Source organism: Pseudophryne corroboree, chromosome 10 (genome assembly GCF_028390025.1).
Source record: "Pseudophryne corroboree isolate aPseCor3 chromosome 10, aPseCor3.hap2, whole genome shotgun sequence".
Taxonomy (NCBI): Eukaryota; Metazoa; Chordata; class Amphibia; order Anura; family Myobatrachidae; genus Pseudophryne; species Pseudophryne corroboree.
The window spans coordinates 368,612,338-368,684,426 of NC_086453.1; the positions used below are offsets into that span (position 1 = coordinate 368,612,338).

The 72,089-nt window shown below is 45.6% G+C and overlaps 1 protein-coding gene across 1 annotated transcript; it reads left to right on the forward strand.

Moving 5' to 3' along the window:
• The first annotated feature begins 5,816 nt into the window (after positions 1–5,816).
• Positions 5,817–13,443, forward strand: LOC134965391 (nicotinamide N-methyltransferase-like). The gene is made up of 3 exons (XM_063941853.1): positions 5,817–5,862; positions 7,211–7,418; positions 13,014–13,443. The coding sequence occupies exons 1-3, from the start codon at positions 5,817–5,819 to the stop codon at positions 13,441–13,443; spliced, it is 684 nt and encodes a 227-aa protein (XP_063797923.1).
• The last annotated feature ends 58,646 nt before the right edge of the window (positions 13,444–72,089 follow it).

A 72,089-nucleotide genomic window follows, 5' to 3' on the forward strand; every position in this document is an offset into this window, starting at 1 on the left:
CTGCTGATATCCTTCCTCCTCATAGAGAATGGGACTGCCCAATCGACCTCATTCCAGGGAAGGTTCCACCGCGAGGCCGAACTTATCCGTTGTCTCTGCCTGAGACACACTCCATGGAAGAGTACATCAAAGAGAACCTGGCGAAGGGTTTCATCCGACCATCTTCTTCTCCAGCCGGCGCAGGCTTCTTCTTCGTTAAGAAGAAAGACGGTGGTCTGCGTCCGTGCATCGACTACAGAGGTCTGAACGACATTACCGTCAAGAACCGATACCCTTTACCCCTGATTACCGAGCTCTTTGATAGAGTTAGTGGTGCAACTATTTTCACAAAGCTGGACTTGAGGGGTGCCTACAATCTCATCCGAATCCGTGAGGGTGACGAGTGGAAGACCGCCTTTAACACCCGTGACGGACATTATGAGTACCTCGTCATGCCCTTCGGATTGAGCAACGCTCCAGCAGTCTTCCAGCACTTCGTGAATGAGATTTTCAGGGACATCTTGTACCGCCATGTCGTGGTTTATCTAGACGACATCCTCATCTTTGCTAATAATCTCGAAGATCATCGTTTCTGGGTAAAAGAGGTTCTTTCCCGTCTCCGTGTCAATCACCTCTATTGTAAATTGGAGAAGTGTGTGTTTGAAGTTAAAACCATTCCGTTTCTAGGTTACATTGTGTCCGGTTCCGGACTAGAGATGGATCCTGAGAAACTCCAAGCAATCCAGAATTGGCCTATACCCTTAAGCCTCAAAGGGGTCCAGAGGTTCTTAGGGTTCGCCAATTATTATAGAAAATTTATACGAGACTTTTCCACCATCGTGGCGCCTATCACTGCATTAACCAAGAAAGGTGCTAATCCGTCCAAGTGGTCCGAGGAAGCTACACAGGCCTTTCACCTTCTGAAGCAACGGTTCATCTCTGCACCAGTTCTGAAACAGCCCGACACCGACTCTCCTTTTATCTTAGAGGTAGATGCCTCCTCCGTTGGAGTAGGAGCAGTGTTATCCCAGAGGGCCAAAGATGGACATCTACATCCTTGCAGTTTCTTCTCCCGGAAGTTCTCCCCAGCTGAGCGCAACTATGCCATTGGCGATCAGGAGTTGCTAGCCATCAAGCTCGCTCTGGAGGAGTGGAGATACCTGTTGGAGGGAGCTTCCCACTCAATCACCATACTTACCGACCACAAAAATCTTTTATATCTCAAAGGCGCACAATGTCTGAATCCTCGTCAGGCCAGATGGGCACTTTTCTTCTCTAGGTTTGACTTTAAACTCCAGTTCTGTCCGGGTTCTCAGAATCGTAAGGCCGATGCCCTTTCCCGCTCATGGGAGCAAGAAAATGAGTCCGAGTCTGCAGACAAGCATCCTATTATTAATCCGTTGGCATTCTCCACGGTAGGGATGGACTCTACGCCTCCACCAGGGAAAAGTTTTGTTAAGCCAGTTCTAAGGAAGAAGCTCATGCATTGGGCCCATGCTTCCCGTTTTGCTGGACATACAGGCATTCAGAAAACCCTTGAATTTATTTCTAGGTCCTACTGGTGGCCAACTCTGAAGAAGGACGTTATGGAATTTATTGCCTCCTGCCCAAAGTGTGCCCAACACAAAGTCTCCCGCCAGTCGCCTGCGGGGCAACTGGTTCCATTATCTGTTCCCCGTCGACCTTGGACCCATTTGTCGATGGACTTTGTTTCCGATCTACCTATCTGCAACAAGTTTAATACCATCTGGGTGGTAGTTGACCGGTTCACCAAGATGGCACATTTCATCCCTCTCACCGGTCTTCCGTCAGCTTCCAAGTTGGCTCAAGTGTTTATACAAGAGATCTTCCGACTTCACGGTCTTCCTGAAGAGATCATCTCGGATCGTGGAGTACAATTTGTAGCCAAATTTTGGCGAAGTTTGTGTCAAGCCCTCCAAGTCAAGTTAAAGTTTTCCACGGCTTACCATCCTCAGACCAATGGTCAAACCGAGAGGGTGAATCAGGACTTGGAGGCCTTCCTCCGTATATATGTGTCTTCCTCTCAAGATGACTGGGTTCAACTCCTTCCTTGGGCCGAGTTCAGCCACAACAATCAATACCATTCCTCATCTTCTTCTACACCATTCTTCATTAATTATGGATTCCACCCTAAAGTCCCAGAATTCCAACCGCTTCCCGCAACTTCTGTTCCAGCAGTGGATGTCACCTTGCGTCAGTTTTCAAATAACTGGAGGAACGTCCGCGCAGCCCTGCTTAAAGCCTCATTCAGGCATAAGAAGTTTGCCGATAGGAAGCGTAGAGCGGTTCCTGCTCTCAAGGTGGGTGATCGTGTGTGGCTGTCCACGAAGAATTTGAGGTTGAGAGTTCCCAGCATGAAATTTGCACCTCGCTACATCGGACCCTTCAAGATTGAACAAGTCATCAATCCTGTTGCCTACAGGTTACAGTTACCATCCTTCTTGAAAATACCCAGGACATTTCATGTTTCTTTGTTGAAACCGCTGATCCTGAATCGGTTTCATTCCGCACTTCCTCCAGCTCCCAAAGTTCAGACTCAACGGGGAGTCGAGTACGAGGTGGCCAAGATTTTGGACTCACGTTTCCGTTACGGTCAGTTACAATACCTCATTGACTGGAAGGGCTATGGTCCTGAAGAACGCTCTTGGACCAATGCCTCAGACGTCCATGCTCCTGCCTTGGTCCGAAATTTCCACGCAAAGTTTCCTTTAAAGCCTAAGAAGTGTCCTGGGGCCACTCCTAAAGGGGGGGGTGCTGTCACGATCCGGGTATCTGGACGCCATTACTTACCCTTCAGATGCCTCCTAAGGCTGGCTCAGCGTTCCAGGACCGGATCCCGCTGTTCCTGAGTTTCCACATGCAGAATGTCAGAGTGGTGATTTCATCAGCCGCGGCCTCCGCTGTGCCCGCGTGGTTAAATGTGCGCTTGTCAGTCTGGCGTCTCCTGTCTCCTGTGGCCGGCGTCGCCATTACTGTTTCAATTCTCACATGGATTACAAACCAAACTTCCCTCCAAGTGTCTGCATGGGCGCAGCCATCTTGGATTTTGTCATCTGATTATTTCCACCAATCTGCTGTCTGTATTGTTGATTTGCATAATTGCCTAGCCAACCCCTTCCTTGCTGCAGGTATAAGTATGCTGTGCCTGAGCAAGGAAGGCGTCAGTGCTTTGGTTGTCTAACCTAGTTCCAGTTTGTCTCTCTCCTGTGGTTGTCTTCCAGGTTCCAGCTCCTGTCTCCAGACTTCTGCTATAGAGACCCGCACCAGCATTCCATCTGCGGTGTAGCCTGACTCTCCGATCCATTCTGGACTCACCTGTTTCCAGCTACAACAATCACCTGCTTCCAGCAGTGTACAGCTTCTCTTAAAGGGCCGGTGTCCTTTCTGCAGTTTACCACTCTCCACCGGTATTATTATTTCACCGCTCTCAAACAATCACCTGCTTCCAGCCCAGCTTCCAGCAGTGTATAGTTTCTCTTAAAGGGCCGGTGTCCTTTTCTGCAGTTTACCACTCTCCACCGGTATTATTATTTCACCGCTCTCAAACTCCAAACTTCATTATTATTTCATCGCTCTCAAGTTCGTTTATTATTTAACTGGTTCCAGCCAGTATCCACTCCGTACCAACAACAGTCTGGTTCCAGCCAGTATCCACAGCAGCCGTTTTACCTTCAGCAGCCCAGCCTTTCCTGGAACATCAGCTGGTACGATCCTGGGTTCTCTCCATTGCTACAGTCAGGCCTGGTAAGGACTTTCCAACTAGAAGATTATAAGAACTGTCTCACACTACCAGTGCCTGTGGCCCTTGCCACCCTGTAGTACCCAGGAATTGTATTTATCCTCTGTTGACTTTTATGTTTCCTTTTACTGCTGCTGTGTTACGGAGTTTGTCATAATAAACATCATTGACTTTTATCCTGGTTGTCGTGGTCACGCCTTCGGGCAGTTATTCTACATGTTACTTACATGTCTAGGGGTCTGATACAACCTCCCAGGTTCCGTTACATCTCAGCCCCTACAACTGAGGCTGCCTCCCGTCAGCTCAGGCCCTCAGTTGTGACACTACCTGCCAATTACTAAATGGGTTGGAGAACAATCAGGATATCTTGAAAGCTCCATTAGACTGATTGCCGTACATTGGGAACAAAAGATACCTTGATAGGAGTCTACTCTCCAATTCCAGCGTGAGTTGGGGTACGTCTTGTTATCGTATGGATTAAAGATACCTTGATAGGAGTGTCTTGAACACAATTTGTGTGAGTTTCGGGTACGCCTGTCTCCTTAAATTAGGAGTGATGATTTGTCTGTATGGATCAAGTTGTATGAAGTACTTTTCGACATCTAAAAGATACCTTTATATGCACGTTTACACCTATTATAGTGTGAGTGGGGTACGCCAGCTTCTAACCAATCACCATTAGTCACAAAGTGCTTGCTTCATATTGATTTTTTTTAAACAATACTACACATTGTATATTTTTTTCTCCACATATGTGAGAAAATCTAATTTCAGACACTACCAGAAGATTCAATGAGTCCATCAGATCTTATCTTTAAGACCTTAGGAACTTCAATAAGGAACGTATTGTATTGAAATTATTTTGTGCTATATTTATCATATTGTTGAGCGCCCAGGACACAGTTGGGTGTTAGCCTCTTTCTGTATATATAGGAGTGTCCAAAAGGCACCCTGCTAGCCAGATGCAGGGGCAATGGGCAGTACCGATGCTACCCCTAGGGGCCTTATATGACGGCACCACTTGCACACCCCTAGTTACGGCTCTGGTATCTATAACAATCTGGATCACCATAAGACATAGGGGGTCATTCCGAGTTGTTCGCTCGGTAAAAATCTTCGCATCGCAGCGATTTTCCGCTTAATGCGCATGCGCAATGTCCGCACTGCGACTGCGCCAAGTAAATTTGCTAAGCAGTTAGGTTTTTTACTCACGGCTTTTTCATCGTTCTGGCAATCGTAATGTGATTGACAGGAAATGGGTGTTACTGGGCGGAAACAGGCCGTTTTATGGGCGTGTGGGAAAAAACGCTACCGTTTCCGGAAAAAACACGGGAGTGGCCAGAGAAATGGAGGAGTGTCTGGGCGAACGCTGGGTGTGTTTGTGACGTCAAACCAGGAACGACAAGCAGTGAAATGATCGCAGATGCCGAGTAAGTCTGGAGCTACTTAGAAACTGCTACGAGGTGTGTAATCGCAATATTGCGAATACATCGTTTGCAATTTTAAGATGCTAAGATTCACTCCCAGTAGGCGGCGGCTTAGCATGAGCAAATCTGCTAAAATCCGCTTGCGAGTGAACAACTCGGAATGACCCCCATAGATACTAGAAAAGGGAACAGATTGGGAATTATGATAGACAGTGGCGGCAAAGAACATCTGTGTAAATTGCGTAATGTGGAGCCTTGAGTGGGAATCAGTGCAGTGGGGCTGCTATGAGAACACATTGTCAGCTCTCTCTCCTACATGTCCCCATTACCACAAATCAGTGCTTGGTTGAGCTCAGGTTTTACATAAATGTAATGAAGTTTCAGTCCCGTGGAAACCTCAAAGGGAAGGAAAGTTGGCATAAAAGATTACTGATGGCTGAAAAGGCAGAGGTCAGTCCATCTGGCATTTGCGGAGGAAAGAAAAGGGCAGGGAGTGGAAGAGGTCAGTTGGAAGAAGAAGAAAGAAGAAAGACACCTCATGAGATGTGGACGTAAAGGGAGAGCACCAAATAGAGTGGCCTGAGCACAGGGGCCGTTACCAAGTATTAAGACAGTAACCAAAGTCAGGCATTAGCAGTTTTAAGTGCAACATGGGGAGCAGAGCAGATGGGGAGACAAAGGGAGAAGGAAAAGATGGTGAGACAAGATGAGAGAGGTATGAAGAGAAAGGAAATTAAATAAAGAAAAGGGTGAGGAGGAATAGGGTGAGGAAAAGGGAGATTATAACGTAAAACATTATGGGAACAAATATAAATAACTTAAAGTCCAGCTGTGTGTTACAATGTAAAAGTCTACAGAACATGTTACTATGATTACTTGTGGGCCATGTTTCACATCTATTCCCCATGGGTTGGAATCAGTTTTGCTCTTTGCTCTCTGGCCCTCATTCCGAGTTGATCGGTCGCAAGGCGAATTTAGCAGAGTTACACACGCTAAGCCGCCGCCTACTGGGAGTGAATCTTAGCTTCTTAAAATTGCGACCGATGTATTCGCAATATTGCGATTACTGGCCCTCATTCCGAGTTGTTCGCTCGTTCTTTTTCATCGCATCGCAGTGAAAATCCGCTTAGTACGCATGCGCAAAGTTCGCACTGCGACTGCGCCAAGTAACTTTACTATGAAGAAAGTATTTTTACTCACGGCTTTTTCTTCGCTCCGGCGATCGTAATGTGATTGACAGGAAATGGGTGTTACTGGGCGGAAACACGGCGTTTCAGGGGCGTGTGGCTGAAAACGCTACCGTTTCCGGAAAAAACGCAGGAGTGGCCGGAGAAACGGTGGGAGTGCCTGGGCGAACGCTGGGTGTGTTTGTGACGTCAACCAGGAACGACAAGCACTGAAATGATCGCACAGGCAGAGTAAGTCTGGAGCTACTCAGAAACTGCTAAGTAGTTAGTAATCGCAATATTGCGATACATCGGTCGCAATTTTAAGAAGCTAAGATTCACTCCCAGTAGGCGGCGGCTTAGCGTGTGTAACTCTGCTAAATTCGCCTTGCGACCGATCAACTCGGAATGAGGGCCACTAACTACTTAGCAGTTTCTGAGTAGCTCCAGACTTACTCTGCCTGTGCGATCATTTCAGTGCTTGTCGTTCCTGGTTGACGTCACAAACACACCCAGCGTTCGCCCAGGCACTCCCACCGTTTCTCCGGCCACTCCTGCGTTTTTTCCGGAAACGGTAGCGTTTTCAGCCACACGCCCCTGAAACGCCGTGTTTCCGCCCAGTAACACCCATTTCCTGTCAATCACATTACGATCGCCGGAGCGAAGAAAAAGCCGTGAGTAAAAATACTTTCTTCATAGTAAAGTTACTTGGCGCAGTCGCAGTGCGAACTTTGCGCATGCGTACTAAGCGGATTTTCACTGCGATGCGATGAAAAAGAACGAGCGAACAACTCGGAATGAGGGCCTCTGTGAGATGAGATCAGTTTATGTTGTAACAAGCTGCTACTGTAGTTATAATTCTCTATATTCTTATGCAGATATAATCAGAGGAAACTCCTTGATTGACGTCAGCCTCGGTCCGAACATTTCCCTTCTGTTAGCAATTTCGGATCTCTTTAAAAATATCACAGTCCTAAAGAACAGCAAGTCCGAACTCGAAGCAATGGAGAAATGGATGAAGAACCATCCAGCAGCTGTTAATTTTTCTCATGTGTCCAGTAAAGTCTCTGATCTGAGAGTCAACAGGTAAAGTGACAAATACCATATACTTGTCATAAGACCTTAGAACCAGAACCCATATATTTACCTATAACTGTCGTCATTCCCTAAAAGGTAATTATGCTACTTGGGACTTGGATGCCAAAAGTTGTTTTTCCCATGCATCGTAAAACGGCTTAGTTCAAAGTAGAAATGACCAAAACGGCCACCGAATCTTTCCGTATGCTAACCGAGGCTTACCCAGCAGATTGTACAGTATGTTATGAGCACATGTGTTTGAGTGGAACAAAAGATTTAGTGGTGGTTGTGAGGATGTCCTAGATGTAGGCCTTGCTCATCAAAAACAAATGAAAATAAGAAAAAACTAAGAAAACTGTTCGAACTGATCATTGACTCAGCATCTGAATGATAGAAGATGTGATAAACATTGACAAAGAAATGGTTAGGAGAGTTTTGCATCTAGATCTTAACATGGCAAAAGTTTGTGCTAAGATGGTTCCAAGGCTTCTCACGGCCGAGTAGAAAGAAAATCGAAAAGCAACTCCTTCTGGAGTCTTAACATTGTAATTCCCTTCTGGAGGCAAGATATCGGCTACCCTTTCTGGGGTTGAGCTAAAAGCAGGAACATCGAGTACTTCTCCTAAGGCCTGGATATTGACTTCCCCTCCAGGGATCAAATCATTGATCTCAAAGTCGGATGCCTCACTTGAGGATAAAGAAAGGGGTTCATCTTCTGAGGCAGGAACATAGCTCTCCCCATCTGAGGTCTAAACATCAGATGGGACATCAGATATTTCCACTAGGGCTGGTGAGACAGACGCCCCTCCTGGGATTACTGGGCTGGATACCCCTCCTTGTGTTACAGGGCTGGACACCCCTCTTGGGGCTGGACACTCTGAGCTCTTTCCTGGGGCTGGACACTGTCTGCCCCCTCCTGGGGCTGCAGTGTTGGATATACTTCCTAGGGCTGAAGAGCCAGGGGTTACCCTGGAATAGAGGGATTCACAAACCCTCAGTTGGTTCCCAAGTCTTAACTTGGTGCTTCGGGTCAAAGGACCCCAGTTATAGACTGTACTCTCCTTTAGGGAACCTTTGGCACCTTCATTGGAAGTTGGGGAGTCTGAAATGACTGTTAGAGATGACTTATCTGCCTGGACCTCACTTTTTCCTGACCTCCGGAGGGAGCAGTCCTTTATGAAGTGACTAGCGTTCCCACAGTATATGCAAAGCAGGAACTCCTTTCGTTGCTGGCACTCAGCCTTAGAAAGTTTGGGTCACCGAAAACTGTGGAATCTCCTTTCCATCACCTCTGGAGGAGTCACCCCGCAACTAGGTGAACCAGAGTCGGCGGCCTCTTCTGCTTCATTAAGTACAGAAGCGACTCTCACGGCATCCAAAGAACTTCCAATCATTTCTGAAAGTAAACTATTTAATTCAGAAGATGGTTTAAACAATTGCTGTAAAAGAGACTGCAACATCCTTGGTTGTTCAGGACTCCCACTACTGGCTAACTTAGGAGATAATGAACAGTCATCTTGAGAGGTGCCCTTTACTCTTTATCCACAAGACTGACAAAGATTGGAGTTGATAGAAAAACAATTGCGTGCAGGAATCTGTTGCTGCAGAGCATCTACATGAACTGTGAGCCCTAGGAAGGCTTGTGACAAAAGATTAAGACTTTCACTTTGCTGTGCAAAATCTTACCGGATTCACTTCCTGGATTCTGCCTTGAAGTGGAAGACTGGACCGGATTAGACATGACTGGACTGGACTTGAATTTTTCTGGACCAGAATGGATTTGCCTGAATCGGACTAAATTTGCCTAAACCAGACTGAATTTGCCTGGACCGGAGTAGATTTGCCTGGACCAGAGCAGGAACCCTCTTGCTATTCTCCAGTAAAGGGCCAGTGATAATGTTAGGAAACACCTGTATACTAGAAGCAGACCCCAGGTGTTTGGCGCGACCCAGAACAGGGTCGCGGAGTCTAACACACTGGGGGGGAAGTGTTCACCAGGGAACTCTGCAAGGGGATTTGGGCTTTGCTGCCCCCGATGTGCAGGTCACAGCCCCCTGCCTGGGTCACTTGGTTTCAGAACAGGAGTCCACAAGGTATTAACAGAATAATTTACCTGGAGAAATGCAGCTGGAAAGGCAGGGGTTAATTGCAGAGTGACTGACACAGCAGGGCAAATGGCAGGCAGGTTTGATGAGAGCTGAGCTGGAATACAGAGGGAATCTTAAACTTGCAGGCTGTAAGTTCTGGATATAAGAGTTGGAATTTGGCAGCAGAGCCGGCCCTATCCCATATGATGCTCTAGGCAAGATTTTGGCTTGTGCCCCCTAGCAGAGACACTAGTTCTGCCGCTGACCCTGTACCCCTTTCCCAGCACCATCACCCCTCACCCTTAGCAGTCCTCATTTTGGTGCTCCTACCCCCTATATTTTAAATAGGAACAGTGTGCACATTCAGTGCACAGCCTAAAACGGGGCGTGTTCTTGCTGGGAAGGAGCATGGCCACCCAATAATACCCCCAGTTGAAATTCCACCAACTGCAACTTTATACACATTATATCATGCAATAGTGTCTCTTATTCACATTACATCGCACAGTAGTATAACGTTACTCCTCACAGTAGTGCCCCATATTCACATTACACCACACCATATGGCTCTTTATTCGCATTACACCACACAGTAGTGCCCTTTCCATACATTACGCCACACAGTAGAGCACCTTATACACATAATGCCACACATTAGTAATGCCTTTATACACATAATACACATAATACGACACAGTAATGCCCCATACACATGACATACATCATTAAGGCCCCAATTCACATAATGTCCCTTACACATATGCCACACATTATTAATGACCTTATACGCAAAATGATACACAAAATGCCCCTTACACATATGCCGCACATTAGTAATGCATTTCATATGCAGATAGAGTCGCAGTCACACACAGAATATAGGCATGCTGCATATCATTTTAATCAGCAGAAGCTGCTTGTGCCCCTAGGCATTCCAAACGCCCTAGGCATTTGCCTAGTTTGCCTATGCCTAGGGCCGGCTCTGTTTGGCAGGATTCACAACAGTTTGGAGTCTGGATACAGAATTGCAGGTACTGGATGGAGATGAACTTGCAGAAAGGTCTTTGTGATTAGACTGCTGTTTGCAAAACTGGACAGGTGCTGGATTACTGAGGCAAGGGGGGTCATTCTGACCTGATCGCACGCTGCAGTTTATTGCAGTGGTGCGATCGGGTGAGAACTGCGCATGCGCCGGTGCCGCAGTGCGCCGGCGCATGCCAGACGGCCGAAAGCCGTCAGGCCGCTACGATCACCTCTGCCCAACTGACAGGCAGAGGCAGTCGCTGGGCGAGGGGGGGGAACGGCGACCGCCATTTCGTGGGCGCAGTCTGGCCAACGCAGGCGTTGCCGGACCGAACGTGGGGCGGGCCGCAGTGGCTGCGTGATGTCAAACGCAGCCGCTGCGGACCAGGGAGCGATGAGTAGCTCCCGGCCAGCACGCTAAAGCTACTCTTGAAATGCAAAGGCATCGCCGCTGTGTGATGCCTTTGCACTTCTGTGGGGGTGGGGGGCGGCACTGGCATGCGGGGCGGTCTAGCCCTGTACTGGGCGTCCCCCCGCATGTCAGTATGTGAGTGTGAATGATCGTAGCTGTGCTAAATTTAGCGCAGCTACGATCATCTCGGAATGACCCCCAAGGTGCAATACTGGCTGGAATGGTGCACTGATAACTGAAAGCAGGGATTCCAACCAATGCAGAAGGACACATTGAATATAGAATTGCAGGTCCAAGATAAACTGGGTGCAGCACTGGCAGGAATACTGGGACCAGTAACCAGGACACAGGAGACTGGGAACTTGCACAGCGTGCAATGGCCACGTGCTGAGAAACAGGCTCTAAGGAGTCCAGACTAGATACTGACTATCTCTGAAACTGAAACTCTATCACTGGCACGGTGGTATGTGGATACTCCCTAGTTAAATGGAGACAGACCAATCACATGATAGTCAAGCTGGAGTTGCAGGTAATGAGGTCCAGGTGAACAGAAGGGAGCTGTCGGATCCAGGTGCTAATCAATGCTGAAAGCAGAACTGACAGATTTGCAGCTGCTGCACACATAACACAACATGGCTGTTTGTCTTGCTGGTACTGAAGGGGTTTAAATGACGGACCAGTGTCAGTTCACGTGTCCTGTACTGGTGAGGTGGCAAGAGCTGATCGGAGAGAGAGCAAGCGGAGCCTTGTGGGAAGAAAAGGGAGGTGACAGGGCAGTTAGAGAGTAGCCATCGGAGGAATTAGACTTGTTATGAGGAGTGGAACAGGAGACGCAGAATTGGTGCAAACTGGGTGGTCACGCAGGGCAGTGGAGAGCAGTGCTGCAGAGCTAGAGCAGCAGGGTGCTTCTGTGAGTGCATAGAACTGGGAAAGCAGGTGTGAGATTTTGCAGCTGGGGACCGGACACCATCAGGACTATGCAGAGGCGAGGACACTACGGCCATCTTGATAAGCAGAAAACCACTGAGACAAGTCCAGCCAGAGAGCGGAATAGCCTGAGAGGTTCAGAGTGAGTAAACAGATTGTTTGTGTTGTGGACGCATACAGGAAAGGGGTGCTGCCGGACCCTTAATAGAGAATCCCACAGAGTGACTATTGCTTGAACACAGTTTACCAGCACCTAGATATTACTTGTGAGATGAACTAGAGAGAGACATTGAATTGCTTTAAAGAGTAAAGACTGAGTTATTAGTTCAAGGAATAATTATTACTACAGAAAGTTGCAATGCTAGAGATCCCGAGATACCTTCGCTATTTACATTATTTTTGCAATACTAAAAGAACAGTGACATTTCTGCTAATAAAACCCAGGATTAATATTGCTTCATAAGTCCCATAACCCCCATTGCAACACTGTGGCACTGTAAGATCTCCATCCCTTGTACAACAAGAACAGTTACAATAGCAGAATACACTTAAGCTACATACACACTAGGACAACATCACAAACGAGGGTCCTTGCTGGCGATATCGCCTGTCGGGTGAAAATGGGTCTGTTTCTGGGAATTTGGTTTCGCCTGCCCGAGGCAGGTGAAACAAAATCACTGATAAGTCGCGGATCACTCCAGTTTATCGTAGATATTTGGATAACCCCTGGTGAGAAAATAAGCTGCAGTAATTAACCACGGCTAATTGGATACCCCCCCTGAGCTTAAAATAACAGATGTATATAAGGAATATAAAAAGCAGCTTAAAACACACCCTTCAGGGCTGTCTTTAGTATAAGTCCATAGTAGAGTACAGAACTCAACTTGTCAATGATCGGTCAAAAACTCTAACAACCAATTACACATACATACAGCCAATGTCTTGAAGCTTGCCAAAGAACAGAGCAGGAACAATAGTAATTAACGCATAACTATAATCCACAATCTTGTGTATGAGTCCCTATTCTGTAGATAACAGAGAACCTTGAGGAGAACCATAAGACCAGCATCCACAATGGACCTATTTGAAAGAACCAAACAAAATTGTTGTGTCTTTGTTTCAGGAGATTAAATCACATTTATTTATATATTTCAGTGATGGAGCGCAGGAGATAGAGACGCAGCTGAGATCAGCAATCAAACAAGTCCTACCATGTGACTTTACCAAAGAAAATATCACTGACCCAGTGGTCCTGGAGAAAGCAGATTGTGTTGTCTCTGCATGGATGCTTGGTACACTTAGAACAGACCAAACTTCTTACATGAATAACATGAAGAAACTCGCCTCAATGCTGAAACCAGGAGGGAGACTGGTGGTTTTTGGATCTTTAAATACTGGTTTCATTCGTGTTGCGGACGCCAAGTGTAACACATTATCATATGATGAAAACACAGTCAGGAAGGCTCTTACAGATGCTGGGTGTTGTGTTCAAAGTATTGATGTAAAGAAGAGTATGGCTCCTGATCATACCATAGATAATACACACATTTGTTGTGCACTGGCTGTTAAAGAGAGGGATGCTTAGCAAATTAATTTAATCAACATTAAGATGAATGATGAACATCCACAAACAAGCTAGCTTTGCTTTATGCATGAGTAATTTAGGGTGAATGCCCAATAAATGTGAAATCATACTTGCCTACTGTATCTCACTGTCTGGGGAATAGTCTATAGTAAACAGCATACAGTACCTAGGATCCGCCTATTCATTAAATATTCTTTAAAAATAAAGTCAAGAGCAAGTGTATATTCAGAAATAGTGATAATTATTAGAGATAAGCGGGTACGGAACTCAGAGATCCGAACCCCACTGAACTTCACGATCTGAGCCGAGACTTCCCACCAGACCATTACCATTACCCCAAGAACACCATCCCCACAGTGAAACATGGTGGTGGCAGCAGCATGCTGTGGGGATGTTTTTCAGCAGGGATAGGGAAACTGTTTTAAGTCGAGGGAAAGATGAATGTTGCTAAATAAAGGGATATTCTTGAGCAAAACCTGCTTCAGTCTGCCTGTGATTTGAGACTGTGACGGAGGTTCACCTTCCAGCAGGACAATGACCCAAAGCATACTGCTAAAGTAACACTCGAGTGGTTTAAGGGGAAACATTTAAAAAGTGTTGGAAGGGCCTAGTCAAAGCCCAGATCTCAATCCAATTGAGAATCTTTAGTCAGACTTGAAGATTGCTGTTCACAAGCGGAAACCATCCAACATGAAGGAGCTGGAGCAGTTTTGCCTTGAGGAATGGGCAAAAATCCCAGTGGCAAGATATGGCAAGCTCATAAAGACTTATCCAAAGCGACTTGCAGCTGTAATTGCCGCAAAATGTGGCTCTACAAAGTACTGACTTTAGGGGGGTGAATAGATATGCACGCTGAAGTTTTCTGTTATTTTGTCCTGTTTGGTGTTTGCTTCACAATAATAAAAAAACATCTTCAAAGTTGTAGCATGTTCTGTGAATGAAATGATGCAAACCTTCAAACAATCCTTTTTAATTCCGGGTTGTGAGGCAACGAAACATGAAAAATGCAAAGGGCGGTGAATACTTTAGCAAAGCACTGTATGTCTATTAGAGATGTGCACTTGAAATTTTTCGGGTTTTGTGTTTTGGTTTTGGGTTCGGTTCCGCGGCCGTGTTTTGGGTTCGACCGCGTTTTGGCAAAACCTCACCGAATTTTTTTTGTCGGATTCGGGTGTGTTTTGGATTCAGGTGTTTTTTTCAAAAAACACTAAAAAACAGCTTAAATCATAGAATTTGGGGGTCATTTTGATCCCAAAGTATTATTAACCTCAAAAACCATAATTTCCACTCATTTTCAGTCTATTCTGAATACCTCACACCTCACAATATTATTTTTAGTCCTAAAATTTGCACCGAGGTCGCTGGATGACTAAGCTAAGCGACCCTAGTGGCCGACACAAACACCTGGCCCATCTAGGAGTGGCACTGCAGTGTCACGCAGGATGGCCCTTCCAAAAAACACTCCCCAAACAGCACATGACGCAAAGAAGAAAAAAAGAGGCGCAATGAGGTAGCTGTGTGAGTAAGCTCAGCGACCCTAGTGGCCGACACAAACACCTGGCCCATCTACGAGTGGCACTGCAGTGTCACGCAGGATGGCCCTTCCAAAAAACACTCCCCAAACAGCACATGACGCAAAGAAGAAAAAAAGAGGCGCAATGAGGTAGCTGTGTGAGTAAGCTAAGCGACCCTAGTGGCCGACACAAACACCTGGCCCATCTAGGAGTGGCACTGCAGTGTCACGCAGGATGGCCCTTCCAAAAAACACTCCCCAAACAGCACATGACGCAAAGAAGAAAAAAAGAGGCGCAATGAGGTAGCTGTGTGAGTAAGCTAAGCGACCCTAGTGGCCGACACAAACACCTGGCCCATCTAGGAGTGGCACTGCAGTGTCACGCAGGATGGCCCTTCCAAAAAACACTCCCCAAACAGCACATGACGCAAAGAAGAAAAAAAGAGGCGCAATGAGGTAGCTGTGTGAGTAAGCTAAGCGACCCTAGTGGCCGACACAAACACCTGGCCCATCTAGGAGTGGCACTGCAGTGTCACGCAGGATGGCCCTTCCAAAAAACACTCCCCAAACAGCACATGACGCAAAGAAGAAAAAAAGAGGAGCAATGAGGTAGCTGTGTGAGTAAGCTAAGCGACCCTAGTGGCCGACACAAACACCTGGCCCATCTAGGAGTGGCACTGCAGTGTCACGCAGGATGGCCCTTCCAAAAAACACTCCCCAAACAGCACATGACGCAAAGAAGAAAAAAAGAGGCGCAATGAGGTAGCTGTGTGAGTAAGCTAAGCGACCCTAGTGGCCGACACAAACACCTGGCCCATCTAGGAGTGGCACTGCAGTGTCACGCAGGATGGCCCTTCCAAAAAACACTCCCCAAACAGCACATGACGCAAAGAAGAAAAAAAGAGGCGCAATGAGGTAGCTGTGTGAGTAAGCTAAGCGACCCTAGTGGCCGACACAAACACCTGGCCCATCTAGGAGTGGCACTGCAGTGTCACGCAGGATGGCCCTTCCAAAAAACACTCCCCAAACAGCACATGACGCAAAGAAGAAAAAAAGAGGCGCAATGAGGTAGCTGTGTGAGTAAGCTAAGCGACCCTAGTGGCCGACACAAACACCTGGCCCATCTAGGAGTGGCACTGCAGTGTCACGCAGGATGGCCCTTCCAAAAAACACTCCCCAAACAGCACATGACGCAAAGAAGAAAAAAAGAGGAGCAATGAGGTAGCTGTGTGAGTAAGCTAAGCGACCCTAGTGGCCGACACAAACACCTGGCCCATCTAGGAGTGGCACTGCAGTGTCACGCAGGATGGCCCTTCCAAAAAACACTCCCCAAACAGCACATGACGCAAAGAAGAAAAAAAGAGGCGCAATGAGGTAGCTGTGTGAGTAAGCTAAGCGACCCTAGTGGCCGACACAAACACCTGGCCCATCTAGGAGTGGCACTGCAGTGTCACGCAGGATGGCCCTTCCAAAAAACACTCCCCAAACAGCACATGACACAAATAAAAATGAAAGAAAAAAGAGGTGCAAGATGGAATTGTCCTTGGGCCCTCCCACCCACCCTTATGTTGTATAAACAGGACATGCACACTTTAACCAACCCATCATTTCAGTGACAGGGTCTGCCACATGACTGTGACTGAAATGATGGGTTGGTTTGGACCCCCACCGAAAAAGAAGCAATTAATCTCTCCTTGCACAAACTGGCTCTACAGAGGCAAGATGTCCACCTCATCATCATCCTCCGATATATCACCGTGTACATCCCGCTCCTCACAGATTATCAATTCGTCCCCACTGGAATATACCATCTCAGCTCCCTGTGTACTTTGTGGAGGCAATTGCTGCTGGTCAATGTCTCTACGGAGGAATTGATTATATTTCATTTTAATGAACATCATCTTCTCCACATTTTCTGGTAGTAACCTCGCACGCCGATTGCTGACAAGGTGAGCGGCGGCACTAAACACTCTTTCGGAGTACACACTTGTGGGAGGGCAACTTAGGTAGAATAAAGCCAGTTTGTGCAAGGGCCTCCAAATTGCCTCTTTTTCCTGCCAGTATAAGTACGGACTGTCTGACGTGCCTACTTGAATGCGGTCACTCATATAATCCTCCACCATTCTTTCAATGGTGAGAGAATCATATGCAGTGACAGTAGATGACATGTCCGTAATCGTTGTCAGTTCCTTCAGTCCGAACCAGATGTCAGCATCAGCAGTCGCTCCAGACTGCCCTGCATCACCGCCAGCGGGTGGGCTCGGAATTCTTAGCCTTTTCCTCGCACCCCCAGTTGCGGGAGAATGTGAAGGAGGAGATGTTGACAGGTCGCGTTCCGCTTGACTTGACAATTTTGTCACCAGCAGGTCTTTGAACCCCAGCAGACTTGTGTCTGCCGGAAAGAGAGATCCAAGGTAGGTTTTAAATCTAGGATCGAGCACGGTGGCCAAAATGTAGTGCTCTGATTTCAACAGATTGACCACCCGTGAATCCTTGTTAAGCGAATTAAGGGCTCCATCCACAAGTCCCACATGCCTAGCGGAATCGCTCCCTTTTAGTTCCTCCTTCAATGCCTCCAGCTTCTTCTGCAAAAGCCTGATGAGCGGAATGACCTGACTCAGGCTGGCAGTGTCGGAACTGACTTCACGTGTGGCAAGTTCAAAAGGTTGCATAACCTTGCACAACGTTGAAATTATTCTCCACTGCGCTTGAGACAGGTACATTCCACCTCCTATATCGTGCTCAATTGTATAGGCTTGAATGGCCTTTTGCTGCTCCTCCAACCTCTGAAGCATATAGAGGGTTGAATTCCACCTCGTTACCACTTCTTGCTTCAGATGATGGCAGGGCAGGTTCAGGCGTTTTTGGTGGTGCTCCAGTCTTCTGTACATGGTGCCTGTACGCCGAAAGTGTCCCGCAATTCTTCTGGCCACCGACAGCATCTCTTGCACGCCCCTGTCGTTTTTTAAAAAATTCTGCACCACCAAATTCAAGGTATGTGCAAAACATGGGACGTGCTGGAATTTGCCCATATTTAATGCACACACAATATTGCTGGCGTTGTCCGATGCCACAAATCCACAGGAGAGTCCAATTGGGGTAAGCCATTCCGCGATGATCTTCCTCAGTTGCCGTAAGAGGTTTTCAGCTGTGTGCGTATTCTGGAAACCGGTGATACAAAGCGTAGCCTGCCTAGGAAAGAGTTGGCGTTTGCGAGATGCTGCTACTGGTGCCGCCGCTGCTGTTCTTGCGGCTGGAGTCCATACATCTACCCAGTGGGCTGTCACAGTCATATAGTCCTGACCCTGCCCTGCTCCACTTGTCCACATGTCCGTGGTTAAGTGGACATTGGGTACAACTGCATTTTTTAGGACACTACTGAGTCTTTTTCTGACGTCCGTGTACATTCTCGGTATCGCCTGCCTAGAGAAGTGGAACCTAGATGGTATTTGGTAACGGGGGCACACTACCTCAAGAAATTGTCTAGTTCCCTGTGAACTAACGGCGGATACCGGACGCACGTCTAATACCAACATAGTTGTCAAGGCCTCAGTTATCCGCTTTGCAACAGGATGACTGCTGTGATATTTCATCTTCCTCGCAAAGGACTGTTGGACAGTCAATTGCTTGGTGGAAGTAGTAAAAGTGGGCTTACGACTTCCCCTCTGGGATGACCATCGACTCCCAGCAGCAACAACAGCAGCGCCAGCAGCAGTAGGCGTTACACGCAAGGATGCATCGGAGGAATCCCAGGCAGGAGAGGACTCGTCAGAATTGCCAGTGACATGGCCTGCAGGACTATTGGCATTCCTGGGGAAGGAGGAAATTGACACTGAGGGAGTTGGTGGGGTGGTTTGCGTGAGCTTGGTTACAAGAGGAAGGGATTTACTGGTCAGTGGACTGCTTCCGCTGTCGCCCAAAGTTTTTGAACTTGTCACTGACTTATTATGAATGCGCTGCAGGTGACGTATAAGGGAGGATGTTCCGAGGTGGTTAACGTCCTTACCCCTACTTATTACAGCTTGACAAAGGCAACACACGGCTTGACAAATGTTGTCCGCATTTCTGTTGAAATACTTCCACACCGAAGAGCTGATTTTTTTGGTATTTTCACCAGGCATGTCAACAGCCCTATTCCTCCCTTGGACAACAGGTGTCTCCCCGGGTGCCTGACTTAAACAAACCACCTCACCATCAGAATCCTCCTTGTCAATTTCCTCCCCAGCGCCAGCAACACCCATATCCTCCTCATCCTGGTGTACTTCAACACTGACATCTTCAATCTGACTATCAGGAACTGGACTGCGGGTGCTCCTTCCAGCACTTGCAGGGGGCGTGCAAATAGTGGAAGGCGCATGCTCTTCACGTCCAGTGTTGGGAAGGTCAGGCATCGCAACCGACACCATTGGACTCTCCTTGTGGATTTGGGATTTCGAAGAACGCACAGTTCTTTGCGGTGCGTTTGCCAGCTTGAGTCTTTTCATTTTTCTAGCGAGAGGCTGAGTGCTTCCATCCTCATGTGAAGCTGAACCACTAGCCATGAACATAGGCCAGGGCCTCAGCCGTTCCTTGCCACTCCGTGTGGTAAATGGCATATTGGCAAGTTTACGCTTCTCCTCCGACAATTTTATTTTAGATTTTGGAGTCCTTTTTTTACTGATATTTGGTGTTTTGGATTTTACATGCTCTGTACTATGACATTGGGCATCGGCCTTGGCAGACGACGTTGCTGGCATTTCATCGTCTCGGCCATGACTAGTGGCAGCAGCTTCAGCATGAGGTGGAAGTGAATCTTGATCTTTCCCTAATTTTGGAACCTCAACATTTTTGTTCTCCATATTTTAATAGGCACAACTAAAAGGCACCTCAGGTAAACAATGGAGATGGATGGATACTAGTATACTTATGGATGGACTGCCGAGTGCCGACACAGAGGTAGCTACAGCCGTGGACTGACGTACTGTGTCTGCTGCTAATATAGACTGGATGATTGATAATGAGATGAAATCAATATATATATGTATGTATATATAATATCACTAGTACTGCAGCCGGACAGGTAGATAATATATTTATTAGGTAATGATGACTGATGACGGACCTGCTGGACACTGTCAGCTCAGCAGCACCGCAGACTGCTACAGTAAGCTACTATACTCTATAGTAGTATGTACAAAGAAGAAAGAAAAAAAAAAACCACGGGTAGGTGGTATACAATTATGGATGGACTGCCGAGTGCCGACACAGAGGTAGCTACAGCCGTGGACTAACGTACTGTGTCTGCTGCTAATATAGACTGGATGATTGATAATTAGATGAAATCAATATATATATGTATGTATATATAATATCACTAGTACTGCAGCCGGACAGGTATATAATATATTTATTAGGTAATGATGACTGATGACGGACCTGCTGGACACTGTCAGCTCAGCAGCACCGCAGACTGCTACAGTAAGCTACTATACTATAGTAGTATGTACAAAGAAGAAAGAAAAAAAAAAACCACGGGTAGGTGGTATACAATTATGGATGGACTGCCGAGTGCCGACACAGAGGTAGCTACAGCCATGGACTAACGTACTGTGTCTGCTGCTAATATAGACTGCGGGTGCTCCTTCCAGCACTTGCAGGGGGCGTGCAAATGGTGGAAGGCGCATGCTCTTCACGTCCAGTGTTGGGAAGGTCAGGCATCGCAACTGACATAATTGGACTTTCTTTGTGGATTTCGGATTTCGAAGAACGCACAGTTCTTTGCTGTGCTTTTGCCAGCTTGAGTCGTTTCATTTTTCTAGCGAGAGGCTGAGTGCTTCCATCCTCATGTGAAGCTGAACCACTAGCCATGAACATAGGCCAGGGCCTCAGCCGTTCCTTGCCACTCCGTGTGGTAAATGGCATATTGGCAAGTTTACGCTTCTCCTCCGACAATTTTATTTTAGATTTTGGAGTCCTTTTTTTACTGATATTTGGTGTTTTGGATTTTACATGCTCTGTACTAAGACATTGGGCATCGGCCTTGGCAGACGACGTTGATGGCATTTCATCGTCTCGGCCATGACTAGTGGCAGCAGCTTCAGCACGAGGTGGAAGTGGATCTTGATCTTTCCCTATTTTTGGAACCTCAACATTTTTGTTCTCCATATTTTAATAGGCACAACTAAAAGGCACCTCAGGTAAACAATGGAGATGGATGGATACTAGTATACTTATGGATGGACGAGCGACTGCCGACACAGAGGTAGCTACAGCCGTGGACTACCGTACTGTGTCTGCTGCTAATATAGACTGGATGATAATGAGATGAAATTAATATATATATATATATATATATATATATAATATCACTAGTACTGCAGCCGGACAGGTATATATATTTATTATGTAATGACTGATGACGGACCTGCTGGACACTGTCAGCTCAGCAGCACCGCAGACTGCTACAGTAAGCTACTATAGTAGTATGTATCAAGAAGAAAGAGAAAAAAAAAACCACGGGTAGGTGGTATACAATTATGGATGGACCAGCGACTGCCGACACAGAGGTAGCTACAGCCGTGGACTACTGTACTGTGTCTGCTGCTAATATAGACTGGATGATAATGAGATGAAATTAATATATATATATATATATATATATATAATATCACTAGTACTGCAGCCGGACAGGTATATATATTTATATTATGTAATGACTGATGACGGACCTGCTGGACACTGTCAGCTCAGCAGCACTGCAGACTGCTACAGTAAGCTACTATAGTAGTTGTATGTATCAAGAAGAAAGAGAAAAAAAAAAAACACGGGTAGGTGGTATACAATTATGGATGGACCAGCGACTGCCGACACAGAGGTAACTACAGCCGTGGACTACCGTACTGTGTCTGCTGCTAATATAGACTGGATGATAATGAGATGAAATTAATATATATATATATATATATATATAATATCACTAGTACTGCAGCCGGACAGGTATATATATTTATATTATGTAATGACTGATGACGGACCTGCTGGACACTGTCAGCTCAGCAGCACCGCAGACTGCTACAGTAAGCTACTATAGTAGTTGTATGTATCAAGAAGAAAGAGAACAAAAAAAACCACGGGTAGGTGGTATACAATTATGGATGGACCAGCGACTGCCGACACAGAGGTAGCTACAGCCGTGGACTACCGTACTGTGTCTGCTGCTAATATAGACTGGATGATAATGAGATGAAATTAATATATATATATATATATATATATATAATATCACTAGTACTGCAGCCGGACAGGTATATATATTTATATTATGTAATGACTGATGACGGACCTGCTGGACACTGTCAGCTCAGCAGCACCGCAGACTGCTACAGTAAGCTACTATAGTAGTATGTATCAAGAAGAAAGAGAAAAAAAAAACCACGGGTAGGTGGTATACAATTATGGATGGACCAGCGACTGCCGACACAGAGGTAGCTACAGCCGTGGACTACCGTACTGTGTCTGCTGCTAATATAGACTGGATGATAATGAGATGAAATTAATATATATATATATATAATATCACTAGTACTGCAGCCGGACAGGTATATATATTTATTATGTAATGACTGATGACGGACCTGCTGGACACTGTCAGCTCAGCAGCACCGCAGACTGCTACAGTAAGCTACTATAGTAGTATGTATCAAGAAGAAAGAGAAGAAAAAAAAACCACGGGTAGGTGGTATACATATACAATTATATATATATTATATATATATTATATACAATTATATATATATATATATATATATATATATATTAAACTGGTGGTGATTAATTAAACTGGTGGTCAGGTCACTGGTCACACTATCAGCAACTTGCAAGTAGTACTCCTAAGCAGACAATCACAATATATACTGGTGGTCAGTGTGGTCACAATGGCAGTGTGGCACTCTGGCAGCAAAAGTGTGCACTGTACGTTAAAACAAGTCAGATATACAGTCACACTATCACTTCAGCAAGTAGTAGTACTCCTCCTAATGCTCCCCAAAATTACTAAAGTAAATAATACTGTGTCTCTCTCTACTCTAGTAGTCTCACTCTCTATAAACGGAGAGGACACCAGCCACGTCCTCTCCCTATCAATCTCAATGCACGTGTGAAAATGGCGGCGACGCGCGGCTCCTTATATAGAATCCGAGTCTCGCGATAGAATCCGAGCCTCGCGAGAATCCGACAGCGGGATGATGACGTTCGGGCGCGCTCGGGTTAACCGAGCAAGGCGGGAAGATCCGAGTCGCTCGGACCCGTGTAAAAAAAACTGAAGTTCGGGCGGGTTCGGTTTCCGAGGAACCGAACCCGCTCATCTCTAATGTCTATATGTCTGCAATACAGTTCCAGGGTTACCCTGTCTGAACCTGCTCATCTCTAGTAGATATATCTTCTAGTGTGCACTGTGTACCCAGCATTAGAGAGAAGTTCTTCTGAATGATTTAATGATTTATTAATGTTCAACATTTTGAGATTATTTACAAGATGTGCATTTGTTGTACAGGATTCTTTTCCTTTATTTTGTAAATGTTTTCTCCTTAGTAATTCTACAATATAAGGGCTGCGTACAATTATTGCAAGACCTTGTGGTGTTAGAAGAACAGAGTTTCAGTGATCTTGAATTACATCAGCTTTCCATTGCACTGCAGCACTAGATGGGCCAGGAGATCCTGTGAGGCACAAGCACAAACAGTTACTGAATAAGGGCAAAGTATGGAGTTTCATGGTGGCTTATAGCCAGGAAGATATCTGGCTTGCCAGGCTGAGGCATGCTAATGGAACACTGGTTAGCATTGCTTCCTCCCACAGTCCTACTTGTAATATGAAATGAGTTTGGACTAGAGTGGTAAACTCCACTAGGACAGGGGCTCAATAATAAAATAATCACTGCACAGTTCTGCTTAGTACTGTACCGAACCCACCCGAACTCAACTTGCCTGATCTGGGGCTGCTGTGGGGGCTCAGGAGGTGCTGCTAAACCATCTAAGGGGCTGCTTTATTAAAAAATAAAATATGAATAAAATATACAAGACACACAGGTATGCTCACATGCGTGTAACTGGGAGCTGGGGGAAAAAATAAAATTAGGCATATGCCACAAAATATGTAAATTGAAATGCAAATAAAAAATAGAAAAAAGAAACCCACGAGATTTTAACAAAATAAGTCTCCAGACACCGTGGAGGGGAAAATATCCAATCTTGATCCTGTGGTATACACCAGTTTATTTGCATCCCAGCATTAAATCCAAGATTATCGTTATCCCTGAAAATGGAGAAGGGGGTACAAATTCGTAGGCTTTGGCCCCTAGTTTTTCAGTTTGTTCAGTAATGTGGTAGTTATATATTTGCTTGGTTAAAGTCCTTTCTGTTCCACACCAATATAGGAGTGGAAGTGAAAGCTTGTGTGTTGTTTCTTATTGTGTATTCCTCTCTAATTTTTAATCACCTTCTTGATACTGTCCTCTTCCTCTTGCCTCGTCTTATAATGTGAAAAGTCATCAAATATGTAGGTGGTATGTTTGTAGCTAGCTATGATTCGGAAAACTTGGCAAACTTTTTCCAGGGGCAAAACCTGTCGCTGAAATGATGGGTTTATTAAACTGTACATGTCCTGTCTAAACAACATAAGGGTGGGTGGGATGGCCCAAGGACAATTACATCTTGCACTTCTTTTTTTTCTTTGCATCATGTGCTCTTTGAGGCCTAGTTTTTAAACTGTGTCACTTAGCTTAGTCATCCAGCGACCTCGGTTCAACCTTTTGGCCTAAAAACAATGGCCCTCATTCCGAGTTGTTCGCTCGGTAAAAATATTCGCATCGCAGCAATTTTCCACTTAATGCGCATGCGCAATGTCCGCACTGCGACTGCGCCAAGTAAATTTGCTATGCACTTAGTAATTTTACTCACGGCTTTTTCATCGGTCTGGCGATCGTAATGTGATTGACAGGAAATGGGTGTTACTGGGCGGAAACAGGCCTTTTTATGGGCGTGTGGGAAAAACCGCTACCGTTTCCGGAAAAAACGCAGGAGTGGCCGGAGAAACGGAGGAGTGTCTGGGCGAACGATGGGTGTGTTTGTGACGTCAAACCAGGAACGACAAGCACTGAACTGATCGCAGATGCCGAGTAAGTCTGAAGCTACTCAGAAACTGCTACGAGGTGTGTAATCGCAATATTGCGATTACTTCGTTCGCAATTTTAAGATGCTAAGATTCACTCCCAGTAGGCGGCGGCTTAGCGTGAGCAACTCTGCTAAAATCGCCTTGCGAGCGAACAACTCGGAATGACCTCCAATATTGTGAAGTATGAGGCATTCAGAATAGACTGGAAATGAATGGAAATTAATGTTATTGAGGTTAATAATACTGTAGGATCGAAAATACCCCCAAATTATGTGATTTTAGCTGTTTTTATGTTTTTAAAAAAAAATACAGATCCAAAACCAAAACAGGAAAGGGTGGTGTTGGCAAAACCAATCCAGATCCAAAACATGAACGGAGATCCAGATCCAAAACCAAAACACAAATCCCAAAAAATGTCCAGCGCACATCTCTAATAATTATATGTACAGTATATCCACTGCCACTAATTATACGTACTATAATAGTTGTCACAATCTGGGTTATTAGCCCCCATTATTTACCTGCTAAGTGCCTTTTGAGACTGGCCCGGCGTTCCAGGCCTGGGTTCCACCTGCGCTGTCTGCGGGCAGCGCGCTGCATATCTGTGTCTCAAGGTTCTCCTCTGTAATTGCAGCAGCGCTGACATGGCAACATTCTCACATACAAACAGACTTTCCCTCCAGTTTCAAACATGGGCGCAGCCATGTTTGTTTCCATAACGTGTTCTTTTTAGCCTGTCCGCTGCAGTCTGGACTCTGTGTAATTATGCAGCCAATCCCTGCTCACCAGCTGGTATAAATATCCTGCTCCAGGGCTGGATAATAGTCAGTGCTTTGGTTGTCAATCCTGCATACATGTCTCTCCTATTTGGTGAATTCTCAGCTTGACTTTCCAGGTATTCCAGCTCCTGTGATTCATCTTCTCCAAGAGACTGACACCAATTACCACCCTGCGGTGCAGCCTGACTCCTGCAGTGTTCCAGCTCTGCTTCCTGGCTTTCTTCTGCGGTCCTGACATCGGCTTCCAGCGTTGGTTCTATTCTGCCTCCAGCTTCCAGCGGTGTCCTGGTATCGTTATTGCTTCCATTATCTACGGCATCGCTCACTAGCTTCTGTGGTAAAGTGTCACTGGCTTCCAGCTTCCAGTGTGTCACATCGATTTCAGCTTCCAGCAGTGATTGGTGTTACCATCTGCCTACAGCGGTGCTTCACGTCATCTCCAGCGGTATTCATATATCGCCCTGCATATCATTCCACACAACATCGTACCACAGTATCCATCGATGCTCACCATCGAACTGTTGCTCCAGTGGTGAGATCAGCACATCTTTCCTCACACCGGTTCCGTCTGGTAGACTCTGGCAATCCTATCTACATCTCTTTAACCTCAGTGTATCAGTGTCTATCCCAGTCTCCTGTCTACCACCTACTGGGCAGTACTTGCTCGTTCCTTATTACAGCGGTTAGCTGTGGCCACGGACTTTCCAACTCCAGATTTTGGCAAGGACTTTGTTATCTTGTTCTGCACAGCCACAGTCTCAAATACCAGTTGCATTCGCAGGAACTGTACTGCATTCTCATTCTGCACTCACTGCTGAAGATATTTAATTGCCAAGACTTATACTGTGTGTTCAATAAACTGATTGTCATATTTTACTTTGTTGTTGTGGCCACACCTTTGGGTTCATGGTGTTTTAACATCCTGTATGTCTAGGAACCTTATCTCACCTCCACAGTTCACCTACATGCCAGCCCCTACATCTAAGGCTTCCCTCAGTCAGACTCAGCCATAAGATGTGACAATAGTTCTATAATGTGTTCCTCTAGTTTTAATAGCAGTATGTTTGGTATATGTTCATCATAAAATCTTCAGAGTGTGGACATGGCCAGAACAAAATAAAACAATGCAGGTCTTCTCAATGTCAACACTAACAGAATGTTGGCAACCGATTCTAGGATTAGGATTAGGATGAGGCTGTGGTTTGGATAAGGTTTAGGGTTAGTTGTCAACTGTATGGAAAATTGCATTGTTGACATGTCAACTGTCAATATTCACAATGTTGATGTTATAGCTGCGTCAATATAGTTGGCAATTGGTCAACCAAGTTATATAATATATATTCTGGGGAAGCCGCTGATAACAGAAGGAGGCGGGGAAACGCGTACATCTCCAAGTTTATTTTTCTACATGCCAGCTGGTTAGCAATAATACCAAATCAAGAGACACAGCAGGAAGGACTTTCTTCACCTCTGTATACACCGCAGCTGCTTTCTATGGATAAGCTCCAGCAGATGGGAGGTATGCTGTGTTAAAGGGATGTAGCTGTAATACCAGCGGTCGGGATCCCGCATACAGGAGACTGACTCCAGTAAAATTCCGGTGCCGGTATCCCCATCTTGGTTTGAAGCCAGCACGCAAGGGGACTCACTGCCTTGCTGCTGGGATATCTTTCTCAACCCATGATAAAGGCTGCACTTTGCTTTTCACCTGAATGACAGATGAGATTGTTACCTTGCATTAGCCCTACTAACCCCCCTCTAATCTACAACTAATTCCTGGCCAGGACAGGGGACTACTAATTTACAGGCTTAGCACATATGCTTCATTAACAAAATACTTGCACATGCTTTATTCTCATGGACATCTTCTGAAATACTGCCCGCTTATGAGGACCTTGGGGCCATTATTAAATACAATGACTTTTTTGTTATACCAGCTGTGACTTTCATTTATTTATTTAATACTGTTTTATGCATATATATTATTATTGTTTACTGATAAATATATAATTGTTAGCACTTTCATATGTGTTGTTTTATGTTTGTGGCAGTGGATAATGCAAATAAAACACAATGTATCATGGTTATGGACTAAACACTTTCTCTTGACCTGACTGTTACATGTGCTGATCCTAGGGATGTAGATGTAATAGGAGCATACAGTACATTCCCTCCCAGTATCTACCATGTGGGACCTAGTACATGTGCTGATCCTAGGGATGTAGATGTAATAGGAGCATACAGTACATTCCATCCCAGTATCTGCCATGTGGGACCCTGTACATGTGCTGATCCTAGGGATGTAGATGTAATAGGAGCATACAGTACATTCCCTCCCAGTATCTGCCATGTGGGACCCTGTACATGTGCTGATCCTAGGGATGTAGATGTAATAGGAGCATACAGTACATTCCCTCCCAGTATCTGCCATGTGGGATCCTGTACATGTGCTGATCCTAGGATGTAGATGTAATATGAGCATACAGTACATTCCCTCCCAGTATCTGCCATGTGGGACCCTGTACATGTGCTGATCCTAGAGATGTAGATGTAATAGGAGCATACAGTACATTCCCTCCCAGTATCTGCCATGTGGGACCCTGTACATGTGCTGATCCTAGGGATGAAGATGTAATAGGAGCATACAGTACATTCTCTCCCAGTATCTGCCATGTGGATCCTGTACATGTGCTGATCCTAGGGATGTAGATGTAATAGGAGCATACAGTACATTCCCTCCCAGTATCTGCCATGTGGGACCCTGTACATGCTGATCCTAGGGATGTAGATGTAATAGGAGCATACAGTACGTTCCCTCCCAGTATCTGCCATGTGGTACCCTGTACATGTGCTGATCCTAGGGATGTAGATGTAATAGGAGTATACAGTACATTCCCTCCCAGTATCTGCCATGTGGGACCCTGTACATGTGCTGATCCTAGGGTTGTAGATGAAATAGGAGCATATAGTACGTTCCCTCCCAGTATCTGCCATGTGGGACCCTGTACATGTGCTGATCCTAGGGATGAAGATGTAATAGGAGCATACAGTACATTCTCTCCCAGTATCTGCCATGTGGATCCTGTACATGTGCTGATCCTAGGGATGTAGATGTAATAGGAGCATACAGTACATTCCCTCCCAGTATCTGCCATTTGGGACCCTGTACATGCTGATCCTAGGGATGTAGATGTAATAGGAGCATACAGTACGTTCCCTCCCAGTATCTGCCATGTGGTACCCTGTACATGTGCTGATCCTAGGGATGTAGCTGTAATAGGAGCATACAGTACATTCCCTCCCAGTATCTACCATGTGGGACCTAGTACATGTGCTGATCCTAGGGATGTAGATGTAATAGGAGCATACAGTACATTCCGTCCCAGTATCTGCCATGTGGGACCTTGTACATGTGCTGATCCTAGGGATGTAGATGTAATAGGAGCATACAGTACATTCCCTCCCAGTATCTGCCATGTGGGACCCTGTACATGTGCTGATCCTAGGGATGTAGATGTAATAGGAGCATACAGTACATTCCCTCCCAGTATCTGCCATGTGGGATCCTGTACATGTGCTGATCCTAGGATGTAGATGTAATATGAGCATACAGTACATTCCCTCCCAGTATCTGCCATGTGGGACCCTGTACATGTGCTGATCCTAGAGCTGTAGATGTAATAGGAGCATACAGTACATTCCCTCCCAGTATCTGCCATGTGGGACCCTGTACATGTGCTGATCCTAGGGATGAAGATGTAATAGGAGCATACAGTACATTCTCTCCCAGTATCTGCCATGTGGATCCTGTACATGTGCTGATCCTAGGGATGTAGATGTAATAGGAGCATACAGTACATTCCATCCCAGTATCTGCCATGTGGGACCCTGTACATGTGCTGATCCTAGGGATGTAGATGTAATAGGAGCATACAGTACATTCCCTCCCAGTATCTGCCATGTGGGACCCTGTACATGTGCTGATCCTAGGGATGTAGATGTAATAGGAGCATACAGTACATTCCCTCCCAGTATCTGCCATGTGGGATCCTGTACATGTGCTGATCCTAGGATGTAGATGTAATATGAGCATACAGTACATTCCCTCCCAGTATCTGCCATGTGGGACCCTGTACATGTGCTGATCCTAGAGATGTAGATGTAATAGGAGCATACAGTACATTCCCTCCCAGTATCTGCCATGTGGGACCCTGTACATGTGCTGATCCTAGGGATGAAGATGTAATAGGAGCATACAGTACATTCTCTCCCAGTATCTGCCATGTGGATCCTGTACATGTGCTGATCCTAGGGATGTAGATGTAATAGGAGCATACAGTACATTCCCTCCCAGTATCTGCCATGTGGGACCCTGTACATGCTGATCCTAGGGATGTAGATGTAATAGGAGCATACAGTACGTTCCCTCCCAGTATCTGCCATGTGGTACCCTGTACATGTGCTGATCCTAGGGATGTAGATGTAATAGGAGCATACAGTACATTCCCTCCCAGTATCTGCCATGTGGGACCCTGTACATGTGCTGATCCTAGGGATGTAGATGTAATAGGAGCATACAGTACATTCCCTCCCAGTATCTGCCATGTGGGACCCTGTACATGTGCTGATCCTAGGGTTGTAGATGAAATAGGAGCATATAGTACGTTCCCTCCCAGTATCTGCCATGTGGGACCCTGTACATGTGCTGATCCTAGGGTTGTAGATGTAATAGGAGCATATAGTACGTTCCCTCCCAGTATCTGCCATGTGGGATCCTAATCATGTGCTGATCCTAGGGATGTAGATGTAATAGGAGCATACAGTACGTTCCCTCCCAGTATCTGCCATTCGGGACCCTGTACATGTTCTGATCCTAGAGATGTAGATGTAATAGGAGCATACAGTACGTTCCCTCCCAGTATCTGCCATGTGGGAACCTGTACATGTGCTGATCCTAGGGATGTAGATGTAATAGGAGCATACAGTACATTTCCTCCCAGTATCTGCCATGTGGGACACTGTACATGTGCTGATCATAGGGATGTAGATGTAATAGGAGCATACAGTACATTCCCTCCCAGTATCTGCCATGTGGGACCCTGTACATGTGCTGATCCTTGGGATGTAGATGTAATAGGAGTATACAGTACATTCCCTCCCAGTTTCTGCCATGTGGGACCCTGTACATGTGCTGATCCTAGGGATGTAGATGTAATAGGAGCATACAGTACATTCCATCCCAGTATCTGCCATGTGGGACCCTGTACATGTACTGATACTAGGGATGTAGATGTAATAGGAGCATACAGTACATTCCCTCCCAGTATCTGCCATGTGGAACCCTGTACATGTGCTGATCCTAGGGATGTAGATGTAATAGGAGCATACAGTACATTCCCTCCCAGTATCTGCCATGTGGGACCCTGTACATGTGCTGATCCTAGGGATGTAGATGTAATAGGAGTATACAGTACATTCCCTCCCAGTATCTGCCATGTGGGACCCTGTACATGTGCTGATCCTAGGGATGTAGATGTAATAGGAGCATACAGTACATTCCCTCCCAGTATCTGCCATGTGGGACCCTGTACATGTGCTGATCCTAGGGTTGTAGATGAAATAGGAGCATATAGTACGTTCCCTCCCAGTATCTGCCATGTGGGACCCTGTACATGTGCTGATCCTAGGGTTGTAGATGTAATAGGAGCATATAGTACGTTCCCTCCCAGTATCTGCCATGTGGGATCCTAATCATGTGCTGATCCTAGGGATGTAGATGTAATAGGAGCATACAGTACGTTCCCTCCCAGTATCTGCCATTCGGGACCCTGTACATGTTCTGATCCTAGAGATGTAGATGTAATAGGAGCATACAGTACGTTCCCTCCCAGTATCTGCCATGTGGGAACCTGTACATGTGCTGATCCTAGGGATGTAGATGTAATAGGAGCATACAGTACATTTCCTCCCAGTATCTGCCATGTGGGACACTGTACATGTGCTGATCATAGGGATGTAGATGTAATAGGAGCATACAGTACATTCCCTCCCAGTATCTGCCATGTGGGACCCTGTACATGTGCTGATCCTAGGGATGTAGATGTAATAGGAGTATACAGTACATTCCCTCCCAGTTTCTGCCATGTGGGACCCTGTACATGTGCTGATCCTAGGGATGTAGATGTAATAGGAGCATACAGTACATTCCATCCCAGTATCTGCCATGTGGGACCCTGTACATGTACTGATACTAGGGATGTAGATGTAATAGGAGCATACAGTACATTCCCTCCCAGTATCTGCCATGTGAAACCCTGTACATGTGCTGATCCTAGGGATGTAGATGTAATAGGAGCATACAGTACATTCCCTCCCAGTATCTGCCATGTGGGACCCTGTACATGTGCTGATCCTAGGGATGTAGATGTAATAGGAGCATACAGTACATTCCCTCCCAGTATCTGCCATGTGGGACCCTGTACATGTGCTGATACTAGGGATGTAGATGTAATAGGAGCATACAGTACATTCCCTCCCAGTATCTGCCATGTGGGACCCTGTACATGTGCTGATCCTAGGGATGTAGATGTAATAGGAACATACAGTACATTCCCTCCCAGTATCTGCCATGTGGGATCCTGTACATGTGCTGATACTAGGGATGTAGATGTAATAGGAGCATACAGTACATTCCCTCCCAGTATCTGCCATGTGGGATCCTGTACATGTGCTGATCCTAGGGATGTAGATGTAATAGGAGCATACAGTATATTCCATCCCAGTATCTGCCATGTGGGACCCTGTACATGTGCTGATCCTAGGGATGTAGATGTAATAGGAGCATACAGTATATTCCCTCCCAGTATCTGCCATGTGGGACCCTGTACATGTTCTGATCCTAGAGATGTAGATGTAATAGGAGCATACAGTACATTCCCTCCCAGTATCTGCCATGTGGGAACCTGTACATGTGCTGATCCTAGGGATGTAGATGTAATAGGAGCATACAGTACATTCCCTCCCAGTATCTGCCATGTGGGACCCTGTACATGTGCTGATCCTACGGATGTAGATGTTATAGGAGCATACAGTACATTCCCTCCCAGTATCTGCCATGTGGGATCCTGTACATGTGCTGATACTAGGGATGTAGATGTAATAGGAGCATACAGTACATTCCCTCCCAGTATCTGCCATGTGGGATCCTGTACATGTGCTGATCCTAGGGATGTAGATGTAATAGGAGCATACAGTATATTCCCTCCCAATATCTGCCATGTGGGACCCTGTACATGTGCTGATCCTAGGGATGTAGATGTAATAGGAGCATACAGTATATTCCCTCCCAGATTCTGCCATGTGGGACCCTGTACATGTGCTGATCCTAGGGATGTAGATGTAATAGGAGCATACAGTACATTCCCTCCCAGTATCTGCCATGTGGGACCCTGTACATGTGCTGATCCTAGGGTTGTAAATGAAATAGGAGCATATAGTACGTTCTCTCCCAGTATCTGCCATGTGGGACCCTGTACATGTGCTGATCCTAGGGTTGTAGATGTAATAGGAGCATATAGTACGTTCCCTCCCAGTATCTGCCATGTGGGATCCTGTACATGTGCTGATCCTAGGGATGTAGATGTAATAGGAGCATACAGTACATTCCCTCCCAGTATTTGCCATGTGGGATCTTGTACATGTGCTGATCCTAGGGATGTAGATGTAATAGGAGCATACAGTACGTTCCCTCCCAGTATCTGCCATTCGGGACCCTGTACATGTGCTGATCCTAGGGATGTAGATGTAATAGGAGCATACAGTACATTTCCTCCCAGTATCTGCCATGTGGGACACTGTACATGTGCTGATCCTAGGGATGTAGATGTAATAGGAGCATACAGTACATTCCCTCCCAGTATCTGCCATGTGGGACCCTGTACATGTGCTGATCCTAGGGTTGTAGATGTAATAGGAGCATACAGTACATTCCCTCCCAGTATTTGCCATGTGGGATCTTGTACATGTGCTGATCCTAGGGATGTAGATGTAATAGGAGCATACAGTACGTTCCCTCCCAGTATCTGCCATGTGGGACCCTGTACATGTGCTGATCCTAGGGATGTAGATGTAATAGGAGCATACAGTACATTCCCTCCCAGTATCTGCCATGTGGGAACCTGTACATGTGCTGATCCTAGGGATGTAGATGTAATAGGAGCATACAGTACATTTCCTCCCAGTTTCTGCCATGTGGGACCCTGTACATGTGCTGATCCTAGGGATGTAGATGTAATAGGAGTATACAGTACATTCCCTCCCAGTATCTGCCATGTGGGACCCTGTACATGTGCTGATCCTAGGGATGTAGATGTAATAGGAGCATACAGTACATTCCCTCCCAGTATCTGCCATGTGGGACCCTGTACATGTGCTGATCCCAGGGATGTAGATGTAATAGGAGCATACAGTACGTTCCCTCCCAGTATCTGCCATTCGGGACCCTGTACATGTTCTGATCCTATAGATGTAGATGTAATAGGAGCATACAGTACATTCCCTCCCAGTATCTGCCATGTGGGACCCTGTACATGTGCTGATCCTAGGGATGTAGATGTAATAGGAGCATACAGTACATTCCCTCCCAGTATCTGCCATGTGGGACACTGTATATGTGCTGATCCTAGGGATGTAGATGTAATAGGAGCATACAGTACATTCCCTCCCAGTTTCTGCCATGTGGGACCCTGTACATGTGCTGATCCTAGGGATGTAGATGTAATAGGAGCATACAGTACATTCCCTCCCAGTATCTGCCATGTGGGACCCTGTACATGTGCTGATCCTAGGGATGTAGATGTAATAGGAGCATACAGTACATTCCCTCCCAGTATCTGCCATGTGGGACCCTGTACATGTGCTGATACTAGGGATGTAGATGTAATAGGAGCATACAGTACATTCCCTCCCAGTATCTGCCATGTGGGACCCTGTACATGTGCTGATCCTAGGGATATAGATGTAATAGGAGTATACAGTACATTCCCTCCCAGTATCTGCCATGTGGGACCCTGTACATGTTAGTGATGAGCGGGTTCGGTTCCTCGGAATCCGAACCCGCCCGAACTTCAGCTTTTTTTACACGGATCCGAGCGACTCGGATCTTCCCGCCTTGCTCGGTTAACCCGAGCGCGCCCGAACGTCATCATGACGCTGTCGGATTCTCGCGAGGCTCGGATTCTATCGCGAGACTCGGATTCTATATAAGGAGCCGCGCGTCACCGCCATTTTACACGTGCATTGAGATTGATAGTGAGAGGACGTGGCTGGCGTCCTCTCCGTTTAGAGAAGAAATAGATAGGAGAGTGAGAGTGAGACAGTGTCACTTCATTTACTGGAGCTTAGGAGGAGTACTCAGACAGAGAGTGCAGAATTTTGCTGATAGTATTAGTTAGTTATACTAGTGACAGAGTGAGACAGTGACACTTCATTTACTGGAGCTTAGGAGGAGTACTCAGACAGAGAGTGCAGAATTTTGCTGATAGTATTAGTTAGTTATACTAGTGACTGACCAGTGACCACCAGTGCAGTTTTATATTATTTAATATAATCCGTTCTCTGCCTGAAAAAACGATACACAGTGACTCAGTCACATACCATATCTGTGCTCAGCCCAGTGTGCTGCTGCATCATCTATGTATAATATCTGACTGTGCTCACACAGCTTAATTGTGGGGGAGACTGGGGAGCAGTTAGGTTATAGCTGGAGCCAGGAGTACATATTAAAATTAAACAGTGCACACTTTTTTTCTGCAGGAGTGCCACTGCCAGTGTGACTGACCAGTGACCTGACCACCAGTATATAGTATACTATATTGTATTGTGAATGTCTGCCTGTAAAAGTTAAACACACGTCGTGTGACTTGTGTGGTGTTTTTTTATTCTATAAAATAAAAAACTCATTCTGCTGACAGACAGTGTCCAGCAGGTCCGTCATTATATAATATATACCTGTCCGGCTGCAGTAGTGATATATATATATTTTTTATATCATTATTTATCATCCAGTCGCAGCAGACACAGTACGGTAGTTCACGGCTGTAGCTACCTCTGTGTCGGCACTCGGCAGTCCATCCATAATTGTATACCACCTACCCGTGGTTTTTTTTTTCTTTCTTCTTTATACATACTACATCTCATTATCATCCAGTCTATATTAGCAGCAGACACAGTACAGTACGGTAGTCCACGGCTGTAGCTACCTCTGTGTCGGCACTCGGCAGTCCGTCCATAATTGTATACCACCTACCCGTGGTTTTTTTTTTCTTTCTTCTTTATACATACTACATCTCATTATCAACCAGTCTATATTAGCAGCAGACACAGTACGGTAGTCCACGGCTGTAGCTACCTCTGTGTCGGCACTCGGCAGTCCATCCATAATTGTATACCACCTACCCGTGGTTTTTTTTTCTTTCTTCTTTATACATACTACATCTCATTATCATCCAGTCTATATTAGCAGCAGACACAGTACAGTACGGTAGTCCACGGCTGTAGCTACCTCTGTGTCGGCACTCGGCAGTCCATCCATAATTGTATACCACCTACCCGTGGTTTTTTTTTCTTTCTTCTTTATACATACATACTACATCTCTTTATCAACCAGTCTATATTAGCAGCAGACACAGTACGGTAGTCCACGGCTGTAGCTACCTCTGTGTCGGCACTCGGCAGTCCATCCATAATTGTATACCACCTACCCGTGGTTTTTTTTTCTTTCTTCTTTATACATACATACTACATCTCTTTATCAACCAGTCTATATTAGCAGCAGACACAGTACGGTAGTCCACGGCTGTAGCTACCTCTGTGTCGGCACTCGGCAGTCCATCCATTATTGTATACCACCTACCCGTGGTTTTTTTTTCTTTCTTCTTTATACATACATACTACATCTCTTTATCAACCAGTCTATATTTGCAGCAGACACAGTACGGTAGTCCACGGCTGTAGCTACCTCTGTGTCGGCACTCGGCAGTCCATCCATAATTGTATACCACCTAACCGTGGTTTTTTTTTCTTTCTTCTTTATACATACATACTACATCTCATTATCATCCAGTCTATATTAGCAGCAGACACAGTACAGTACGGTAGTCCACGGCTGTAGCTACCTCTGTGTCGGCACTCGGCAGTCCGTCCATAATTGTATACCACCTACCCGTGGTTTTTTTTTCTTTCTTCTTTATACATACATACTACATCTCTTTATCAACCAGTCTATATTAGCAGCAGACACAGTACGGTAGTTCACGGCTGTAGCTACCTCTGTGTCGGCACTCGGCAGTCCATCCATAATTGTATACCACCTACCCGTGGTTTTTTTTTTCTTTCTTCTTTATACATACTACATCTCATTATCATCCAGTCTATATTAGCAGCAGACACAGTACAGTACGGTAGTCCACGGCTGTAGCTACCTCTGTGTCGGCACTCGGCAGTCCATCCATAATTGTATACCACCTACCCGTGGTTTTTTTTTCTTTCTTCTTTATACATACATACTACATCTCATTATCAACCAGTCTATATTAGCAGCAGACACAGTACGGTAGTCCACGGCTGTAGCTACCTCTGTGTCGGCACTCGGCAGTCCGTCCATAATTGTATACCACCTACCCGTGGTTTTCTTTTCTTTCTTCTTTATACATACATACTACATCTCATTATCATCCAGTCTATATTAGCAGCAGACACAGTATAGTACAATAGTCCACGGCTGTAGCTACCTCTGTGTCGGCACTCGGCAGTCCATCCATAATTGTATACTAGTATCCATCCATCTCCATTGTTTACCTGAGGTGCCTTTTAGTTGTGCCTATTAAAATATGGAGAACAAAAATGTTGAGGTTCCAAAATTAGGGAAAGATCAAGATCCACTTCCACCTCGTGCTGAAGCTGCTGCCACTAGTCATGGCCGAGATGATGAAATGCCAGCAACGTCGTCTGCCAAGGCCGATGCCCAATGTCATAGTACAGAGCATGTCAAATCCAAAACACCAAATATCAGTAAAAAAAGGACTCCAAAACCTAAAATAAAATTGTCGGAGGAGAAGCGTAAACTTGCCAATATGCCATTTACCACACGGAGTGGCAAGGAACGGCTGAGGCCCTGGCCTATGTTCATGGCTAGTTGTTCAGCTTCACATGAGGATGGAGGCACTAAGCCTCTCGCTAGAAAAATGAAAAGACTCAAGCTGGCAAAAGCAGTAGCACCGCAAAGAACTGTGCGTTCTTCGAAATCCCAAATCCACAAGGAGAGTCCAATTGTGTCGGTTGCGATGCCTGACCTTCCCAACACTGGATGTGAAGAGCATGCGCCTTCCACCATTTGCACGCCCCCTGCAAGTGCTGGAAGGAGCACCCGCAGTCCAGTTCCTGATAGTCAGATTGAAGATGTCAGTGTTGAAGTACACCAGGATGAGGAGGATATGGGTGTTGCTGGCGCTGGGGAGGAAATTGACCAGGAGGATTCTGATGGTGAGGTGGTTTGTTTAAGTCAGGCACCCGGGGAGACACCTGTTGTCCATGGGAGGAATATGGCCGTTGACATGCCTGGTGAAAATACCAAAAAAATCAGCTCTTCGGTGTGGAACTATTTCAACAGAAATGCGGACAACAGGTGTCAAGCCGTGTGTTCCCTTTGTCAAGCTGTAATAAGTAGGGGTAAGGACGTTAACCACCTCGGAACATCCTCCCTTATACGTCACCTGCAGCGCATTCATAATAAGTCAGTGACAAGTTCAAAAACTTTGGGTGACAGCGGAAGCAGTCCACTGACCAGTAAATCCCTTCCTCTTGTAACCAAGCTCACGCAAACCACCCCACCAACTCCCTCAGTGTCAATTTCCTCCTTCCCCAGGAATGCCAATAGTCCTGCAGGCCATGTCACTGGCAATTCTGACGATTCCTCTCCTGCCTGGGATTCCTCCGATGCATCCTTGCATGTAACGCCTACTGCTGCTGGCGCTGCTGTTGTTGCTGCTGGGAGTCGATGGTCATCCCAGAGGGGAAGTCGTAAGACCACTTTTACTACTTCCACCAAGCAATTGACTGTCCAACAGTCCTTTGCGAGGAAGATGAAATATCACAGCAGTCATCCTACAGCAAAGCGGATAACTGAGGCCTTGGCATCCTGGGTGGTGAGAAACGTGGTTCCGGTATCCATCATTACTGCAGAGCCAACTAGAGACTTGTTGGAGGTACTGTGTCCCCGGTACCAAATACCATCTAGGTTCCATTTCTCTAGGCAGGCGATACCGAAAATGTACACAGACCTCAGAAAAAGAGTCACCAGTGTCCTAAAAAATGCAGCTGTACCCAATGTCCACTTAACCACGGACATGTGGACAAGTGGAGCAGGGCAGGGTCAGGACTATATGACTGTGACAGCCCACTGGGTAGATGTATGGACTCCCGCCGCAAGAACAGCAGCGGCGGCACCAGTAGCAGCATCTCGCAAACGCCAACTCTTTCCTAGGCAGGCTACGCTTTGTATCACCGGTTTCCAGAATACGCACACAGCTGAAAACCTCTTACGGCAACTGAGGAAGATCATCGCGGAATGGCTTACCCCAATTGGACTCTCCTGTGGATTTGTGGCATCGGACAACGCCAGCAATATTGTGTGTGCATTAAATATGGGCAAATTCCAGCACGTCCCATGTTTTGCACATACATTGAATTTGGTGGTGCAGAATTTTTTAAAAAACGACAGGGGCGTGCAAGAGATGCTGTCGGTGGCCAGAAGAATTGCCGGACACTTTCGGCGTACAGGCACCACGTACAGAAGACTGGAGCACCACCAAAAACTACTGAACCTGCCCTGCCATCATCTGAAGCAAGAAGTGGTAACGAGGTGGAATTCAACCCTCTATATGCTTCAGAGGTTGGAGGAGCAGCAAAAGGCCATTCAAGCCTATACAATTGAGCACGATATAGGAGGTGGAATGCACCTGTCTCAAGCGCAGTGGAGAATGATTTCAACGTTGTGCAAGGTTCTGATGCCCTTTGAACTTGCCACACGTGAAGTCAGTTCAGACACTGCCAGCCTGAGTCAGGTCATTCCCCTCATCAGGCTTTTGCAGAAGAAGCTGGAGACATTGAAGGAGGAGCTAACACGGAGCGATTCCGCTAGGCATGTGGGACTTGTGGATGGAGCCCTTAATTCGCTTAACAAGGATTCACGGGTGGTCAATCTGTTGAAATCAGAGCACTACATTTTGGCCACCATGCTCGATCCTAGATTTAAAGCCTACCTTCGATCTCTCTTTCCGGCAGACACAAGTCTGCTGGGGTTGAAAGACCTGCTGGTGAGAAAATTGTCAAGTCAAGCGGAACGCGACCTGTCAACATCTCCTCCTTCACATTCTCCCGCAACTGGGGGTGCGAGGAAAAGGCTCAGAATTCCGAGCCCACCCGCTGGCGGTGATGCAGGGCAGTCTGGAGCGACTGCTGATGCTGACATCTGGTCCGGACTGAAGGACCTGACAACGATTACGGACATGTCGTCTACTGTCACTGCATATGATTCTCTCAACATTGAAAGAATGGTGGAGGATTATATGAGTGACCGCATCCAAGTAGGCACGTCACACAGTCCGTACTTATACTGGCAGGAAAAAGAGGCAATTTGGAGGCCCTTGCACAAACTGGCTTTATTCTACCTAAGTTGCCCTCCCACAAGTGTGTACTCCGAAAGAGTGTTTAGTGCCGTCGCTCACCTTGTCAGCAATCGGCGTACGAGGTTACATCCAGAAAATGTGGAGAAGATGATGTTCATTAAAATGAATTATAATCAATTCCTCCGCGGAGACATTGACCAGCAGCAATTGCCTCCACAAAGTACACAGGGAGCTGAGATGGTGGATTCCAGTGGGGACGAATTGATAATCTGTGAGGAGGGGGATGTACACGGTGATATATCGGAGGATGATGATGAGGTGGACATCTTGCCTCTGTAGAGCCAGTTTGTGCAAGGAGAGATTAATTGCTTCTTTTTTGGGGGGGGTCCAAACCAACCCGTCATATCAGTCACAGTCGTGTGGCAGACCCTGTCACTGAAATGATGGGTTGGTTAAAGTGTGCATGTCCTGTTTATACAACATAAGGGTGGGTGGGAGGGCCCAAGGACAATTCCATCTTGCACCTCTTTTTTCTTTTATTTTTCTTTGCGTCATGTGCTGTTTGGGGAGGGTTTTTTGGAAGGGCCATCCTGCGTGACACTGCAGTGCCACTCCTAGATGGGCCCGGTGTTTGTGTCGGCCACTAGGGTCGCTTATCTTACTCACACAGTCAGCTACCTCATTGCGCCTCTTTTTTTCTTTGCGTCATGTGCTGTTTGGGGAGGGTTTTTTGGAAGGGCCATCCTGCGTGACACTGCAGTGCCACTCCTAGATGGGCCCGGTGTTTGTGTCGGCCACTAGGGTCGCTTATCTTACTCACACAGTCAGCTACCTCATTGCGCCTCTTTTTTTCTTTGCGCCATGTGCTGTTTGGGGAGGGTTTTTTGGAAGGGCCATCCTGCGTGACACTGCAGTGCCACTCCTAGATGGGCCCGGTGTTTGTGTCGGCCACTAGGGTCGCTTATCTTACTCACACAGTCAGCTACCTCATTGCGCCTCTTTTTTTCTTTGCGTCATGTGCTGTTTGGGGAGGGTTTTTTGGAAGGGACATCCTGCGTGACACTGCAGTGCCACTCCTAGATGGGCACGGTGTTTGTGTCGGCCACTAGGGTCGCTTATCTTACTCACACAGCGACCTCGGTGCAAATTTTAGGACTAAAAATAATATTGTGAGGTGTGAGGTATTCAGAATAGACTGAAAATGAGTGTAAATTATGGTTTTTGAGGTTAATAATACTTTGGGATCAAAATGACCCCCAAATTCTATGATTTAAGCTGTTTTTTAGGGTTTTTTGAAAAAAACACCCGAATCCAAAACACACCCGAATCCGACAAAAAAAATTCGGTGAGGTTTTGCCAAAACGCGGTCGAACCCAAAACACGGCCGCGGAACCGAACCCAAAACCAAAACACAAAACCCGAAAAATTTCCGGCGCTCATCTCTAGTACATGTGCTGATCCTAGGGATGTAGATGTAATAGGAGCATACAGTACATTCCCTCCCAGTATCTACCATGTGGGATCCTGTACATGTGCTGATACTAGGGATGTAGATGTAATAGGAGCATACAGTACATTCCCTCCCAGTATCTGCCATGTGGGACCTGTACATGTGCTGATCCTAGGGATGTAGATGTAATAGGAGCATACAGTACATTCCCCCCCAGTACCTGCCATGTGGGATCCTGTACATGTGCTGATACTAGGGATGTAGATGTAATAGGAGCATACAGTACATTCCCTCCCAGTATCTGCCATGTGTGATCCTGTACATGTGCTGATCCTAGGGATGTAGATGTAATAGGAGCATACAGTATATTCCCTCCCAGTATCTGCCATGTGGGACCCTGTACATGTGCTGATCCTAGGGATGTAGATGTAATAGGAGCATACAGTACATTACCTCCCAGTATCTGCCATGTGGGACCCTGTACATGTGCTGATCCTAGGGATGTAGATGTAATAGGAGCATACAGTACATTCCCTCCCTGTATCTGCCATGTGGGACCCTGTACATGTGCTGATCCTAGGGATGTAGATGTAATAGGAGCATACAGTACATTCCCTCCCAGTATCTGCCATGTGGGATCCTGTACATGTGCTGATCCTAGGGATGTAGATGTAATAGGAGCATACAGTACATTCCCTCCCAGTATCTGCCATGTGGGATCCTGTACATGTGCTGATCCTAGGGATGTAGATGTAATAGGAGCATACAGTACATTCCCTCCCAGTATCTGCCATGTGGGACCCTGTACATGTGCTGATCCTAGGGATGTAGATGTAATAGGAGCATACAGTACATTCCCTCCCAGTATCTGCCCTGTGGGATCCTGTACATATGCTGATCCTAGGGATGTAGATGTAATAGGAGCATACAGTATATTCCCTCCCAGATTCTGCCATGTGGGACCCTGTACATGTGCTGATCCTAGGGATGTAGATGTAATAGGAGCATACAGTACATTCCCTCCCAGTATCTGCCATGTGGGACCCTGTACATGTGCTGATCCTAGGGTTGTAGATGAAATAGGAGCATATAGTACGTTCCCTCCCAGTATCTGCCATGTGGGACCCTGTACATGTGCTGATCCTAGGGTTGTAGATGTAATAGGAGCATATAGTACGTTCCCTCCCAGTATCTGCCATGTGGGACCCTGTACATGTGCTGATCCTAGGGATGTAGATGTAATAGGAGCATACAGTACGTTCCCTCCCAGTATCTGCCATTCGGGACCCTGTACATGTTCTGATCCTAGAGATGTAGATGTAATAGGAGCATACAGTACATTCCCTCCCAGTATCTGCCATGTGGGACCCTGTACATGTGCTGATCCTAGGGATGTAGATGTAATAGGAGCATACAGTACATTCCCTCCCAGTATCTGCCATGTGGGACCCTGTACATGTGCTGATCCTAGGGATGTAGATGTAATAGGAGCATACAGTACATTCCCTCCCAGTATCTGCCATGTGGGACCCTGTACATGGGCTGATCCTAGTGTCAAAGTCAGAAAAATATCTCTATGCACACTACCATATTTGCACCTCACACAGGTCCGTGCTGCGCATGCGTACGCTCTCCCGTACGTGCGCATACTCACAGTCGCGGGCACCCGCAGGCGCATGGTATGCGTATTTACGGTAGAGTTTATGCGATCGTAGCGTGCGACTCAATCATTACATATTTTCACTAATAATGTATTTTGTAGATCATGGTCCCTTTGATAGATTCTGAAAGTTTGGTTAATATAGAATGTTTATGAACAGAGGAATCCCTCTTTGTTTGATACGAAGGGTCAGACAGGAGTAATACAGTGGTGTTTAGTATCCATCGGAAGAATATTTAATTAGAAATATTCCGGTGTTGGTTTGAAACAGATCAATCGCTCGTGCGAATAGTTATGGACATAAGAAGTTTATGAACATTTACTTTATTTGCACTTTATTACCCATGCGGCGGGAAACCCAGTTTCCCTCCCACCTGAGCAGTTGGGAATAGTCACAGCCCACCTGTATGAATCAACCTATGACCTTTTGTTATAATGCGAAGCCGAATTCCTATGTCCAATGAACAATGAGATTGTAGGGACCATTGAATTGTATTGTGTGTGGGGCATAAATAGGCAGGCCGACCGTATCCAGTTCTCTCTCTTCAACGGTTCTCATTGCTGATAATCGGGAGCTGGATATCGAGGCGCATGCGATCGTTTCCCCTTGTGCGTAAGTTTTCTCCGTAATCATATTGTCTTACTGTGAGCCATCTCTCTCTCTCTCTGTCTGTCTCTCTCTCTCTCTCTCTCTATCTCTCTCGTATTTTCCTTTAATTATATTGTATTGTATTTCCTGTCTAGTTTATCTGGTTAGTTGGTTTATGTTATATTGTAGTGTATCATTTGTACTGTGATTCCTTTTTGCAAGTATAATAGTTATAATACATATAATAGGTTTTGGACCCTAAGCCCAGGTATCTGTGTATTCTTTATAAGGGTTAAGTATTCTCTGAGCGTCGGTGACGCCCAAGCAGCTTTGTAGTTAATCAGGTTACACCAGGTTGCACTTACACTCTGTCTCCACACTAAGGTATACTGTGTATCTCATCGTTAAAGGTATAGATATAAAGGTTTAACGTTGTAAGCGTCTGCACCGCTGGTGATCTCCTCGTGGTCCCGAGCGTACGCTACGCTATAGCGAATTATTACGTTAGTCGGCAGCCAATAGCGTGCCTGCCTGTGATCACTGGGCCGTAAGCGAACGTGACGCTTGAGCGTCTCGACTACGGTTGAGCGATCGCTACACAACTTGCGTACCCTTACGGTACTTCTTACGTAGATAGCGTACAGTGTTCTTAGACCTCTTAAAGTGTTTTATATACGATAAATATTTAGCTTTATCAATTGGCGGCTCGCCCGTCCTTCACATATCTGCACTAGGTAGATCAGCAGACATTATCCCTCAGCAAAGGGCGGGAGGTTGTATTCCTCGTAGTGCTGACAGGATAAGCGTCTGCTTCACTTAGGTAAAGAGTGCTGAAGGAATCCGGGAACCGGAGGTAAGAACAAAACGCTAGTGTCTTTTAAAACTGTTTATTTTTCTGTCTTGCGTACACACGCACGCACACATATATATCTGCATTTCCTTTTCTTTTTCATTTTCGTATATCACTCTCCTGTCTGCCAGTTTTATAGTTGATAGAAGTGCTAAAAAAGATTTGCCGTTATTTCATAGTTTAAGAGTAAAGGTAATATAGTTAAAAGATAGACAAAACACACAGTTTTGCCTGGGAGATAAGGCGAAGTCAGTGTGTTGTGTGGTAGATGATCAAGGATCATCTACATTGATAAAAGTATAAATTGTGTTACGGTGGATCTTTGCTTTGCGTATACGTGTCTCTAACAAAGACCTGCGTACGCAATCCAAAGGCCGACGCACGCAGCGTACGTTACGCAACGGAGCGTCCGGTTACGCCCACGTAGCTCAAGTCACGATAAGTTGATTTTTAACGCAAAGTTGATTTTTTAACGCAAAGCGATAAATAACGCGAGGCGAAAAATAACGCAAGTCTATTTTTGGGTGTCCGAAATTTTAATTAACAGATCCTGCTCCTAATTGGTAACACACCTGATCTGAAGAAAAATTTCTGCGCAGAAATAGAAATAGAAACAAAAGTGTACATGTGATGAGTGAGTGTTTTTACAATTTTTAAAGGTTGAACCACAAGAAAAGTCGAGTACTCGTGAGGTACATGCTTGTAAGTGACGTGCACGGTGGCTAGGGAGGCATCTCTGGTTAAATATACAATTTTGAGCATTAGAGTATAGCAGACCAGGAGGTCATACTGTAACAAGACCAGGAGGTCATACTGTAACAAGACCAGGAGGTCATAACAGACCAGGAGGTCCAGGTACAGCCGACAAGGAAGTCCGCTATACAGTTCACAGGCACAACACCGAAAAGGGTTGGTGCAACACCCATATAGGCCATATAAGCTCTGGCTGAAGGAATTCGCAGTCGTAAGTTTCGATTCCATTGGTCTTTCCGTACATAAGCTTAGTTGTTTGTGTACTGAACGACTGGACCGCACGTAAGTGTGTGCAGTAGTTAGTAATCTGACCTAATACCATTAGAGTAAAGGGGTCACAAACGCTATCTGTACACTCTAACGTGATTTGTGTAATTTTTTTATTTTAAGGGAAGTTCGCTGCTCACTCAGGAACTATCCAGCAACCAATAGTTACTGGAAAGAGTAAGTGTTCTTCGGATAACCCTCGCAGGTTCCAGTAAATAGAGGTTCAGGTCGCAGGGGCCCTAGGTCGAGTACGCCAGCACCATATCGGTGTGATCAGGTCGTATTGGTCGGCGTGGGCGAGTGAGTGGGGTACTCGGTAAACCGCCACCGTCAGCCTATTGTTGACATTTGGTTTTTCGTAAGGGTTGGCTAAATAAAGCAACACTTTCGAACTATGGGGGCCACTTGTTCAGGTAGGGGGCGATCAACCTCGGTTCGGGTTGATTCAGTGGTCCGACCAATTGGGTCGGCCAGGTATATAATGTGTGAGAAATATGGAAGTCACACAGAAACTTTATGTGATGAATGGGAGAGAATGACTGTACATGACGGGGAGAAATTCCCAAGAGTAGGGAGCTTCAGCTCAGAAGTGTTACAAAATTTAAGGAGGAGGATATGTCTCATAAAATCAACAAAGAGACGAATCCAGCATTATGATTATTTACAGTTGTGGCAACAGGAAGGTGAGATACAGAGAGGTTTGGCTCAGGCGGCGGGATCTGGCTCTAACAGAAAACTGATTGCCACGGCCCCACCGCCACCATACATATCAGGAGAGAAGTTGATTACGGAGAAAGACGCACTAAGGTGTAACACAAAATCACTTAGTAACTGTGTAAACGTTAATGATAATGTTAACCCATTAACCCATGCAAGTATTAACCCGTGCAAGTTGTACCCTGTTTTGAACTTTCCTCAGGAGTGTGATCAAGAGGACGAATCGGCAACGATTTCAGCGCTCTCTCTAGCAGCCACCATAGCAGAGACCACAGTAGGCACAGCTCCACCCACGAGATTAGTAAAGGCCCCTAGCGGAGGGATAGGTGAGGTCGTATCAACTGGTAAGTACGGCACCATGCATTATGCTGAAACTATTTCACCACAGCCTGTAGAATCTACACAGAATGAGGTTGTTAGAATTACACCTGTTAGAGTAATAGCAGTGCCAAATGGGAAAACAGACGCATCAGGAGCCACTCCCATTAGGAACATTGCCATGTACACCCCATTTTCCCGAATGGAATTAAGGACCATAGTGTCTGAATTTCCTGACCCTAGAAAAGACTTAGTTGCCAGTCAAAAATACATCAGAGACTTAGGTAACACTGCAGAGCCCAACAATAAAGACTGGCAGATACTGCTGAGAGCATGTTTACCCTCAAATGTCGACGCAACTCAATTTTTAGCTGATTGCGGACTAGATCATGATGTACCTCTTACAGATGTGTACAACCAAGATAATGTGAAGAGAATAAACTTGCAGCTAAAAGAGTATTTCCCAGCGGTAGCTAAATGGAATAAGATATTCTCCATTTAACAGAAGGAGTCAGAGACAGCTGCAGAGTATTTTCACAGAGCATTATTAGAAATGGCAAAATACACAGGCATAGAGGACATTAAAACAGACACAAACCATCGGGAAGTAGCAGTATCGGTACTGATGGATGGTTTAAAAGAGTCATTGAAGACTAGGGTACAGACCACACAACCATGTTGGCGAGGTCTGTCTGTGGCTACTTTGAGAGAGGCTGCTATTGATCACGATAGAAACATCACCAGACACAGGGAACAACAAGGTGATAAATTAATGTCAGTAAGTATACAGGCTCTGACCAGAAGGCAGCCTTTGTTTGTATCACCAAATCCTGTGGGTAAGTCAAGTATGGTTACTTGTTATTCTTGTCACAAACAGGGACACATGGCAGGAGATTGTAGAGTAAAGAATCCACGAAACTCATACCAACCCCCTAGACAACGACACGACACACGACATTGGGAGCAAGGTCCGCAGAAACGGAGTTATGAGCCACATACAGGGGAAACAAAAAGATATCCCCCAAACAGAGACTGGCATGCCTCTGGTAGTTCCCAACTATCTCCCTCACAAGTAGTTGCTGCCAGCGGGATTCAGGGAGGTCACCATACCCAATAGGGGTGTGGCCATACCTGTAATCTGCAGCCAGTAAAATTAATTGCCAACATTGGAAGTGAACCCGAGATCGCAATTAATGTAGCTGGTAAAACTTTAAACTTTCTTGTAGACACAGGGGCGGCCAAGTCAGTGATAAATTCGACAGTGGGCATGAGAACCACTGGTAGGACAATTCCAGCCATGGGAGTAACAGGAGTAGTCCAGCACTACCCTGTTAGCAAACCAGCCGAGATTACAATAGGGCCTTTGCATACCAAGCATTCCTTTTTGCTGGCTGCATCGGCACCAACCAATCTCCTGGGAAGAGACTTACTGTGTAAAATGGGGTGCGTCATTTATTGTACTCCTGAAGGTGTATTCTTGGACATACCTGAGAAACACGCTCAGGAAGTACGAGATATGTTAGACTCCCCATCAAAATTAATGTCACATACCATTATGACAAATAGGAATCCATCCCAAATAGAAGAGATGACATCTCAGATACCAGAGTCACTTTGGACAAAAGACGGACAAGACACTGGATTAATGGCAAACGTAGCTCCAGTAGTTGTACAAGTAAAAGATGGTAGGATAGCTCCAAAAATCCCACAGTACCCTCTGAAGCCAGAGGTGGAGTTAGGAGTTTACCCAGTAATAGAGCGCTTGCTACAACAGGGCATTCTGGTAAGAACGTCCAGCACTGCTAATAGTCCCATCTTCCCTGTTAAAAAGAGTGGGGGGAGGGGTTACAGACTAGTGCAGGATCTAAGGGGAATTAACAAAATAGTTGAGAGTCAGTTCCCCGTAGTGCCAAATCCAGCTGTCATCCTAATGCAAATCCCTCCCACTGCCAAATTTTTCACTGTTATTGACCTCTGCTCCGCTTTCTTTTCGGTACCTCTGCACCCTGACAGCCAATATTTGTTTGCATTCACATACAGAGGAGTCCAATACACGTGGACTCGATTACCCCAAGGTTTCATAGGTAGTCCAAGTATATTTTCTCAGGCTTTGCATGATTGTTTACAGTCTTTCCAACCAGACAGTGGATCAGTATTGATACAGTATGTGGACGATTTATTACTGTGTTCAGATTCACTGGAAGCATCTCTGAAGGATACGAAACAGCTCCTGTTTCATCTTTCAAACACCGGACACAAGGTGTCCAAAGACAAGTTACAATTATGCCAAACTAAGGTAAAATATTTGGGACACTGTCTAACACAAGGACTGAGACACCTGACCGCTGATAGAATCCAAGCAATTAGAGACATGACTCTGCCACAAACCCAGCAACAGATCAGAACATTTTTAGGAATGTGTGGGTATTGCCGTAATTGGATCCCAGGGTTTTCCATTTTGGCGTTACCTTTGCAGGAAATGGTCTCCTCAAACAAACCTGATAGGATTTTGCATACAGACGAGTCCGAAACAGCATTTGAGAGACTCAAACAGTGCCTAACGCAGGCACCAGCACTAGGTATGCCAGACTATGGGAAACCCTTTGAACTATACGGAACAGAAAGTGCTGGTTGCGCGGCAGGTGTACTAACCCAAAAACACGGTGATGCCAGCAGGCCAGTTGCATACTACAGCGCTCAGCTAGACACGGTAGCGCGATCCCTCCCCACATGCTTGCGAAGCGTTGCTGCGATAGCATTGCTAGTGACAAAAAGCGAAGATGTCGTGCTAGGCCACAACCTCACAATCCATACGCCACATGCAGTATCAGCCTTATTGAATTCTGCCCAAACCAGACACGTCTCATCAGCGAGGTTTACAAGATGGGAATTGGCACTAATGGCCCCCGTAAACATCACCATAAGGAGATGCAGTGCATTAAATCCTGCAACGTATCTCCCAGGTGTGCCTGGTCAGGCACAAAGGGTGGAAGGTGAGAGTGATGGGGAAGGAGGATTTAATACAAAGGAAGATACACATGATTGTATGGAATATTTGACCCAAAATTTTACCGCAAGGCCTGACATCAGTGACAACCCACTGAAAGATGCAGAACTCACGTTCTACACGGACGGTAGTTGCCATAGACAGTCAGACTCGGGAGACTTGTGTACTGGATACGCAGTCGTAGATGACCAAGACACCATAGAAGCGGAACCGCTAGGCCCACCTCACTCAGCCCAGGTTGCTGAACTGGTCACCCTAACCAGAGCATGTGAATTGGCTAAAGGTAAGTCAGCCAATATCTACACCGATTCTAGATACGCATTCGGGGTAGTCCATGATTTCGGAGCCCTATGGCGCCTCAGAAATTTCATGACGGCAGCTGGTACACCGGTAGCGCATGCAGCTCACATAAAAAGGCTTCTAACAGCGATACAGGAACCCGACAGAGTGGCTGTTATCAAATGTAAAGCACACACATATAGCCAAGACCCGGTATCACTTGGTAACAGCCGAGCGGACGAAGCTGCTAAGTTAGCAGCTGCTACCCCCAGACAGACAGACACCACACAATTGATGGTATTTAATACCATTAACACACAGAAGTTGTGTGAAATGCAAAATTTGTGTTCCACACAGGAAAAGGCAGTCTGGAAGGCAAAGGGATGTGGCCAGGAGTCCTCAGGACTCTGGACAGATGGACATGGTAAACCAGTGGCCCCCAGAACATATCTTCCATGTCTGGCTGAAGCAGCTCACGGGCTGACTCATCTAGGCAAGGAAGGGATGTGCAAATTGGTAAGAGCCTATTGGTGCGCCCCAGGATTCTCCTCTCATGCGAGTAAAAGAGCAATGTCATGCCTTACCTGTTTGAGAAAGAATATTGGAAAGGCAATACCTACAGAACCATCCCATATCCCACCTGCCGGCGGCCCTTTCCAGGTAATACAAATTGACTTTATACAATTACCCCCTTGTCGAAATTTGAAATATGTACTTGTTTGTATAGATGTTTTCTCAAATTGGGTCGAAGCATTTCCTGCGGCTACAAATACCGCTATGTTTACTGCTAAGAAAATTGTGCAGGAATTTGTATGTAGATATGGTATCCCTAGAATAATCGAAAGTGATAGGGGTACCCATTTTACAGGTGATGTCTTTCAAGGAATGTGTAAGTTGATGGGAATTGATAGCAAGCTGCACACTCCGTACCGTCCACAGGCGAGTGCGAAGGTCGAAAGAGTGAACAGCACTATTAAAAATAAATTAAGTAAAGTGATGGCAGAGACAGGATTGACATGGCCAGAAGCTTTACCCATTGTATTGTACAGTATCAGAACCACTCCCAGGTCCCCTCTTAATCTGTCTCCCTTTGAAATCTTGTTTGGTCGACAACCGCATGTCATGATTAACCCTCAGGATGATTTGAAATGTAACAATGAAGTAACTGTAAAGTACTTGATTAACATGAGTAAACAGTTAAGGAATCAAAATGATAATCTGAAGTTGGTGATTCCTGATCTACCTGATAGTAATTGTCATGATATTGAACCTGGGGATTATGTAATGATACGGAATTTTCTACGCTCAGGTTGCCTTATTGACAGATGGGAAGGACCATACCAGGTCTTATTGACTAGCACTACAGCATTAAAGGTTGCTGAGAGAGAGACTTGGGTCCATTCATCCCACTGCAAGAAGGTTGCTGATCCAGAGAAGTCCCGTGATAAGGAACAGACGGTAGAGGTTGTATCACTGGAGTGTCTGTTCCAGGAGGACTGAGGCGGCACCTGAGCCTTGAAGACCGAGAGCTGTTGTCGACTCCCCACTCCCTTTTATTATTTTCCTCCACTTCCCATCCCCTCTCCCTCAAATTTCTTTTTCCTCCCTCTCATTCTTCTCCGTTTCCTCCTATAAGATGGACTTGCCCCAAGAGACTGTGATCCGGATTTTCCTGTTGACCATGATGTTGACCAGAGCAGTCTGTTCCTGCGAGAGTACCATGGAGGTCGATAGAGGTTCTGGAATGGGTTCTGATGATAAAGATGGAGGCGTAGTTTTCCAAGATCAACCTAACCAACAAGCAAAGGCGAGTATCAGAAAACGATCCGATAGCATTGACCATAGAAGGAATTGTGACGGATTGTTAGCTGAGGAAAACTGTATCTGTAGGCTCTGTAACAATGTCATTGAAGATGGGTGCATTAAGAAATGCCAATCCAGTTTTAATATCCATATGGACCGGCATCCATTGAGTGACTATCACTCCTTAGTGGGTAATGTGTTAAACAAAACAGATTGTTGGGTATGCTCTCAAGTACCTCAAGGTCATAGCAAATCAGGGCTAGTACCATTTCCTTTAACGATAGGGGAGGTACTTGAGTTAAATGGTGGGAGACCGGTGGACCGGAGGTTTAATATCTCCAGCCCTCCTAGTTTGAAGCTCCACCAATACCATGTGGATAGGTCCCTATTATGTTTCAACATCTCCAATCCCCGAAAGCCGGGAAATTGGGAAGTGTCATGGAGTAACCAAACCATGACCTTTTCGCATAGAGCAGATAGAATGCCTACAGATACAGAGCTTGTACGCCACATAGCCAGTAGAGGAAAATCTTTCCGGTATAGGTATACCTTAGGAAATAGTATTACTAGAGTTGGAGAGGTATCACCAGGATACTGTGCACATATCGTACAACCTGATACGTGTACTAAGCAGATGGAAGAATTAGGGTTAGGAGATTTCACATGGAAGGTGTGTAATATGGTTATGTCCTTCTCCGTCCCATATGTTCTCCCCGATGATGCATATTTCATATGCGGGAGAAAGGCGTACAAGTGGCTTGCCCCAAACTCTGAAGGATTGTGTTATATTGGAAAAGTATTGCCTGAAGTAATGACTGTAACACATGACAAAATGAAAGACATACATCGTGGTGCCCAAGCTCCTTATACTCACACCCACTACGAGCACGTTGTTAAAAGGCACCTGATAGAGAAGACAGAGCATCCGGCCTCTGATCTGATAAGTGAATCCACCGGGATTCAATTCTTAATCGCGTTAGATTTCACCCGCACCGCTAGAGGAGTGCTAAATTATAAATACATATCGGCGCTCGCAAATTTGTTAGATAATATCACTGAAATGTATGATGACACGTTTAGATATACTGGAAGGGAACTTCAAGCTTATAAAACAGAACTGGTGCAGCATAGAATGGTTCTTAATTACCTCACAGCAGTGACAGGCGGATATTGTGTTACATTAGCAACACAGTACGGCGTGAAGTGTTGCACGTATATCACGAATAGCACCGAGGATCCGGTCGAGGTCATAGACCAAAAGATGGACGATATTCTCCAATTGAAGTGGGAATTTCGCCGAAAACACAATCTCACTCTTGCTGCTGTAGGTAATGAGCTGACTGGTTGGGTGTCATGGTTGAACCCGCGAAATTGGTTCTCCGGTTTGGGAGACTGGGCTCAAGGAGTCATAATGGATGTTGGGAAGTTTCTCCTATGTATCTTAGGTGTTGTCATAACGATCGGTTTGATATTTAGATGCGGTCAGGCTTTAATGAGGTGCAATCGTCGTACTAAGGTAATGAGTTTGAGGAGTGAGGAAACTGTAATTAACCTGGATTTGATTTATGACCCAATGATAGAAACAATGATGTGATGAAAATGCGATTTCTACGGTCCGTTTCTTTCACCTGTTTTTCTGGTTTTTCTCCAAGATAAAAAGACCCACTTGGACGAGGAAGTTGACGAGACGCTATACAGACAACGGATAGACCAAAGAAGAAGTTTTGACCACTTGAGATATGGACATTTGATGAACTTTGCCATGGATCCCCAGTTTCCCTAGAATTCTTAAACTTACGCTAGCCCAACATTTTTTTGTAAATCTAATGGCATTGACAAAGCTTTTTGCTCACACCTAATGGGCAACACAGCGCAAAGAAGACGACTTTCAACTGATACCGAACAAAACTTCAACCGACAGATGTACATTAACCTGACATAGAATACCACCGCATTTACCGTAATTATGTCTTTTCTTCATTTCTACAACCCTCAGGTAATGACACACATAGTATAGGGAATACAGGCACAGATATCAGCAATCACATATTCCCCCATTCATGTATCATCAACTAAAATGTGCTCCCCATTTTGTTCAAAATCCGAAAAGAGCTCGGTAAAGTTTGACAGCCCATCCACAGACCCGTACCACGGGATAAGAAGGAATTCAAATGTATACTTCGCAATACCTCGAAGCTTGATTTACAACACGTACGGCACGATGATACATGACCCCCCAAACATGGACTCATACACACATGCTTCTGCTATCTCACTAGGTCATACCCTCTTCCCATCTACTCCTCTCTCCTCCCTTACCCAACCATGGAAATGAATTAACCCCTGACATATATTTTTCTCCTTTTGAAATGTTTTAGAAGGTGGCAGTTATTATTGACTGCCAAAGGGTGGACTGTCAAAGTCAGAAAAATATCTCTATGCACACTACCATATTTGCACCTCACACAGGTCCGTGCTGCGCATGCGTACGCTCTCCCGTACGTGCGCATACTCACAGTCGCGGGCACCCGCAGGCGCATGGTATGCGTATTTACGGTAGAGTTTATGCGATCGTAGCGTGCGACTCAATCATTACATATTTTCACTAATAATGTATTTTGTAGATCATGGTCCCTTTGATAGATTCTGAAAGTTTGGTTAATATAGAATGTTTATGAACAGAGGAATCCCTCTTTGTTTGATACGAAGGGTCAGACAGGAGTAATACAGTGGTGTTTAGTATCCATCGGAAGAATATTTAATTAGAAATATTCCGGTGTTGGTTTGAAACAGATCAATCGCTCGTGCGAATAGTTATGGACATAAGAAGTTTATGAACATTTACTTTATTTGCACTTTATTACCCATGCGGCGGGAAACCCAGTTTCCCTCCCACCTGAGCAGTTGGAAATAGTCACAGCCCACCTGTATGAATCAACCTATGACCTTTTGTTATAATGCGAAGCCGAATTCCTATGTCCAATGAACAATGAGATTGTAGGGACCATTGAATTGTATTGTGTGTGGGGCATAAATAGGCAGGCCGACCGTATCCAGTTCTCTCTCTTCAACGGTTCTCATTGCTGATAATCGGGAGCTGGATATCGAGGCGCATGTGATCGTTTCCCCTTGTGCGTAAGTTTTCTCCGTAATCATATTGTCTTACTGTGAGCCATCTCTCTCTCTCTCTGTCTCTCTCTCTCTCTCTATCTCTCTCGTATTTTCCTTTAATTATATTGTATTGTATTTCCTGTCTAGTTTATCTGGTTAGTTGGTTTATGTTATATTGTAGTGTATCATTTGTACTGTGATTCCTTTTTGCAAGTATAATAGTTATAATACATATAATAGGTTTTGGACCCTAAGCCCAGGTATCTGTGTATTCTTTATAAGGGTTAAGTATTCTCTGAGCGTCGGTGACGCCCAAGCAGCTTTGTAGTTAATCAGGTTACACCAGGTTGCACTTACACTCTGTCTCCACACTAAGGTATACTGTGTATCTCATCGTTAAAGGTATAGATATAAAGGTTTAACGTTGTAAGCGTCTGCACCGCTGGTGATCTCCTCGTGGTCCCGAGCGTACGCTACGCTATAGCGAATCATTACGTTAGTCGGCAGCCAATAGCGTGCCTGCCTGTGATCACTGGGCCGTAAGCGAACGTGACGCTTGAGCGTCTCGACTACGGTTGAGCGATCGCTACACAACTTGCGTACCCTTACGGTACTTCTTACGTAGATAGCGTACAGTGTTCTTAGACCTCTTAAAGTGTTTTATATACGATAAATATTTAGCTTTATCACTAGGGATGTAGATGTAATAGGAGCATACAGTACATTCCCTCCCAGTATCTGCCATGTGGGATCCTGTACATGTGCTGATCCTAGGGATGTAGATGTAATAGGAGCATACAGTACATTCCCTTCCAGTATCTGCCATGTGGGACCCTGTACATGTGCTGATCCTAGGGATGTAGATGTAATAGGAGCATACAGTACATTCCCTCCCAGTATCTGCCATGTGGGACACTGTACATGTGCTGATCCTAGGGATGTAGATGTAATAGGAGCATACAGTACATTCCCTCCCAGTATCTGCCATGTGGGATCCTGTACATGTGCTGATCCAAGGGATGTAGATGTAATAGGAGCATACAGTACGTTCCCTCCCAGTATCTGCCATTCGGGACCCTGTACATGTTCTGATCCTAGAGATGTAGATGTAATAGGAGCATACAGTACGTTCCCTCCCAGTATCTGCCATTCGGGACCCTGTACCGTCCAAGGAGGGGTATGACTCCCCAGGCTCTTGCAGCAAATCTGGATCTCTCTGCTATACTGGGTGCCTGTGAAGATCCCTGTACCCTAGTCCGTTATTATAATAGGGATGTTATGGCTGCAATTGATATTATCGCCCCTGTGCGTATAAGACCTCGTAAACCACAGCGTCAAGCTCCATGGTACGACAACAGTGTTAGTGAGCTCAAGAAAAGGGGGCGTAGACTGGAAAGACGATGGAGGAAGACTAACCTAGTGGATGACAAAATAAAACTAATAAAGCATAACGAAGAATATCAATCGACAATCACTCGCAAGAAATCACAGTTCCTGTCAAATGAGATCACAGCAGCAAACAATAGGCCAGCTCAACTTTTCCGCACAGTGGAGATGCTTTGCAAGCCAGCATGCCTGCAGACTGATGAGACCCTTTCCCAAGCAAGATGCAACGAGTTTGCAAACTTCTTTGTAGATAAAATATCCACCATCCGGGCTGGAATATCCACAGTGCCATCAAAGGAGAGCCAAACTACAAAGCCTGCCAATATAAGCTACTTGCCTTCATGGACCAGCTTTGACCCAGTGGATGTAAAGGACACTGCTGAAATTGCTCGGATTTTGCGTCCCACCACCTGTGGTCTGGACCCAGCCTCAACCAAGCTTCTAATAGGTTGTACGGATATAATTGGTCCTGTCTTTGCAAAAATTGTTCAATGCTCTTTGCAGACAGGCATTTTTCCTGGACCCCTAAAGGAAGCAATTGTTAGACCGCTTCTTAAAAAACCTAATTTAGATCCCGACTGCATGACCAACTACAGACCGGTATCAAACCTTCCTTTCCTAGGAAAGGTTATTGAGAAAGTGGTTGCAAATCAACTGGAAACCCGCCTGACAACCCATGATATTTATGATCCATTTCAATCAGGATTCAGGAGAAGACATAGCACTGAAACAGCCCTGGTGTGTGTGTTAAATGATCTTCTGATGGCAAAAGACAGAGGTGACTGTTCAATATTAATCCTTCTGGATCTCTCTGCAGCATTTGATACCGTGGACCACGGGCTTCTGATTGAGCGACTGATACACTTCTGTGGTCTGGATGGCACAGTCCTAAACTGGTTCAAATCATTTCTCACAGGCAGGTCACAGAGAGTATCATCTGGATTATACTCATCACCACCAGTGCCATTGCCATGTGGTGTCCCACAAGGTTCTATACTATCCCCCATGCTTTTTGCAGTATACATGCTCCCATTGGGCGAAATAATCAGGCGCCATGGCCTCGTCTACCACTGCTATGCAGATGATACACAATTGTACTTGTCCTTTGCTCCGGGCACTGATAACCCAGTAGCAACCCTGAATGGCTGTCTAGCTGAACTACAGGAGTGGATGAGCGCCAGTTGGCTGCGACTGAACCCGGATAAAACAGAGGTCCTTATAATACAAGCGCAACATCAAAGGACAAGACTGCAGCATAGCCAACCAACTGGACTTACACTCGGGGATTCAGAATTACAGACCAGTGATCATGTGCGGAATCTTGGCGTTGTCCTGGATGATGGCTTGACACTTAAACATCAGATATCAGCCACAATCAAATCCTCATTCTTTCACCTGAGGAACATAGCCAGAATCAAGCACTTAATTCCCTCAGATGATATGCCAAAAGTCATACATGCATTTGTATCATCTCGATTAGACTACTGTAATGCCCTCTACCTTGGTCTACCAGCAAAAGAATTGCAACGCTTACAGCTGGTGCAAAACACAGCTGCCAGGCTGTTAACCAACCAGCCCCGTTCTAGCCACATAACACCCATCCTCTACTCCCTTCACTGGCTGCCTGTAAGATGGCGAATCCTCTTCAAGATTGGCTTACTGAGTTTCAAAGCATTACATGACCAAGGCCCAAGGTACCTGAAACAGCTTCTGACCCCATACTGCCCCACTCGATTACTGCGATCTGTAGATGAAGGACTTTTAGCAGTACCTAGAATCTACCGTAATTCATCTGGGGGTCGAGCTTTTAGTCATGCGGCTCCGACTCTATGGAACTCACTTCCCCGCACAGTGCGAGAGGCCCCAACTATAGAATCCTTCAAAAGTAGACTCAAGACTTTTCTGTTTACTCAAGCATTTCCATAGTGTCTCTTTTAGTATCTTCATGCTTCTGTATTTTATGAAAATGTACTTCATTATTTTCTGTACTATATTATGCTGTGTATCTGTTAAGCGCCTTGAGTCCTATTGGAGAAAGAGCGCTATATAAATAAAATTATTATTATTATTATTATTATTACATGTTCTGATCCTAGGGATGTAGATGTAATAGGAGCATACAGTACATTCCCTCCCAGTATCTGCCATGTGGGACCCTGTACATGTGCTGATCCTAGGGATGTAGATGTAATAGGAGCATACAGTACGTTCCCTCCCAGTATCTGCCATGTGGGACCCTGTACATGTGCTGATCCTAGGGATGTAGATGTAATAGGAGCATACAGTACATTCCCTCCCAGTATCTGCCATGTGGGATCCTGTACATGTGCTGATACTAGGGATGTAGATGTAATAGGAGCATACAGTACATTCCCTCCCAGTATCTGCCATGTGGGATCCTGTACATGTGCTGATCCTAGGGATGTAGATGTAATAGGAGCATACAGTACATTCCCTCCCAGTATCTGCCATGTGGGACACTGTACATGTGCTGATCCTAGGGATGTAGATGTAATAGGAGCATACAGTACATTCCCTCCCAGTATCTGCCATGTGGGACCCTGTACATGTGCTGATCCTAGGGATGTAGATGTAATAGGAGCATACAGTACATTCCCTCCCAGTATCTGCCATGTGGGATCCTGTACATGTGCTGATACTAGGGATGTAGATGTAATAGGAGCATACAGTACATTCCCTCCCAGTATCTGCCATGTGGGATCCTGTACATGTGCTGATCCTAGGGATGTAGATGTAATAGGAGCATACAGTACATTCCCTCCCAGTATCTGCCATGTGGGACCCTGTACATGTGCTGATACTAGGGATGTAGATGTAATAGGAGCATACAGTACATTCCCTCCCAGTATCTGCCATGTGGGACCCTGTACATGTGCTGATCCTAGGGATGTAGATGTAATAGGAGCATACAGTACATTCCCTCCCAGTTTCTGCCATGTGGGACCCTGTACATGTGCTGATCCTAGGGATGTAGATGTAATAGGAGCATACAGTACATTCCCTCCCAGTATCTGCCATGTGGATCCTGTACATGTGCTGATCCTAGGGATGTAGATATAATAGGAGTATACAGTACATTCCCTCCCAGTATCTGCCATGTGGGACCCTGTACATGTGCTGATCCTAGGGATGTAGATGTAATAGGAGCATACAGTACATTCCCTCCCAGTATCTGCCATGTGGGATCCTGTACATGTGCTGATACTAGGGATGTAGATGTAATAGGAGCATACAGTACATTCCCTCCCAGTATCTGCAATGTGGGACCCTGTACATGTGCTTATCCTAGGGATGTAGATGTAATAGGAGCATACAGTACATTCCCTCCAAGTATCTGCCATGTGGGAACCTGTACATGTGCTGATCCTAGGGATGTAGATGTAATAGGAACATACAGTACATTCCCTCACAGTATCTGCCATGTGGGACCCTGTACATGTGCTGATCCTAGGGATGTAGATGTAATAGGAGCATACAGTACATTCCCTCCCAGTATCTGCCATGTGGGATCCTGTACATGTGCTGATACTAGGGATGTAGATGTAATAGGAGCATACAGTATATTCCCTCCCAGTATCTGCCATGTGGGACACTGTACATGTGCTGATCCTAGGGATGTAGATGTAATAGGAGCATACAGTACATTCCCTCCCAGTATCTGCCATGTGGGATCCTGTACATGTGCTGATCCAAGGGATGTAGATGTAATAGGAGCATACAGTATATTCCCTCCCAGTATCTGCCATGTGGGACCCTGTACATGTGCTGATCCTAGGGATGTAGATGTAATAGGAGCATACAGTATATTCCCTCCCAGTATCTGCCATGTGGGACCCTGTACATGTGCTGAGCCAAGGGATGTAGATGTAATAGGAGTATACAGTACATTCCCTCCCAGTATCTGCCATGTGGGACCCTGTACATGTGCTGATCCTAGGGATGTAGATGTAATAGCAGCATACAGTACATTCCCTCCCAGTATCTGCCATGTGGGACCCTGTACATGTGCTGATCCTAGGGATGTAGATGTAATAGGAGCATACAGTACATTCCCTCCCAGTATCTGCCATGTGGGATCCTGTACATGTGCTGATACTAGGGATGTAGATGTAATAGGAGCATTCAGTACATTCCCTCCCAGTATCTGCCATGTGGGACCCTATACATGTGCTGATCCTAGGGATGTAGATGTAATAGGAGCATACAGTACATTCCCTCCCAGTATCTGCCATGTGGGAACCTATACATGTGCTGATCCTAGGGATGTAGATGTAATAGGAGCATACAGTACATTCCCTCCCAGTTTCTGCCATGTGGGAACCTGTACATGTGCTGATCCTAGGGATGTAGATGTAATAGGAGCATACAGTACATTCCCTCTCAGTATCTACCATGTGGTACCCTGTACATGTGCTGATCCTAGGGATGTAGATGTAATAGGAGCATACAGTACATTTCCTCCCAGTATCTGCCATGTGGGACACTGCACATGTGCTGATCCTAGGGATGTAGATGCAATAGGATCATACAGTACATTCCCTCCCAGTATCTGCCATGTGGGACCCTGTACATGTGCTGATCCTAGGGATGTAGATGTAATAGGAGCATACAGTACATTCCCTCCCAGTATCTGCCATGTGGGACCCTGTACATGTGCTGATACTAGGGATGTAGATGTAATAGGAGCATACAGTACATTCCCTACCAGTATCTGCCATGTGGGATCCTGTACATGTGCTGATCCTAGGGATGTAGATGTAATAGGAGCATACAGTATATTCCCTCCCAGTATCTGCCATGTGGGACCCTGTACATGTGCTGATCCTAGGGATGTAGATGTAATAGGAGCATACAGTATATTCCCTCCCAGTATCTGCCATGTGGGACCCTGTACATGTGCTGATCCTAGGGATGTAGATGTAATAGGAGCATACAGTACATTCCCTCCCAGTATCTGCCATGTGGGACCCTGTACATGTGCTGATCCTAGGGATGTAGATGTAATAGGAGCATACAGTACATTCCCTCCCAGTTTCTGCCTTGTGGGACCCTGTACATGTACTGATACTAGGGATGTAGATGTAATAGGAGCATACAGTACATTCCCTCCCAGTATCTGCCATGTGGGACCCTGTACATGTGCTGATCCTAGGGATGTAGATGTAATAAGAGCATACAGTACGTTCCCTCCCATTATCTGCCATTCGGGACCCTGTACATGTTCTGATCCTAGAGATGTAGATGTAATAGGAGCATACAGTACATTCCCTCCCAGTATCTGCCATGTGGGACCCTGGACATGTGCTGATCCTAGGGATGTAGATGTAATAGGAGCATACAGTACATTCCCTCCAGTATCTGCCATGTGGACCCTGTACATGTGCTGATCCTAGGGATGTAGATGTAATAGTAGCATACAGTACATTCCCTCCAGTATCTGCCATGTGGACCCTGTACATGTGCTGATCCTAGGGATGTAGATGTAATAGGAGCATACAGTACATTCCTTCCCAGTATCTGCCATGTGGGACCCTGTACATGTGCTGATCCTAGGGATGTAGATGTAATAGGAGCATGCAGTACATTCCCTCCCAGTATCTGCCATGTGGGACCTTGTACATGTGCTGATCCTAGGGATGTAGATGTAATAGGAGCATACAGTACATTTCCTCCAGTATCTGCCATGTGGACCCTGTACATGTGCTGATCCTAGGGATGTAGATGTAATAGGAGCATACAGTACATTCCCTCCCAGTATCTGCCATGTGGGGCCCTGTATATGTGCTGATCCTAGGGATGTAGATGTAATAGGAGCATACAGTACATTCCCTCCCAGTATCTGCCATGTGGGATCCTGTACATGTGCTGATCCTAGGGATGTAGATGTAATAGGAGCATACAGTACATTCCCTCCCAGTATCTACCATGTGGGACCCTGTACATGTGCTGATCCCAGGGATGTAGATGTAATAGGAGCATACAGTACATTTCCTCCCAATATCTGCCATGTGGGACACTGTACATGTGCTGATCCTAGGGATGTAGATGTAATAGGAGCATACAGTACATTCCTTCCCAGTATCTGCCATGTGGGACCCTGTACATGTGCTGATCCTAGGGATGTAGATGTAATAGGAGCATACAGTACATTCCCTCCCAGTATCTGCCATGTGGACCCTGTACATGTGCTGATCCTAGGGATGTAGATGTAATAGGAGCATACAGTACATTCCCTCCCAGTATCTGCCATGTGGGAACCTGTACATGTGCTGATCCTAGGGATGTAGATGTAATAGGAGCATACAGTACATTCCCTCCCAGTATCTACCATGTGGGACCCTGTACATGTGCTGATCCCAGGGATGTAGATGTAATAGGAGCATACAGTACATTTCCTCCCAGTATCTGCCATGTGGGACACTGTACATGTGCTGATCCTAGGGATGTAGATGTAATAGGAGCATACAGTACATTCCCTCCCAGTATCTGCCATGTGGGACCCTGTACATGTGCTGATCCTAGGGATGTAGATGTAATAGGAGCATACAGTACGTTCCCTCCCAGTATCTGCCATGTGGGACCCTGTACATGTGCTGATCCTAGGGATGTAGATGTAATAGGAGCATACAGTACATTCCCTCCCAGTATCTGCCATGTGGGATCCTGTACATGTGCTGATCCTAGGGATGTAGATGTAATAGGAGCATACAGTACATTCCCTCCCAGTATCTGCCATGTGGGACACTGTACATGTGCTGATCCTAGGGATGTAGATGTAATAGGAGCATACATTACATTCCCTCCCAGTATCTGCCATGTGGGACCCTGTACATGTGCTGATCCTAGGGATGTAGATGTAATAGGAGCATACAGTACATTCCCTCCCAGTATCTGCCATGTGGGATCCTGTACATGTGCTGATACTAGGGATGTAGATGTAATAGGAGCATACAGTACATTCCCTCCCAGTATCTGCCATGTGGGATCCTGTACATGTGCTGATCCTAGGGATGTAGATGTAATAGGAGCATACAGTACATTCCCTCCCAGTATCTGCCATGTGGGACCCTGTACATGTGCTGATACTAGGGATGTAGATGTAATAGGAGCATACAGTACATTCCCTCCCAGTATCTGCCATGTGGGACCCTGTACATGTGCTGATCCTAGGGATGTAGATGTAATAGGAGCATACAGTACATTCCCTCCCAGTTTCTGCCATGTGGGACCCTGTACATGTGCTGATCCTAGGGATGTAGATGTAATAGGAGCATACAGTACATTCCCTCCCAGTATCTGCCATGTGGATCCTGTACATGTGCTGATCCTAGGGATGTAGATATAATAGGAGTATACAGTACATTCCCTCCCAGTATCTGCCATGTGGGACCCTGTACATGTGCTGATCCTAGGGATGTAGATGTAATAGGAGCATACAGTACATTCCCTCCCAGTATCTGCCATGTGGGATCCTGTACATGTGCTGATACTAGGGATGTAGATGTAATAGGAGCATACAGTACATTCCCTCCCAGTATCTGCCATGTGGGACCCTGTACATGTGCTGATCCTAGGGATGTAGATGTAATAGGAGCATACAGTACATTCCCTCCCAGTATCTGCCATGTGGGAACCTGTACATGTGCTGATCCTAGGGATGTAGATGTAATAGGAACATACAGTACATTCCCTCCCAGTATCTGCCATGTGGGACCCTGTACATGTGCTGATCCTAGGGATGTAGATGTAATAGGAGCATACAGTACATTCCCTCCCAGTATCTGCCATGTGGGATCCTGTACATGTGCTGATCCTAGGGATGTAGATGTAATAGGAGCATACAGTATATTCCCTCCCAGTATCTGCCATGTGGGACACTGTACATGTGCTGATCCTAGGGATGTAGATGTATTAGGAGCATACAGTACATTCCCTCCCAGTATCTGCCATGTGGGATCCTGTACATGTGCTGATCCAAGGGATGTAGATGTAATAGGAGCATACAGTATATTCCCTCCCAGTATCTGCCATGTGGGACCCTGTACATGTGCTGATCCTAGGGATGTAGATGTAATAGGAGCATACAGTATATTCCCTCCCAGTATCTGCCATGTGGGACCCTGTACATGTGCTGAGCCAAGGGATTTAGATGTAATAGGAGTATACAGTACATTCCCTCCCAGTATCTGCCATGTGGGACCCTGTACATGTGCTGATCCTAGGGATGTAGATGTAATAGCAGCATACAGTACATTCCCTCCCAGTATCTGCCATGTGGGACCCTGTACATGTGCTGATCCTAGGGATGTAGATGTAATAGGAGCATACAGTACATTCCCTCCCAGTATCTGCCATGTGGGATCCTGTACATGTGCTGATACTAGTGATGTAGATGTAATAGGAGCATTCAGTACATTCCCTCCCAGTATCTGCCATGTGGGACCCTATACATGTGCTGATCCTAGGGATGTAGATGTAATAGGAGCATACAGTACATTCCCTCCCAGTATCTGCCATGTGGGAACCTATACATGTGCTGATCCTAGGGATGTAGATGTAATAGGAGCATACAGTACATTCCCTCCCAGTTTCTGCCATGTGGGAACCTGTACATGTGCTGATCCTAGGGATGTAGATGTAATAGGAGCATACAGTACATTCCCTCTCAGTATCTACCATGTGGTACCCTGTACATGTGCTGATCCTAGGGATGTAGATGTAATAGGAGCATACAGTACATTTCCTCCCAGTATCTGCCATGTGGGACACTGCACATGTGCTGATCCTAGGGATGTAGATGCAATAGGATCATACAGTACATTCCCTCCCAGTATCTGCCATGTGGGACCCTGTACATGTGCTGATCCTAGGGATGTAGATGTAATAGGAGCATACAGTACATTCCCTCCCAGTATCTGCCATGTGGTACCCTGTACATGTGCTGATCCTAGGGATGTAGATGTAATAGGAGCATACAGAACGTTCCCTCCCAGTACCTGCCATGTGGGACCCTGTACATGTGCTGATCCTAGGGATGTAGATGTAATAGGAGCATACAGTACATTCCCTCCCAGTATCTGCCATGTGGGATCCTGTACATGTGCTGATCCTAGGGATGTAGATGTAATAGGAGCATACAGTATATTCCCTCCCAGTATCTGCCATGTGGGACCCTGTACATGTGCTGATCCTAGGGATGTAGATGTAATAGGAGCATACAGTATATTCCCTCCCAGTATCTGCCATGTGGGACCCTGTACATGTGCTGATCCTAGGGATGTAGATGTAATAGGAGCATACAGTACATTCCCTCCCAGTATCTGCCATGTAAGACCCTGTACATGTGCTGATCCTAGGGATGTAGATGTAATAGGAGCATACAGTACATTCCCTCCCAGTTTCTGCCTTGTGGGACCCTGTACATGTACTGATACTAGGGATGTAGATGTAATAGGAGCATACAGTACATTCCCTCCCAGTATCTGCCATGTGGTACCCTGTACATGTGCTGATCCTAGGGATGTAGATGTAATAAGAGCATACAGTACGTTCCCTCCCATTATCTGCCATTCGGGACCCTGTACATGTTCTGATCCTAGAGATGTAGATGTAATAGGAGCATACAGTACATTCCCTCCCAGTATCTGCCATGTGGGACCCTGGACATGTGCTGATCCTAGGGATGTAGATGTAATAGGAGCATACAGTACATTCCCTCCAGTATCTGCCATGTGGACCCTGTACATGTGCTGATCCTAGGGATGTAGATGTAATAGTAGCATACAGTATGTAATATCCTATATTTTATGATAAAAGATGATAAATAAATTCATTTATTTAAGCAATACTAGGGGAAGAAAAACTACATTAGGGACATATATATATATAAGTATATGGTTGCGTTGACAGGGGAAAATATTGTACTTATTTGTGTTGAAAAATTACCCTCATAGAGGGAAAAAGTTATGTTCGAGTTGTGACACTCTTCTAGAGAGTTGATATATATATATATGCAGTATATTTCCCTCACAGAGGGACATTGGAATCAGCTGCCCGACTGCTGAGCCGGGGACGGGATGGTGCGGTCCCAGGAGAGAAGGGGACGAGAGCCGGTAACTGACAATGCTGGCGCGTGCAGACAGGCTCTGGCGGGACTAATCCGGGTACTGGAGGGAAAAGGTAAAAAGGGAGACCCGCGGGACGTTGGAGAGAGTCTCGGGACGACAGCGTGAGGGAGCAGAGCTGCTGTGCTGTAAGCGGAAAAGACTTACCTCAGAGACGGAGGACCAGAGAGAATCCTTAGCCGCAGCAAACAACGACGATTCAGCGGACACTGAAGAAATAACGAGAGAACCGGAGAGTCCCATAAACGCTCACCTGAACTTATGAGGTAACCGCAGCGCAGAGACAGGTACTAGGGAGAGTCTGGATGTAGAACATCTCCTTAGATAGAAATACGGAGAGACGCAGTGAGGATAACTTCCCGGCAGAAGAGATTGAGGTATTTTAGAAGGCTGGTGAGGGAGGCGGTCGCGGATGTCCTCTAATTGACAGCCGCATTAAGCTATGTCAAATCCTAACAAGAACAGTTAATTACCTCATTGACAGCAGCAATAAATACAGTCAGTCTCCAACAAAGAACAGTTAATTACCTCATTGACAGCAGCATTAAATACAGTCAGTTTCCAATAAGAACAGTTAATTACCTCACAAAACGCTGTAACTACGCCAGTAAATAAACCAACACAGCAGCTGAACTTATCTGGTATTAACCAAGTGAAGCGTATTTTTCTATAGATATATATATATGCACTCCGTTGCTATCGGGAATTCTATAAAATTAATTATTTATACAGAATATCCGAAATACAAGTAAATCCTGAAATATTAATTAAATGTAACAAAGTGCCAGGAATTCAGAGGAGCCGTATGGAAGTAATTCTTAGCATAGCGGAGTTCAGGACACTCAATAAGCTTGTACGCTAGTCCATACAGAACTACTTTAATTTATAAATAAAGTAAAGCAAGAAGAAAACATACGGTAGCGTAGCGTTGAATATTATCTGTAAGTCTTGGACCATATATCCGACATTCCTAGTATAAAAACTATAAAAGAAGATAGTGCATCTACATTAATTATACCTGGATTACAAATGACTGGATTTGTTCATTAAGGAGGTCTTCTGGGAAAACGTCATGTGCACCAACGTCAAGGCCTTTAGTCACTGCGCAGTAAATAAATAATAAAATAGGTACTTGAGATTAGAGGAGTATTTTTAGGATGCATACAGTAAAATTTACTTAAAGCTTGGTAGTGAACACTAGATGCTATAAGATTTAAAGGATTTTTCTAATAAATCTTACAATAAATCCTGCAGAAGTATTACTATTCACTTTTGTAACAGTGTTGAGAATAATATGATGCATAGTAAAGTTTGTTTAAAGAGTAACAGATATGGCCATATAGAAGAGTCATTCCAGTTTGACATATTGTAATAAAATGTGTATTTACTATTGAATGATTTAATTGGTGGATTATTCCATACTTACCTCCTGAAACCTGTGGAGTAAAGAATAATAAAAGAAGACAAAAAGAAAACAGGTACGACTTAAATAAATAAAATAGAGTACTGAATAATAATAAAAGATTGTTGTTACATAATTGGCGTCCACGAACAGGATCCGAAAAAGTACGTACGATAGAACAATGACGGAACCCCAGGCATCATCTTCAGGTCGAAGATTATTACCGGCATCTCCGGGACAGAGGTCAGTAACACCGACCAATGAGTCACCAAATAAGGAAGGGTTGGCGACAACACAAACAACGGCAATCACCATGCCATATTATTTCGGAGCTTCATGGCTTCCGATCTACTCGGGAGACACCCGGTCAAAGGGTACAAGTGCTTTCAGGGACTTTAGAGATAAAATGCGTTCAATGTTCAAGCTGTACCCGCTAAAGGAAGAACAGAAGGTACAGATAGTGTTGGGACAATTACAAGGCTCGGCTTTACGTGAAGCTAAAGCATGGGAAGAAGAAGAGAGGAAAACAGCCGAAGACATTTTTAAAAAACTAGAACGCATCTTCAACTCTCGAACCATCGCTGATCTTAAGAGTCGATTATATGCGAGGAAACAGCAACCGCAAGAGTCTCTGAGAGAATTTGCGCTAGGATTACAGGAAGCCATGCGGGCTATCCGAGCGTATGGGGCAACAGAAATAGAGCAGGTGGATGAGACCCTTATCAACCTGTTCATCGAAGGGGCTCATGGTGAGTCGGTCAAGGCTCAACTCCGAATGTGTAGACGGCAAAATCCTGCATGTACGTTTCCTGAATTCAAGGAAGATGTTTTAGACATTCTGGGATTAAATCAGAACTTGGATACAGAATATAACCCATCCGCCGCATCAGAGGAAAGTACAGAATGGGAAGAAGTTAACTCATACATGAATCCTGACTTAGAAACCAAAAAGAAACTAGTTACTCAACAAGTACAAGTGGGCCAAGATCCCATTGGGACTCTTACCAACGCCATTACCGAAATGATGAGAGAAATTAAAGAAATTCGCCTGGAACAGGCTGGGGCTCGTCGGCGGGACTGGCGCCAAGAACGGGGGAGGAAGAAATAGGGCTCGATGGGAAGTGCCCCGTGAAACGGGTCGACGTCCAACTGACCAGTTCGATCAGAGTGGAAGACCCATATGTCGAGGTTGTCAACAGGCGGGACATATTGAAAGGAATTGCCCTCAGGGTGATTTAAATGGAGGGACCCCGAGGCGAGGGACCGACCCTCGGGAGGAAATTCAACAGTAGGTCCCGCAACACAAGATTGGTGGCCCCGGTATGTTGGAGAATGTCCTCGTTTGAAAATTAGAATTAATGATGTGGAAATAATGGCTTTATTAGATACCGGTTCACAAGTCACCACTATTCAAATGCCAGAGTTTTGTCGACATTGGGAGGAAGAAGAAATAGTGACACCACCTACCACCTGGTTACAGCTTCTAGCAAGCAACGGACAGCCGATCGTTTATCGAGGCTATTGGGAAGCGGAACTAAAAATTGGACAGACGAAACTCCCGAGACAAGGGTGCCTAATAACGACTAATTGGAACGAACACTTGCCCCCAGTAATTCTGGGTATGAATGTTCTAAAAAACTGTCCTGAAGAATGGGTAGAGGCTCTAAAGATAGAAATGCGAACAGCGGCCCCAAGGGAACAAAAAGCTCTAATTCAGACAGCGCGGTTGCTGGAAGGACACCGTAAATTCACCAACTCCCTAGGAGAAGTCGGAAAGGCGAGAATTGCTGATAGACGTCCGGTACTGCTATTACCAAACTCTGAACATGTTGTTTGGTGTAAGGCCAGGATTGGGCCAGGAGGAAAGGATTATGAGGCAGTAATTGAAAGTTGTGACACAGATGGGAGACAACCCTTCGCAATCGCCCGAACGTTGGCAAAAGTAGAACGTGGAAAAGTACCCATTCGCATTCTCAACCCACATAATTACCCCATTCGACTTTTTAAACACTGTCCAATAGCTCGAGTAATACAAGTGGATTTTCAAGACATACTTGGAGAAAACAGGACCACCATCACCCAAGGAGCAGTAACGGAGAGAACCACTGGTGATAATGATGAGGTACCATGGTGGAATGAGTTGCAGATAGGGAATGCAGAGACCCCAGAAGAACAACGACGAGGGGTCCTTCAAGTGGTGCAACGTAATGCAATAGCTTTTAGTCAACACCCTTCAGATTTCGGACTAGCAGATAACGTATTTCATTACATCCCCACTGGGACAAATCCCCCCATCAAGGAGAGACACCGACCTTTACCTCCAGCAATGTACCAACCAGTCCGAAATATGTTGACGGAGATGAAAGAGGCCAACGTAATCCAAGAGAGCCATAGTCCCTGGGCGGCCCCAATTGTTATCGTAAAAAAAAAAGACGGTAGTCTTCGCTTTTGCGTGGATTACCGCAAACTGAATGTAATAACACACAAAGATGCACTATCTTCTTTACATGTGCTGATCCTAGGGATGTAGATGTAATAGGAGCATACAGTACATTCCCTCCCAGTATCTGCCATGTGGGATCCTGTACATGTGCTGATACTAGGGATGTAGATGTAATAGGAGCATTCAGTACATTCCCTCCCAGTATCTGCCATGTGGGACCCTATACATGTGCTGATCCTAGGGATGTAGATGTAATAGGAGCATACAGTACATTCCCTCCCAGTATCTGCCATGTGGGAACCTATACATGTGCTGATCCTAGGGATGTAGATGTAATAGGAGCATACAGTACATTCCCTCCCAGTTTCTGCCATGTGGGAACCTGTACATGTGCTGATCCTAGGGATGTAGATGTAATAGGAGCATACAGTACATTCCCTCTCAGTATCTACCATGTGGTACCCTGTACATGTGCTGATCCTAGGGATGTAGATGTAATAGGAGCATACAGTACATTTCCTCCCAGTATCTGCCATGTGGGACACTGCACATGTGCTGATCCTAGGGATGTAGATGCAATAGGATCATACAGTACATTCCCTCCCAGTATCTGCCATGTGGGACCCTGTACATGTGCTGATCCTAGGGATGTAGATGTAATAGGAGCATACAGTACATTCCCTCCCAGTATCTGCCATGTGGGACCCTGTACATGTGCTGATACTAGGGATGTAGATGTAATAGGAGCATACAGTACATTCCCTCCCAGTATCTGCCATGTGGGATCCTGTACATGTGCTGATCCTAGGGATGTAGATGTAATAGGAGCATACAGTATATTCCCTCCCAGTATCTGCCATGTGGGACCCTGTACATGTGCTGATCCTAGGGATGTAGATGTAATAGGAGCATACAGTATATTCCCTCCCAGTATCTGCCATGTGGGACCCTGTACATGTGCTGATCCTAGGGATGTAGATGTAATAGGAGCATACAGTACATTCCCTCCCAGTATCTGCCATGTGGGACCCTGTACATGTGCTGATCCTAGGGATGTAGATGTAATAGGAGCATACAGTACATTCCCTCCCAGTTTCTGCCTTGTGGGACCCTGTACATGTACTGATACTAGGGATGTAGATGTAATAGGAGCATACAGTACATTCCCTCCCAGTATCTGCCATGTGGTACCCTGTACATGTGCTGATCCTAGGGATGTAGATGTAATAAGAGCATACAGTACGTTCCCTCCCATTATCTGCCATTCGGGACCCTGTACATGTTCTGATCCTAGAGATGTAGATGTAATAGGAGCATACAGTACATTCCCTCCCAGTATCT

Excerpts from the sequence above, each read along its gene's own strand:
- LOC134965391 (XM_063941853.1), top strand. The coding sequence starts at position 5,817 with ATGGGGAGCAGAGCAGATGGGGAGACAAAGGGAGAAGGAAAAGATG. Across the intron at positions 5,863-7,210 it reads AAAGGGAGAAGGAAAAGATG|ATATAATCAGAGGAAACTCC; the intron begins GTGAGACAAGAT and ends ATTCTTATGCAG. Across the intron at positions 7,419-13,013 it reads TCTGATCTGAGAGTCAACAG|TGATGGAGCGCAGGAGATAG; the intron begins GTAAAGTGACAA and ends TATATATTTCAG.